Below are 68145 nucleotides of genomic sequence, written 5' to 3'. Positions count from 1 at the left end.
GAGAATACTACCTGGGCTACGGCCAGTAGTGGATGGGACTTACCAAGTCTCAGCACCCCACTCCTAGCATCCTTAGGGCAGCTTCCCCCATGGGCTTCCTGACAAGAATTCAATTTACCGCACTCTGGCCTTTCAACACCTGGCTCCAGGGACCGGCCGAGGTAGTCTTATCAGAGTTACTAAATGTCCTGTGCCCACGTGCAGTAAGCTAGGCAAGCAAGGTTACTTTCCTCTCTGTCCCAGCTGTCCACCCTGCTTGGTATGAGGTTGGGTCCTCATTTGCAGTCTCTACCCCTCCCAAAAATGAGGAACAGATTCTCAACTGAGAAAGATACTTCTCTCTGTAGAAAGCCAGAGGCTTGGGGAGTAAGTTCTAGAAGCTGAGATACTCCCCGCTCCAAGCTGAGTGACTCTGAGCAGAAAGCTTAACTTTCTTCAGCTTCACACCCCTTAACTATCAAATGGACAGTAGCTTCTTCAAATGGTCCTATGGCTCCGTGTTTAAGAATTTAGGATTCACAAGGTCAGGTACAAAGGTAGTGATGACACATGCCTTTGATCCCGGCACTCGGGAGGCAGAGCAAGGCAGATCTCTGAAATTGAGACCAGCCTGGTCTCCAGAGCAAGAAGACAGCCAAGGCTATACAGAGAAACCCTGTTCTGAAAGAAAGAAAGAAAGAAAGAAAGAAAGAAAGAAACCAGAACATAGTGAAACCCATTATTTTGTGCAAGTAATATATGCAAACAAACAAGAAGTCGAAACTAGGCTTGGACAAGGGTCCCTGTGCCAGACAGCCTCTGGGGCTTCTGCAATCTTTCCAGGAGGTCTTCAAAGGAATGCTCTGTTGTCCTGAGAAGAGCAAGGGGGAAGAAAAGGGTAGTGTCCCCTTCCTCACTCTGAGGTCTCAAGCCCCACGATCCTCTAGGCCTTCCCACTTGGCTTCTGTATATTCAGGGTCTCTGTGTCTTCATATACTGTCCCTTCCTTGTCCCCAGTTATGAAGAGGCCTATGTAGATGGAGAACACCCCTCTGCGGACACAACCAGAAGGTAGGGGCACCAAAACAAGGCTCTACCCCAACCTCTCCAAGTCTGTTGGTGAAGAAGAACCAACCCTTCAAGGGTACATCAGGGGGCAAGACACTCAAACTGCCATTGCTATCACACACACATTCCATAGCTCTGCAACAGTTTCTGAGTGGAAAGCTGACACTGCACTCAGTCCCAAGGCCGACTCATGAGTCTCAACACAAGACCCAACACAAGACCTGCTGTGTTGCCCTGACTACCATGGTGAACCAGGAGCGTCCTCCATAATATCGACCATTGAATAGCATTGCCAGGTGGTGGTGGCACACATCTTTAATCCCAGCACTGGGAGGCAGAGGCAGTTGGATCTCTATGAGTTCGAGGCCAGCCTGGTCTGCATAGCGAGTTCCAGGACAGGCTCTATAGCTGCTGAGAAACCCTGTCTGGAAAAACCAAAGCGGAGAACAAAAGAGCAGGGACTAAGGAGTCTGCAGAGCCTGGGTTCAGAAGACACCGCCTTCCACCCAATCCTTGGTGCCTGCAGAGCTGGGGGCCTGACTCAGATGACCTGGGCTGACACAGGACAGTTTGTATAACAGGTCTGTTTTCAATCTGCCCCCTAGCAAGTCGCGTGGCTCTAAGAGACCCTACAGGGAGGACAAACAATCTGAAGGCAGATAACAGGGTTGGGCCTTTCTCTCTGCTGGAACCTGGGGGTGACGCCAGGCTCCCACATCCACCAGGGAGGGGGTCCAGAATTCAAAGCAAATGGGGAGGAAATGGCAATAGATTTTCTGAAAAGAAAATTTCTGCCCTTTGATCTTTAATTCCAGCAAGGGAGGAGCAAGAAAAATGGGGATGACGCTAAGACACATTGCGGCTAGCTGACACAAAGAGCTGACTAACAGTAAGGAAAGACGAGAACTGAGGCCCTGCTGCCCTCCCCTCGCGACATTCCTTTGAGCCCCAGACTTGCTCTTGTACAGTCCCTAGCTCTTCAAAGGGTACCCCCCCCCCTTGCTTCCCAGCCCAACCGGGGTTCCTCTCCAGTCAGTCCAGAAATGGAAGGCTCTGGAGCTGTTTCCACTCCCTGGGGTGGCTAACTCCATCTCCCCTCAGAAGTCTCTCCTTTCCTTCACCTTCCAGGCCAGTCCTGGAAGGGCAGCAGAAGTGGGCAGGTTAGGTCCGAAGGGCCCATCTAGTGGAGTCTGTGTTCCCACCCTTGGCTAACAGCCCAGCTGCTCGGGGTGCAGCTGGTCCCTGACTAAGGAACTTTCGGAAATGGGGATTGGTGTTTCACACGATAACATTTGTTGAAATCTAAGAAAGTGGTAATTGTCCAGAGCGATTTTAGGGCTTTGGAGCCGTTTGCTGTAGGAAAATATTTGTCTCACAGGTGGGGGTGGGGTCGGGAAAACAGAGTGGAAAGTGCAAGCAAGTGGGGGAGGGTCAGGGAGCTAGAGCGGTGGACCACCTGGTGGGCGGGGCCAAGTGTTGGGAGTCAGGGACCTGTCGCGGGGATTGGGTACGTGGAAAGAGCTTGGAATGTCTCCTAGGGCTCCCTGCCTGTATACCGGATTCTCAGAGCTGGGCCAGGTGCCCTCCCTGGTCAGCAGGTCAAGGCGGCGAGGCTAGCCAACGCCCCTCCCCAACCCCTACACAGACTAATCTCGTGCTTCTGGTTTCTACTTGATTCACAGCCTCTGAGTCACTGTTGAAGCTGGCACTGGTGGGCGCCCAGCCTCAGAAAATAGGATTTCAGAGTCCCGGGCCTGATGCCCCAGACCCTGGGTATCCGACACGCCCCTTTTCTGGGACGCAGACTCCCAGGCACCCACCCCTGATTAGTCCTCCTTTTCTTTGAGGCCTTCACTTCCTCAGCTTCAAGGACTCCAACGCCCTTCTTGCCCCCTTCCCAACGCTCGAAAACCTCCTTACCCAGAGCTTTGAGTAATTCCTCAAAGTTTTCCGATCGGATGATCTTCCAGTTGCCAGAAAAGTTAGGCATAGTGGCAGCAAGGTGGCTTTCTCTTTAGATCCTCAGCTGGGGCACTGGACGCTGCGTTCTTTAGCCCAAAACTACTTCTCTGTCCCCTTTACAAAATTAATCCTTCCACCCGGGGTCCGAGCCGCGCGGAAGACAATCGCACAGCCGCTGGGCGCGGGCGCTCTAGCCTTTTATACCCAGCTGGTGCATAAGGCGGCCCCGCCCCCGCCCCGCCCCCACCCCACCTGGGGGCCCTGCTTTGTGGCCACCTCATCCCCATCCATTCCCGAATCCGCCTGTTTCTAGAACTGTGGGTGGGTCTGTGGTTCTCTAAGGGCCAAGATACCCTTCTCCCACATCGGTAGGCGGACAGGGAAGCGTCAGAAGACAAGCACAGGGTTTATGCTATGGCAAGAACAGGGCACGCCTCGCCTAGTCATGGATGCTCCGCTCTCACGGCCTGAAGGACAAACACAGGTCCCGTTTCGCCAGTTCCTATGAGCCCTCTACAAACTCGGTGCTCTGGACAGCTCGGCGCCAGACATCTGGAGACCCCACTTGAGCAGGAACTGGGGCCCGGCAACTGGCAGTCGAACTCGGACCCCATTGGAGCCTGAACTGGATCAGGCTTAGAATTCAGGCGTTCCTTTGGGTGACTGGGAGTTGCCGCTCTCTCCTCCACCCCGACTTAGCTCTGGGTTCGAGTAGTACCTGGTAACGCCTGAAGTGAGCACAAGGCAACTCATTCATTCCTCCTCAAGCACTGGACGGACAACGAAGGGTTAAACTGGAGCCCCCGGGCGCGAGGCTAGGAGGGCAGAGGTCACAGCCAATCACTTGACACGACTTTTTATTAAGGAGCTTTCTCAACGGCTCTGCTCCCCCGGCCCCCTGGGCCACAAGGAGGCGGAGGAGGACGCGGAGGCTCCTGTGCGCGGAGATGCCACTGGGGTTGGGGGAAGGCTGGCTGCGCAGGGAAGGGGGTGGGTCTCGGTGTGCGACGTCCCCACACTGAACAGAAAGCCAGGCGGGCCTGGCCCCTCTGCGGGTGGTTATTAAGTGGGTGAAGCTCCAGTGGAAAGGCCTAGAAATCAGGAAGCAGAGACGACAGGCAGGGCCTGGAGGCACGCGGGAAGCTCTCGCCCTTGCTTCAGATCCACCACTAGCCTCCCGGGATCCTTCCTACATGCCCCCCCTCCCCGCCCCCAGGATCTTAAACAAGGTCCCTGCCTGGCCCCTCCTCGTCAGCGTGGCCAAGGTTGGACCCAGTGAACCGGAGACTAGCAGGCTTTCGAGGGAATCAAATTGAGCTGTGGACTGGGCCTGGAGGATTAACCTCAAAGCCAGGCCAGACGGTGTCCAGCCACTCAGGCCCACGTCGAGGCAATCCCCAAATAATGGTGTGTTGAAAACTTGGGAGGATGAAGAAGAGAGGTTGCCTATCAGAAGGGCTTCTAGACCGCCCCCGCCCCCGAATTCTCCACCACCCAGAAGGGAGTGGGACACTTTGGCCTGAGTCTCAGGCTACAGATTTTAAAAGGGAGAGCTCATTGGGGACGGAGGGGACAACATAGGGGGCATAGGCTTCTGGAAGAAAGAGGACTCCAGGTCGAGCAGTTTCACCGCAGACAGCTGCAGAGCTGGAGAGAAAAGGGGACGTTCTGAGTGCAGGCTGGATAACAACCTCCCCCCCTCCCCCCCCCCCCCCGCCCGTGCCCTGCCCCCAGTGTCGCCTTGCTGTAGGTACAATGAAGGAATTTTAAGTTCTGACAGTGAAATATGGCTTCTAACCCAAGAAATGAGGAGAGAACAAGGCAGAAAACAGGAGCCTGTTGCCCTCCCCTCCAGTGTCCCTACCTCTTCAACTGGTCATTGTGTTCATCTCCAGACTCCTGGAGCCCATAGGCAGGAGAGCCCATTCTCTTACTTGGGTGGCATTCTCCCTCATGCAAAAGAAAAGGGCAGGACAAGCCCTCGCTCTTTCCAGGAGCCTTGAGAACCTTACTGCTGGCCACCAGGGTCAAGACACTTAGGTAGCCTAGAAAGGAGGCCTGGGATAGTTCTGAGGATCACAGGCCAGATGAAGAGCCACAGAAGCTGGAGCTTGGGAGTGGGAGCCCTGGGCCCACTCCCTATACTTCTTCCCCACCACCGCCTCCTCTAGCAACTGGCTAGGATTTCCAGAGACAGAAGTAAGACAAAGGGAAGTGGGACTGGGCAGGGAATTCTTTCCAGATGTGTTTGTGGTTTGGCAGTTTAGGGCCAGAGCTCCAAGCACCCCAACTTTGCTGAAGGAGAGTGAGGGTGGGGACATATGTCGAGTAACTAGGGCTGGGGGTTTCAGTCTCCAACAGCCCTTTATTCCAGGGGAATAGCTGGGGTGCTCAAGCGAGCAGCTGGGGAATGAGGGGGTCTGGAAGGCACTAGGAGGGCTGGCAGAGATGGATGGGGGATGCAACCGACAAGGGGCAGGGGCTAGGGCTCCAGAGCGGTTGGATGGGAGGAGCTGCAGCCAATAAGAGTTCTATGCCCCACTACTGGCTTTAATTTCCCACTGGGATCAATAAGGAAAGGAATTTACCAGTGCCTCTGGCTTTTCAATTATAGCCAAATCTGCTGCAGCTCTGCCCCCAGGTGACCCCATTCTCATGATTACACCCGTCTTGGGGCTCCCTCTCCCTCCAGGAGTTTGGAGATATACTAGGAAAGCAGGAGCAAGCTGAGGGTGAAGTGGGGGAAGAAACAGGCAAGCTCAGAAGAGTGAAGGAACATTCTGGTGCTTTGTTCCATTGTGCGGCTAGGAGGAAGGAGCAGAGATGGGCTGAATGGCAGCAGGGAACAAGTATAGGTCGTGTAGAGTGTGCTGGAGGACTGCAGTGCAGGGGTGGGGGGCTTGGAACAGGAGACACCTCTGTCTGCTACATGTCTTCTCATGAGGCTGTGTGGAAGAAAGGAACCACCCAGGCCATCATGGATGGGGCCATGGCTGACTGGGGGGTGGAATAGGAAAGTCACAAAGTCCCTACACTCACCCCCAACCAGGACTACAGAGATTCTCTGCCAAGGTTAGTACTGGCGCATGACTTCACTCAGAGCCGCTATTAGGTCAGTGTTTGTCCACTTGGACATCCAAAACGAAAGTCAGCCGGGCTGGGCTGGGCACTTGTACAGCGGTGGTGGTGAGGTTCTGTGCCAGAAGAGAGGCTGTGTCTCCTGAGTCCTCGCACCCTCAGGACTCCACTGCACAGAGAGCTTAGATCCAGCATTCTCTGTTCCATTAGAGTCCTCCATGCAAAAGGGACTCTTGTGCCTTCTGTCTCCTGGCTTAGAGACCAAGCCTTTGTCATTGAGGCAGAATGGAGGGCAATACAGCCCCAAAGCTGAAAGACAGGGTCAGGAACCTAGGAAGGAAGCAGTTCACCTCCCAGAAACATTTGGGTTCAGGAGGGAACTCCCTGAGAGCTAGGAACGGAGGACAGAGGACCCTGAGGAAACTGAGGTTAAGGGAAGGTCCTGCCCAAAGGCAGAGGATGCAATGACTTGCGGGGCTAGCCTGGGGTCTGGCAAAGGGAGGAAAGTAGGGTCTGAGAGGAAACAATAGGAAGGGCTCGGGCAGAAGGAGGGGCTACCCTGAGCCAGAAGAGGGTCTGTGCTGCACCCAGGCGGGGCCTCTATTGTTCTTGGCTCTGCCGTGCTTTTCCCAGCTCCAGCTGCCAACGCTCTCCTCAGGGCTGGGCTGGGTTGGGCTGGCTGAGCCAGGAAGACAAGAGGGTGGGGTAGGGATGCACTGGCTGAGGACATGTCCAGACTGAGTCTCGGTCCCCTGCATGGAGACTGACCTGCAGTTACACTTGGGTTGGCCCTGAGGGCTGGTTCCTAGTACTATATCCATCTGCACTAACATTGTCCTACACCCAGTCCTAGCAGCCAGGGTAGGGGGATGGGTTATAGCCATGGGCAAGTCCAACAGGTAGGGTGGGTGGGTTTTATGGCATTTGGGGAAGTGGCCTGTTCTGAAAAGGACACACAACTCTGCCACTTTGCCCAAGAGAACCCCAATCCTGTCACCTCCCTGGTGCTGCTTTCCTGCCCTCTGAAAGTAGGAAACAGAAAAAGAGCTGGGACCCGGGACCCTCCTCTGATTTCCTGTACTCTGAAATTATCTGGTTCCTGGAGGCTCCTCCTTCCACCCTGTAATCTTGGACAAGCAGAGATTAGCAGGGTTACCCGACTTTAGTCTGGGCATGGAGATGGCTAAGAGCACCCACATGGTGGCTCACAAACTGTTCTAACTCTAGGTCTAGTGGATCTGATATCCTCTTCTGACCTTCCTGGGCACCAGGCATGCACAGTATACATGCAGCCAAGCACAGACACAACAAATAAGTAATAATAAAGGTTCAGATTAAAAAAAAATAGAATTCAGAGTCTGGTTCCTTAGCCAGGCCAGGGCCTTGTTCTTCACCTGCACTCCTATCCCTTCTGAGAGCAAAGTCAGAGAACTGGTAAGTAGGCAGGGGTGGGCGAGGAGGCTCCATACTGACCTACATCTAATAGTTTGTTCTGGGCAGCATGAACAAGATGGGGGAAAGATGTTTGAAGTGGCAAGTTCTGATTTTCCTCTCTGTGGGTACCAGTTTTGGAAATGCCAGCTGTCAAAGAAAAACTAAACTGTGCCAGAACCAGCCGTACCTCCTCTGGTCCCTCACTCCCAGAGGGCATGGGCCTGAGGCCTGTGAACTTGTTAGCCTAGCAGAGCAGTATGCTGTCCAAATGATGTTCCCAACTTTCTCCTGCCTGCCACTCCCCTACTGACCTGGGCCAAGCCATAGCGGGAGCTCTGGAGCTTGGGGATTGGCAAGAACATGTCCCTGGGGAATCAGAGAGGCCAGTATTTTCTGGATTTCATAGTTGCTAGCAGTTATGGGTTAAGTAAAATGCTGCAGGTACCCGAAGGGGCGGCAGGCTGCGGGTCCCGAGAGCTGCCAGTCCCAGACAGGGATAGCGCAGTTCCCCAAATGGCTGCAGTGGTCCACGAGAGGCAGGGAGTCCCAAGCAGGGAGCTGCACGGTGGGTGAGAGACCTCGATGGGGCAGCCAGTCCCACGAGGAGAGACTGATGGGCCACGCAACGAGACCGTGCCGCAGGTCTCCGAAGGGGAGAAGAGCAGAGAGAGAGAGGCAGAGAGACAGAAGGGGGTGTAATGATCTGTCCTCTCGCCTGCCTGCTGCTTGCCCTTGCTCGGGGACCTGCACCAGTCTCTGCTCTCAGGACCCGCTGCCCACTGCCGCTTTACAGGCAGCGTTTCTGCTGCTGCAGCAGGGGATCCACGGCATTTTTAATCAGTCCATTACAAAGCCTGTAAAGCATTTTCTTAACTAATGGTTGACAGTGGAAGGCCCAGCCCATTGTTAGTGGGGCCAGGCCTGGTTGCCCTGGGTTCTACAAAAAAGCAGACTGTGGTCAGGCAGTGGTAGGACATGCACTTGATCTAAGCAATTGGGAGGCAGAGGCGGGAGGATTTCCAAGTTCTAGGCCAGATTAGTTTACAGAGTGAGTTCAGGACAGCCAGGGCTACACAGAGAAATCCTGTCTCAAAAAACAACAAAGCAAGCAGGCTGAGCAAGTCACGAAGAGGAAGTCAGGAAGCAGCACCCCTTCATGGCTTCTGCATCAGCTCTTCCAGGTTCCGGTCCTAACTTCCTTCAGTGGTGAACTATGGATATAGAAATATAATGCAAATAAGCTGGGCGGTGGCGGCGCTGCCTTTAAGCCTGGCACTCAGGAGGCAGAGGCGGGCAAATCTCTGTGAGTTCAAGGCCAGCCTGGTCTACAGAATGAGTTCTTGGACGGGCTCCTTGTGGAGGCACGGAAATGTGAGCCTGTTTCCACGCTGACCAAAGGTCAGAGTTTGGAACTTTCTAGTTCCTTTAAGGTTAGTGTGCTTTTACCTCTAAAAGGTCCCACCTAGTGTTGGCCAGAGTTCAGTTCTCTCAAGGTTATTGTCAACAAGTGTGGCTAATTGCCAGATCTTATGCTCCAGGAATAGAGTAGATCTGTTCCTACCTTGTAGTAATAGGAGTGGCGGGGCTGTGTCCCCAGCACCCCGGCTGCCTGGCTAGCTTATGCCCGAAATAACAACACACAAACTGTATTCATTTAATCACTGCTTGGCCCATTTCTATCTAGCCTCTTCTAGGCTAATTCTCACATATTAATTTAGCCCATTTCTAATCATCTGTGTAGCGCCCCTAGGTGTGCTTACCGGGAAGATTCTAGCCTATGTCCATCCTGGGTCGGAGCTTCTTTGCGTGCGTCTGCCTGGGAGCTGGGAGCATGGCGTCTCTCTGAGGGTCTGCTCCCGAGAGGAGAGCTGTGAAATCTGAGCTCACTTCCTCTTCCTCCCAGTGTTCTGTTCTGTTTACTCCTCCCACTTATCTTCTAACCAATGAGGGCCAAGCAGTTTCTTTTTATTTAACCAATGACCTTCCTCCATCACTACCTCAAACAAAAGTCTAAGGATCCAACAAAGTTCCAGTTCCTTTACTTCCACTCAGGGAGTGGTTTGCCTATAGAATGTTTTGGTCTAGGGTGTGAGTGTGACTTGTTTTGTTCTAGAAAACAGAATGTTTAATTGTGAATGTAGCCCGTGACCTTAAATTGGTATGTTTATTTCCTTTTGTCGTGTTAAAGCAGTTTTTTGCCTTACTCCTATCCTACCTTTTGGGGTCAGGGGTATTTTATGCGGTGGGAAATTAAACACAGGCAAATTTTCAGTACTCACTGGAACTCCGTCCCGATACTACCCTATGTGTTTCTCTGTTTTATCTTCATTCATGTCTTCATATCCTTTACTATATTTCTAAATCCTTATGCCCTTATCCTGGGGAAATGTATTTTTGTCATGGCTGGTCCCCAACAGCTCCAAAGCTACAGAGAAACCCTGCAGGGAGGGGGGGGAGTGAAAGTCAAACCCTTTCCTCCCCAATTTGCTTTTGGCCGTGGTGTTTTATCTTAGCAGTAATAACTCAAACTGAGACAGCAACGAGCAGGATTCTGTCGTGGAATATTTACCTAGGCAAAGATGTGTTACGTTTGAGCTAGTAAAATTAAACTGAGCTCAGAGATGCGGGTCAGTAAATAGCAGGGAGGAGCTTAGGTTTTTTAGTTGGGGCAGTGTGGAAGGAGAGAGGCTTTTTTTTTTTTTCGAGACAGGGTTTCTTTGTAGACCAGGCTGGCCTCGAACTCACTGAGATCCACCTGTCTCTGCCTCCTGAGTGCTGGTATTAAAGGCATGCACCACTGCCCGGCTACTTTAACTCTTTGAGCTAGCAAATTTTCACCCTAGCCTTTGAGTCTTGTTAGAATAGAGATTTTGTTAAAGCTACAGAGTCACTGTCTGGGGAACAGAAAACCCCAGGCTATAATGGCCTTAGAGCCAGTCCACTAGCAGTTTAAAGCGCAGCCACTGAGACAAAGGTAAAACAGCACAGCCACACAAACTGTTGCAGCATCCACAGAGGGTGGATGCCACTTGCCAGGACTCCTGGAGAAGTCAGCAGATTTGGTGAGATACCTGGGAAATCCTTTAGGAGATCCTTCCCACATATTCTTAATGTGACGACCATCACAATGCAAGGTGACAGTACCCTGAAAAGAGAGGATAAGTGACCTGGCTTAGGTTCACCTAATATTGACTGGAATTACTATCAGTTTGGTCATTAATATTTTCTCCTTAAAAAAGTGGTTTGAAGCCGGGCGGTGGTGGCGCACGCCTTTAATCCCAGCACTCGGGAGGCAGAGGCAGGCGGATCTCTGTGAGTTCGAGACCAGCCTGGTCTACAGAGCTAGTTCCAGGACAGGCTCCGAAACCACAGAGAAACCCTGTCTCGAAAAACCAAAAAAAAAAAAAAAAAAAAGTGGTTTGATGACTGTCAAATATAATTTGATTGATAAGATACAAGCCTTAGAAAGACCTACTAATGAAAAAAAAATAAAAATATTCACAGACAGGAATTTAGAGTAGAACATACCACAATATTACATTATGAAATTGAAGAGGAGTGGCCTAAGGGTATTAGAATACCAACCTGAATATAACTGGATATATTGTACAAGAACCACCACCAGATGATAGGAACCCTCAAGGCTATGTAGAAGTTAATTGGAATCCTGTAGAAATGCTAGATTTGAAAAGATTTAAGGAAGCAGTCATTTCATAATATGCAAAATGGAATTCAGAAAATGTATTGCATTGGGGGAGAGGTGGTTTTTGTTTGCACAGGAAATGAAAGGCCGTGGAGTCCTTCAAGATTAACAGAGATCAGTTTGATCGGAGAGACCTCCTAAGTCTTGGCTGCAGACATAAGAAATAAAGCAAGAACTACAAGACAGGTGACATATACACTGTTCCCTCTGCATGGGAACGATTCTGAGACTGACAATGTTACAACTAGTTTTCCCAGGACTTCACCATTGTCTCAATTTTCTCAGGGTCTCCTGGAGATGGTACAGCCCTCAGAAAACAAAAAGCAGTCTAGAGAACACAAGGCCCACATTCCCAAGACATGGGGTGGGTGGTTTTTTATCATTTAATGGGTTATATATATTTATCATTATTTAGGGGGATATAGGAATACAAGATAAAAAGACAACTATTAACCTCAAATATTTATATTGGTATGGATTTTGATATATTGATATTTATTTAAAGTTCTTTTTGTTATACTGTATGTTTCTTTTGTTTATGGTATTGTGCTTTTGAAGCTCACTTAAAAATGGAATGTACAATTGAATGTAGGTTAGTAGCCATCTATAATAATCAAGCTTGTAGTCATGTTAGGCATGTTTTCAAGGTTAAACAGATATATTTTAGATCGATCTTTAAACACTTCAGAGACCTATAGAATATGGCCTTTTAGATGTTTGATAATCTAAGGCTTTTCATAACAGTGAGACATGTCTGTTCCTGGCACCAACTTATTTCATATAAGAATGATGGATAGAGATCAAAGAACCTCCATAGGGAGCTTGCTTGCATTGTGGCAAAGCTAGCCATCTGAGCAAGAAGCTGCTTGTCTTTTTTTTATTTTTTTATGGTTTATTTAATGTGCATTGGTGTGAAGGTGTCGGATCCCCTGCAACTGCATTTTCAGACAGTTGTGAGCTGCCATGTGGGTGCTGGGAATTGAACCCAGATCCTTTGGAAGAGCAGTCAGTGCTCTTAACCACTGAGCCATCTCTCCAGCCCAAGCTGCTCGTCTTAACTACTGACAATATGCTGTACAAACTGGACATGTAGGACACAGAGGAAAAAGACCACTGAATTTTGCCAAGACAAGATGGGATAGTCCTTCAAAATTCCTGCTTCATAAAGTCTGACAGATATTCTTAGCCTGTAGGCCAAAGATGGATGCCCCAATGTTGCAGAGGAATCTTGGGTAACTATCCAGGCAGCTAGATGTCTTTGTCATTTCTACAGTTTTGGAAGTTGCTTGCTCTGCACTTCCTGTTTACTCAGGTAATATATCTGACTCAGGTCTCTGATGGAGTTGAAGACTAGAGACTATATAGTTAATAGTTTTCTTTAGTTAATATAGAAGGTAAAGGCCTACCTTTAGTAGCAGCAACTGAACCACTGTGCGGGAACAGTACTCCTCAGGCTATGGCCTGAGCAGCCTTGCTGCTGGTAGTTTAAAGCACATTCACTCTGAGGTCAGACAGCAGGGTTCCACATGGTGCAGAGTAAAGCATGCCTTTGGGGAACTAGACACTCTGGCCCAGGTGCACTGTGCTGCTTGCTACTCAGAAGGGTTGGGTCCTATTCTGAGAGCTCTTACTCTAGGGTAGACAGTGCACACAAGTCTTCCAGAAAATGTCATGGATCTGTCTACCCTAAAGTATAGTCGGACTTTATTTGTTGGCTCCCCAATAATGACAGAGACTTTTACTAATTATGAAAGCTTAACTGATAGCTTACACTTGTTTCTGACAAGTTTTTTTTGTTGTTGTTGTTTTGTTTTGTTTCCTGGGACAGGGTTTCTCTGTGTAGCTTTGGTGCCTGTCCTGGAACTAGCTCTTGCAGGCCAGGCTGACCTCGAACTCACAGAGATCCACCTGCCTCTGCCTCCCAAATAGTAGGATTCCTCATCCCAACATTGCCTATGCTTCTTTCTCTGTGTCCTCAGTGTCTCCCTTTCTTCTCAGCATCCTCCATGCCCAGGAATCCTGCCTAGCTTTTTATTAAACCAGAGTGATTTATCTTCACAACAGCATCATTCTGGTGTGCTGAAGGGTATGTGGGGCCTCGACACTGAACTTCTATGCACTTGTGTGTGTGCATGTACATGTTCATGGTGTATATGCCTGTCCATGTTTGGGAGCCACAGGTCAATCGTGGGTATTTCTGTTTTTGAGACAAGGGTCTGTCTCTACATAGCCCTGTCCTGAACTGTGTAGATCAGACTGGCCTCAAACTCAGAGATCTGCCTGCTCTGCTTCCTGAGCATGTGCTACCACACCCAGCTTTACCTTATTTTTGAGACAGGATCTCACACTGAAACTGACTCTCACTGATTCAGCGAGGCAGACTGACTGTACTGTCTCTGTCAACACTGACTACAGGCATATGCTGCCACAGCTATCTTTTCATTGGTGCCAGAGATCCAAGCTCAGGTCCCAATGCTTGTACGGCATGTGTCTCACCAATGTGCTTATGGAACCTCTCTGGAAGTCCTTGGAATCTGTGCACCTAAAAAGGGCATGGGATGACAATGTCTCTAATAAGCCCAATGGCCTGGCCCTGTTGTCACTTATTGTAGTACTCACAGGCTCCTCCCTCTTCAGATACTCACCTCTTGGCCTTTCCACAATCCAGCTTCCACACAGCAGCCAGCATAGTCTTCCAGAAACCCAGATCTGTTCACATTACTAACCAGCATGGTACACTGAGGATTCCTGGCTCTTCTTAGCCAAAGACAAAACCATTTCCAGTGTCTAACACACTGCCTGGTACAGAACAGACCCCAGCCAAGGATGTCCTGTCAGATACCACTCAGATGCTACCACAAGGGCAGGGCCTTCAGGCATACTCAGCAAATCTGGAGCCAAGGCTACCATCCTCTAACATTTGGCCTAGGGAAATTTCTTACCTTCTTGGTTAACCTCAGTCTCAACCGTTGAGACTGTTGTGATGGCGGAGCAGTTAACCCTGGCTGCTCTTGCAGAGAACCAGGGTTTGAGTCCCAGCACCCACATGACAACTCTCAACTATCTGTAAACCTGGTTCCAGGGGAGCTGACACACTCTAATGGCCTCCTGCACCTGTCAGCCACCCCATATTTTCTTTTATAGTTTATGAGCTCACCAGGCACATAAGCAGTGCACAAACATACATGTAGGCAAACACCTAGCTTCCAGTGACACGGTGTACCTCAAGGGCTCAGTATAGTGCATATTGCGGTGCGGTTGTACTGTAACTACAAATACCACCCCTTAAAAGTCAAGAGTAGAACTCAGGATGTGGGACAAAAACCATTAAAACGCCAAGAATCAAAGTAACTTCATTGCCACAAATAAATGGCAAAATGAAACCATAAAGATATGGAGAGATGCCGGGCAGTTGTGGTGCACACCTTTAATTCCAACACCCAGAAGGCAGAGGCAGGCGGATCTCTGAGTTTGAGGTCAGCCTGGTCTACAAGAGCTAGTTCCAGGGCAGGCTCCAAAGCTACAGAGAAACCCTGTCTCGAAGAACCAAAAGATATGGAGAGATGGCTCTGAAGATTAGGGACAGTAAGGCTGGACAGACACATGACTCACCCTTTAGAGATGAGGGTGTGCACCACTAAGGAAGAGCTGGTAGCAGCTGCCTGGCTGGCATCACCAAGCACCCTTCCTCCCCCACTGTCCTCCTTTATGCCCCCAGATTCATTCTACCTCACTCTGGTCACACACCCTCTCCATGAGGGTGCCTGCCTGGCTTAGGCTGTCACTTCAGGTGTGACTGCTGGATTGATAGCAAACACAAGGCACTGTCTGTGTTAAAAAGGCTTACTAGAGCTTCAGACAACCCAACAAACAAGGTCTCCAGTGACCCTAGAAATCCTCTTATACAACTATATAACCCTCTACACCTTGTGAAGTTATTAATGTGAAGACAAAAAGAGCTGGAGAAATGGCTCTTTTCAGAGGATTCCAGCTTGATTTCCAGTACCCATTTTCCAGAAACTCACAATATCTAGAACTTCAGTTCCAGAGGCTCTGACACCCTCTCCTGAACCTTTAAAGGCCACACATGTGTTGTGGAATAGAATTTTTTAAAAACAAAACAAAACAATGGGAGGTGACTTATGTCACAAACTGAGAAAAAAAGAAGAGTAAAGATGTGTTAAAATTATTTATCATTGGTTAATGTTGCAGAATAATTGTTTAACTATGAAAGATGTGTTGCTGTTTTACCTTTCCTGTCCAAGGCACCTGACTGATCTAAAAAAAAGCTGAATGGCCAATAGCTAGGCAGAGCAGGGATAGGCGGCAGGCTGGTGGGCAGAGAGAAAAAGAGAGAAGGAGGGAGAAAGAGAAGGTGACGCCTGGGGCCAGCCAAGCAGACAGACATGAAGGAAGCAGGAAAGTAGGGCATATAGAATGAAAGAAAGGTAAAAAGTTCCAAGGCAAAATAGACGAACAGGTTAAATTAAGTTGTAAGAGCTCTACTGAGACAAGCAAAATCTAAGACCAACCATTCATAACTTAGTAAGTCTCTGTATTGATTTTTGGAGCTGGTTGGTGGTCCAAGAAAGTCTGCTACACATAAACATGAATAAAATAAAAATTATCTTTATGAAAAAAAAAACCACTATTATAAAAATTCATAAAAAGAATCATTTGAATTTTTAAAAGGTTACATTTGCAAGGTGAAAGACTGAAAGACTATTAAAACAATGTAAATTCTGTCAGCTAAACAGAACCTAAATCAAGTAAACGTGGCTATACAATTTAGCATCCAGCCACACAATCCATTTCTTCTCTACTTCTATGAGCCAGAGCTTTTCTATGTATTCAGACTGAACTCTTGATCTTTCTGCCTTGGCTTCCAGAGTCCTGGGATTACAGCCCACCATGCCTACCTCCATAGGACACTTCTGAAGTGAAAGGATACTATTAATTACTTTACAACAAAAAACATAAAATTCAAAGACCCAGGCACAGAGGTGAACAGACACTCATGTCCCAGTTACTCAGGGGCTGAGGAAGAAGTCCTTTGAGCACACTGAGGCCAACCTTGGCAATACAAGAACCCCTTTAGTCTGCTCCCCACCAAAGAGAGACACATCTATGTTATGTGTCCCATGGATAAAATAATGTGAGAATCTGTACTCCATGGTGTGCCTTGCTTCCTCAAAGTCAAGAAAGCTGATGGGCACAAGCACTCTGGGACATGCGGTTAGCACTATTAAAAAAGTAAGCCATCGGTAACACATCACGTCGCAGTCCATCCTTCCCACCTTCTCCTACTCCCCTGTGGATACTGAACCTAGGGGCTTGTGTATGCTAGGTACACGCTCTAGCACCAAGCTTTACTCCTGACCCTCTTTTTTATGTCAGGACATCTTGAACTAATTCTGTAACCCAGGCTGACCTTAAATTTAAAACCTGTCTCAACCTCCCAGTATCTGAGATGACAGGCCTGTGCCACCCGACTGGCCTAGAGGTGGGTTTCCCCTTCCATCAGGCACTTAACCAAACAGTGACCACAGCAGCGGAGATGAAATTTCAATGGGTATTAAGTCTCTGGTGAAGTCCCTCTCTTCAACAATTCTAACTTCTGCAGATGTGCAGCTGGCAGAACTGTGGTTTGAGCTACTGCGTGTGTCTCCCCGGGATTGCTAATTTTCTGGAGGATTCTGGGCCAGGTGCTGTTCCCATTCAACTTCAACCAACTTGTACAGCTCCATGGTGGCCTGGGCATCTTCCACTGAGGAATGTCCACTTTTTCCAGCCTAAAAGGGAAAAGAATATGAAGAAAATAAGAACTACTTTTTCTTTTCCCAGTCAACTCTCTCTCCTCCCCCGCCCCCTCAAGACAAGAAACTTGCTCTGTAGACCAGGATGGCCTCAAACTCACAGAGATCAGTCTGCCTCTGCCTCCCAAGTGCTGGGATTAAAGGTGTGCCACCACTGCCTAGCTAATCCACTCATTCCTGTAGCAATGTATATGTATCATATTCTGCAGAGGCAAGACATTTCAGGTCACAGATAGGCCTTCTGAGTCTTGTTTCTTAGATACTCTCCATGTGACATGTACCCACAACTCTGTATTCTGTGGCCACTATCCTTGACTGCCAAGCATGTAGCTTGAGCAGTCTTCTGTTCTCACTGTACCATCTGGTAGTCTATGAGGTACACAGAAATTATTATTTCTCCTCATTGACAGAGACTACTGGGACCTGAACTGTGTGTGCTGTGCGCACTTGGAGAGAAGTTACCTGGATGTCCCGATGCAGCAGTTTCTTGGTGAGATGCTTCAATGACAAAGTGACATTCTCTGGGCAGTCAGCCTTCCGGTTGAGGAGTGGTATTTGGGAAGTGTCTCGGGTGAGGGACTTGGGATGAAAGTACTGTAGGGCTTTGTAGTCATTGTGGATGGCATGTCCGATCACTATCTTCCCCTTGAGTATCTTCAAGATCTGGAATGAGCACGCAGAAGGTAATGAGAGGGATGCTCAAGGTGGAGCTCCTTACACACGGCAAGCCCAATACGGCCATCATCAGCATCCCACCCCACCCTTTTGAAATGCCCTCTTCTACAAGTGTTCCTCTTTCAGAAACCTTCCTCCTTTCCCTACAGAACTGTTATGTGGAATCCCATTTGGAAATACATCACCATAGCCTCCTCATGTTTATTAATTTCTACCCCAACCGTGGTCTTCAGTATTCTCCCCCGCCTCCAAAATCTGAGGCCTTGTATATGCCAGGCAAATGCTCTAACACTGGCCTCTACCCCAGTTGCTTCCTTCAGTCTTGGATAGCACAAGATGCTGCTCATGGGGCTGAAGAGATGACTCAGCAGTTAAGAGTGTACTGGTCCAAAGAACCAGTGTTTGGCTCCTGGTACCCTTCCTTGTAGGGTGACTCACCAATGCCTAAGTTCCCAGTTTCAGAGGATTTGACACCCTCTTCTGGTCTCTGCAGGCACTGTACTCACATATAAAAATGCATATACACATAATTAAAAATAAATATTTACCAAAAAATTAGTTACTAGGCAAGGTTGTATAAACCTACAATCCCAACACACAGAAAGCTGAGGCAGGTGAACTGTAAGGCACAGCAGAGACTGAGCCACACGAGACCCTGTCTTAACGAACAGTGCTGGAGCTAGGGGCTTGGCTCACAGTGCTTGCCCAGCATGTACAAAACCTGGGTTGGAACCCAGCACTACAATAATTGGGCATGTTGGCAAAGGCCTGTAATCCCCATACTTGGAAGGTGAAGGTAGGAAGAACCAAAGTTAAAGGTCGTCCTTGGCTCCATAGCAATTCTGAGGTTAGACTGGGATGACACCCTGCCTCATGTGTGGACGATGATGACAGTGAGACGACTCAGAGGTAAAGGGTCTTGTCATCAAGCTTGATGATCTGAGTTTGATCCCTGAGACCCACATGGGAGGTAAGAACCAACTCCTCCTCACACACGCCATGACACACCACTATCTTCACAGAATAAATGAGAAAAAAAAAACCATTTAAAAGTAAAGTTGAAGATGGGGTTTTCTGCATACTCGTCTTGAAACCAACTAATGTCTCAGCATTTAAAACCTTCAAGACCGCCAGGTGGTGGTGGCAGTGTATGCCTTTAATCCCAGCACTTGGGAGGCAGACAGACCTCAAATTGCAAAGCAGATCAAGGGTGCCCTCTGGTGGCCTCCCAACACCAGCGGGCTCTTCAATTTCCTCCCTTCATTTCTCTCACCCTGCCCTCTACTCCAGTTTATTATTAGTTGTGCTCTCTAGCTTGGGCCTAGAACGAGTAGGTTTGCTAAGGGAGGGATGAGAACCCCTTACAATCATGTATCTTTTATGCCTTTTACTACAGGCTACCTGGATACCCCCCAACCAATACAGCTTTAAAACAAATTGTTTTTATTTTATATGTATGTATACCACATGTATGCTTGATGCCCAAAGAGACCAGAAGAACATCCCTGGAACTGGAGTTACAGTTGAAGAATCGTCACATAGGTACTTGGAATGGAACCCACCAGGTCCTCTTTAAGAACAGCAAGGGTTCTTTACTGCTGAGCCATCTCTTCACACCATTTTTATTTTGTTTTTGTAAAAGTTCTGTCTCCTGCTCCAACACTCAGCACTTGCCCTAAGCGACTTTCACACCTGCTGTTCAGCCCACTTCTATCCCAGGCTGGCTGTTAATTCTTGAGGGCAACTCCACCACACACTAAGTGGATCTCAACTAGTAAAATTATCTTCGCCACCTAGTTGTGGCTACCTGTCTTTAGCATTCCTACGGGGTTAATCTTGTCAATCTGACAAGATCTAGAATCACAGAGACAAACTTCTGGCCATAACTGTGAGGGAGGGAGGTTCTAGACTAGTTAACTGAGGTAGAAGATCCACCCTAAATGGTAGTAACCAGCTACCTCACACTCCATGCCATGATGTAGTAAGCCTTCACACTTACCCCAAATAAACCCTTTCTTCCTCAAACTGTTTTGTCACAGCGATAAGTACCTAAGACAGAAGAACGGTAACGAGGTGGTGGCTTTGCTGTGATAAACCTGACTGTGGTGGCCACCATTTGCCCATAGGTTTAAGTGCTTAGTCCCTAGTTAGTGGGCTATATAGAAAGGATTAGGAGGTGTGGGCTATATAGAAAAGATTAGGGTGGGTGGGCTCTGAGGTTTCAAAAGCCCCATGCCAAACCCAGTGTCTGTCTGTCTCTGCCTGCTGTCTGTGGATCGAGATGTAAAGCTCTCAGCTACTGCTCCAGTCCCATGCCTGTCTGCTTCCGGCCATGATGGTCATAGACGCACCCTCTAAAACTGTAAGCAAGTTCCCAGTTAAAGGCTTTCTTTTATGAGCTGCCTTGGTCACAGTCTCTTCAAAGCAACAGAACAGTAACTAATCACTCACCATGTGATTCTCAGGCCTTTGAGCTGGTTTTAGAGGAGGAAAGTGGGAGTACAGAACTGAGGGTTACAGAGCCCTAGATGCTACACAGAGCTCAATGGACTGTTCTGGTGGGCTCCTAGAAGAGAATGCAAAAGAAATGCCAGCTATGGAAGCCTGGATAAAAAGAATCCAGAGAACTTAAGTGAGGCTGAATTAAAAGGTAATGGTCTAATTTGTATGGCAGAGGATTTTCCTACAAAGGTTGTGTGAAGGCGACTGCTCACTGTTCTTATCCAGGTCTACCATGAAAGACAGCAAATAAGACATTAAAATATGAAAAAAAAATACAGTTTAGTGGGGGAAAGGACCATACATTTAAAGTTACAGGCTACAAAATATGATACTTGCATCGGGATAAGGGGAAAGTTAAGAGCAAGGCCCCATTCACAGAAAGCTCCAAACTGTGAAAACACACATTCATTTGAATGGAAAAAGCTGCTAGAAAACAGCACTTAGGAAAGAGTTCTGTGATGTGGAATGTCCTTCTGTATATGTGTTGTTTTTATTGGCCGATGAATAAAAGCTCTTTCGGCCAGTGGCTTACCAGAGTAAAGCCAAGCAGGGTATCTGAACAGAGATGTAGAGAAAGAGTAGGCGGAGTCAGGGAGAGGCCATGCAGCTGATGAAGGAGAAAGACACTGCTGGAACCTTACTGGTAGGCCACAGTCTCACAGTGATACACATATTAATAGAAACAGGTTAATTTAAGATATAAGAGCTAAGCCGGGCGGTGGTGGCGCACGCCTTTAATCCCAGCACTCGGGAGGCAGAGGCAGGCGGATCTCTGTGAGTTCGAGACCAGCCTGGTCTACAAGAGCTAGTTCCAGGACAGGCTCCAAAACCACAGAGAAACCCTGTCTCGAAAAACCAAAAAAAAAAAAAAGATATAAGAGCTAGCTAGAAATACGCCTCAACTATTGGCTAAACAGTGTTGTAATTAGCAGTTTCTGTGTGATTACTCAAGTCTGGGTGGCAGGAAACAAACAAGTAATCCACTTAGTTTTCAACTAAGCTCTCATCAAAGCATACAGCTTTAAGGGAACTAGACTACATTTTGAGCTGGAAGCAGAAACTTTGCAATATGTACTGAAAACAGCCTGGTATTGGCATAAGAACAGAAAGGAAGACCAATGGAACTGAATAGAAGACCCGGATATTAATCCACACATCTTCAAATACCCGATGTTTGACAAGGAAGCAAAAAATATCAAATGGAAAAAAGAAAGCATATTTAACAAGTGGTGCTGGCATAACTGAATATCAGTATGTAAAAAATGAAAATAGACCCATATCTATCACCATGCACAAAACTCAAGTCCAAATGGATCAAAGACCTCAACATAAAGCCAGCCACACTGAACCTTATAAAAGAGAAAGTGGAAAGTACACTTGAATTCATTGGCACAGGGAACCACTTCCTAAATAGAACCCCAGCAGCACAGACACTGAGAGAAACAATTAATAAATGGGACCTCCTGAAACTGAAAAGCTTCTGTAAAGTAAAGGACACGGTAAACAAGACAAAACGACAGCCTACAGAATGGGAAAAGATCTTCACTAACCCCACATCAGACAGAGGTCTGATCTCCAAAATATACAAAGAACTCAAGAAATTGGACACCAAAACATCACATAATCCAATAAAAAAAATGGAGTACAGACCTAAACAGAGAACTCTCAACAGAGGAATCTAAAATGGCTGAAATTAAGGAAATGTTCACCATCCTTAGTCATCAGAGAAATACAAATCAAAACAACTCTGAGATTCCATCTTACACCTGTAATGGCCAAAATCAAAAACACTGATGACAGCTTATGTCATTTTATGTGGAGAAAAGCTGGTACAACACCTTTGGATGTCAGCGTGGTGATTTCTCAGAAAATTAGGAAACAACCTTCCTCAAGACCCAGTCATACCACTTTTGGGTATATATCCAAAGGATGCTCAGTAGTGCCACAAGGACATGTGCTCAACTATGTTCATAGCAGCTTTGTTTGTCATAGCCAGAACCTGGAAACAACCTAAATGCCCCTCAATTGAAGAATGAATTAGAAAAATGTGACACATTTACACAATGGAGTTCTACACAGCAGAAAAAAATAACGGCAGCTTGAATTTTGCAGGAAAGTGGATAGAGCTAGAAAACATTATTTTGAGTGAGGTAACCCAGACACAGAAAGACAATTATCACATGTACTCACTCATAGGTGGTTTTTAAACATAAAGAAAGCCAGCCTGCAAACCACAATCCCAGAGAACTTAGACAACAATGCGGACACTAAGAGAGACTTACACAGATCTAATCTACATGGGAAGTAGAAAGTAGAAAAAGACAAGATCTCCTGAGTAAATTGGGAGTATGGGGACCTTGGGGGAGGGTTGAAGGGAGGGGACAGGCAGGGAGGGGAGCAGAGAAAAATGTAGAGTTCAATAAATATCAATAAAAAATTAAATAATAATAAAAAATTCCTGAAGGCCATTTAGGGGCCAGGTTATATGTGTTAGGATTGGTGTTCCTTCAAGGAGGCCCCTACACAAAGCTGTGAAGGTGAAACCTAAGTTATAATGGACGATCTGGGATTTTGGAAATGCCAAAACCATGTTATAGTCAAGCAAAGCTACCCCAACAAAGAAGGGCTCTGTGTGCTACAGGCAGCAGCCCTGTAAGGGCTGGGCTACCTATGGCCCTGGTGTCTGCCCTGCTGTGTTTCCCTCTCCCTCTGGTTTAGTCTTTCCTTGCAATGCCCTGAGCAGCTGGTTCCAGGGGCTTTATATAAGCAAGCCAGGAGGGAGCAAGGCAGTAAGCAATTCCAAGGTCTCTTCTTCACTTCTTGTCTTGAATTCCTGCTCTGACTTCCCTTCTCGCATTATAACTGTAAGCTTAAATAAACCCTTTGCTCTCCAAGTTTCAGTCAAGCTTCCCCCATGACCTTGGTTTTTCGAGACAGTGTTTCTCTGTGTAGTCCTGGAACTCACTTTGCAGACCAGGCTGCCTCTGCTTCCCAAGTGCTGGGATTAAAGGTATGCACCACCACTGACCAGTTAGTCAAGGTGTTTTATCACAGCAATAGAAACTTTAAGACAGAAATTGATACCAGGTTGTTGGATATTGGCGGCATGTGCCTTTACTCTCAGCACTCAGGAGGAAGAGGCAGGAGGCAGGAGGATCTCTGAGTTCATGCTCAGCCTGATCTACATAGTGATTTCCAGGACAGCCAGAGCTATATAGTGAGATAGTGAGATCCTACCTTGTGATGGGGGGGAAGGCGGGGGGGGGGGGGGGGGGGAGAAGCACCACTCGGATAAATTCTTCTTGCTTCCCCAGGGTCAGCACACAGAAGATGTGCTCCAGAGTGGGCCAAGGCTGCATCTCATATTGGCAGCCAAACTTGCTACCATGTAAGAGTAATCCACCCATGTGGTACTGCTGTTGAAGTCATGATGGGACCATGGAGAGGCATTGGTGAAGGTGCCCAGTTGAAGTGGAGCCCCCAGCATTTTGGAGATGCCAGTACCATGGGATGGCCATGGAGAGTGGCAATCGTGGGATGGAGAAAGCCCGAGCCTAGGAGAAAAGCTGTGTGTGCTGTGACAAGCCTTCTGGAGCCTGGAAGATCCTGAGTCTCAGAATGTTGACACTTCAGCTTCATACCATTGGATTTCAGCTCTGTTTTCCTTTGGTTGTAACTGTGTCATGTCTCTTTCCTCTTGAAATAATAAAGTATTTAAACTTGGTTTTGATTTTTACAGGAATCCATAGTTATGAGACCTCAAAGAAACTTTGGAATTCTAAAGAGACTTTAGGTATTTTAAAGAGATTAAACTTTTAAAGTTGGAATTTTTAAAGACTACGGGGCTTCTAAAGTTTAGAATATGTTTTATATTGTGATGTTGCTATTAATATGACATCTTGGGGACAACAATAAAGAAAAAGTTATGATTTAACAATGATATGTTTTTATGTCAAAGTTGACAAGGGGTCAGTTGTGCTAACCAGTTTTATGTCATCTTGAGACATATATCCAGGAAGAGGGACTCTTATTTGAGAAAATGTCTCCACTGGATTGGTCTGTGGTGCATTTTCTTTACGTTGACTGATGTGGTGGTGCCACCCCCCAGGCAGGTGCCTGGATGTTGTAAGAAAGCAGGCTAGCAGGCCAGGGGGAGTAAGCAGTGTTCCTCCACAGACTCTGCTTCAGTTTCTGCCTTGACTTCCAGCTCTGAAGTCCCTCATGTTAGATTATAACTTTAAGATGAAGTAAACAGTTTCCTCTTCGAGCTGCTTTTGTTTTATCTCAAAGAAACCCTCAGACAGGTAGGTTCTGGAAAATCAGAATCCAGTCCTTGTGCAGCAAGCACTTTACACAATAAGCCCCCTCTCCAGCTCTAAACTCTAGCTGGCCTGGAACACACAGAGACTACCTATCTCTGCCTCCTGAGTACTGGGAATAAAGTGTGCTCTGCCACACTCAGCCTTTGCTTTTGATGTGGCAGGGCTCACAGTTAAGAGTCTGCCTATGTTTCAGAGACGCTCTGGCCTTATATTTTTGGACAGTGTTTGGACTGTAACAGACTATGGAGACTTTTGAAGTTGAACTAAATCCATTTTGTATTATGAGACAGCTATGAGCTTATGAGGACCACAGATAGAAGGTTATGGCTAAAAAGCGTTATGTTTGGGCATCAAATTGACAAGAGGTGGACTCATGATAGAACTGTCTATTTGAAAGGACCTAGAATTATCGAGAAGACAAATTTATGAGTGTGTCTGTGAGCTTTTATGTTGGGTGAACTGAGGTGGGAAGACCCATAGTAAAGCAAAACAAAGCAAAAATAACCTATTCATTCCATTAGCCAGAGTCCTGGACTGAAAAAGGAAATCAGAGAACCAGCATTCATTTCTCTCTGCTCCCTGATTCCTCAGCAGCCATATCCTGCTCTTGCTGCCACGGTTTCTGCACCATGATGGAAGTATCCTCAAACTGGCAAACCAATCTGTTAAATTCCCTTGGTCAGGCATTTTGTCGCAGCAAACAGAAAAACAATTACTTACTGCATAGACAGCCTTCTCATGTGACATCATTCTCCCTCCCTTCACAGCCCTTTGAGACCTCCCCAGAACAGCACATACTCAAAAGTCCTCTCCTGACCCTCTCTGCCCCATGCTCCTCACCTGACTCCGAGCAATCTTAAAGGGTGTAGCTTTAGCCATGTGGCACTTTCGGATGCCGCTCCATCTGGTCCGGTAGTCCACGATGTGGCAGGGGGGGAGGACGTAGTCATCATAAAGCACATCCCCATTGTAGTTCACAATGCTGCACCGGGCCAAGGAACTAACACGCCCCTTGGGTCCTGTGCCCACCATTTCACAGTCGACTGCCACCATCTTCCCTGGCAAGTTTTGGGAGACTTTAAGGCACTTATCCTCTGAACGCGCGTCGGTGGATCTTTGCACAGCATTTTTCTTTGAGGACGACTTCTTCTTCTTGGAGCCTTTATTCTCCAGAGGAGCTTGGGTGGAGTTCTGTGCAGCACTCTTCTGTGCAGGCTTCTTGGAGCCCTTACTCTCTGAAGGAGTTTGGGTGGAATTCTCTGTGGCACCTTTCTTCAAGTGCTTCTTCTTGGAGCCCTTCTTCTGAGCATGAGCTGGACGGCTCTTAATCTTTGGAAGGGCACTCTGAAACTCCCCTAGCAAATCGATTTTAGCCACAACAGAATCAGTGTTCTTTGAAGGAGCAGGGGTCAGCCAAGACAACGATGCTTTCTTGTCTGTGGACTGCTCTGATTCCCTTTTGGAGGCAGCTTCCTCCTTCTTTTTTGGGCATGGAAGGATCTTCAAAATGCCATCTACTTTTGAAGACACTTCCCTTTTCTTTAGAGGTTCTGAGTGCAATTTAGACACCTTGCTAGGAAGTTGGTTATTTCTCTTCAGTAATCCTCTCTGTTCCAAGAACCGTCGCTTCTTAACAAAACGTTGGTGCTTGGCATTTCCTCCAAACGCCTTTTTTGGAGGTTCCCCAAAGTCCAAATTCAGGAGTATGGTAGACATGAGGGCAGCGGATGGTAGGAGAGCAGTTGGGAAGAACGGCTTACTGATGAAAGAAGATTGGGAGGCTCATTCTCTGTGGAATGCCATGGTCCAACAAGTGGAGGTCTGCAATTAGCCCTGGGGACAAAAGTAATCCTGATATCTGCATCATCAGCCTGGGGGCGGGGTAAAGTAAGACCAATTCTAGAAGGCTACAAGCCCAAAGCCTGGGTACTAAGTCTTAGAATTCACCTTTGGGTGGATCTTAAAAAGGATGTTTCCACTCTCCAGATTCAGTGTCTTTTTAAAAAAATGATACAGAGGCTGGAGAGATGTCTTAATTAAGAGCACTTGTTGCTCTTGCAGAGGCCCAGGGTTCAGTTCCCAGCACGCATGTGGCAGCTCACATGTGTAACTCGTTTCAGGGGGATCGGACGCCTTCTGATCTCTGCAGGCCTCCGGCACTTACATTGTGCACACATATATACATGCAGGCAAAGTACTCGCACAAATACGTGAAAAGGCTGAAGCTGGGGTAAAAAGGAGTTGTGGAGACCACGGAGTTCTAACTCTGCCAAGTCTATTAAGTCAAAACAAAAGTGTTGTGAGAACAGCAGAGAAGTAGCACTCCTAAGTACTAAACGTTTGCTAGCGGTGGGAGGACACAGCACAGAAGTCCGTAGGATTACCCAGGCATCCTCAGCGTGGCGCCAGAAATGAAGAGCAAATCCAGGCACCGCTCTCCCTCCGCTCCACGTGGGGGGGGGGGGGGAAGGGCAGTCTTCTCAAACACCTCACCTGTGGCGTCGTTGTCCCCCTCCCCGCCTAGCAAGGACCTGGGACTCCAGACAGCACCAGAGGATCTGAGTGGAGGAAACTCAACAAGTCCGGCACACTCTGACGGTCCACGAGGCGCAGGGCATACCCCGAACACCCCATCCACCTACCTCCAGGTTGGGTCGCACTAAGATCGCAAGCGTCCGGAGCCGGATGCGGACGCAGGTGCGCGCCGACGTACACCGGGACGGCAGGAGCGAGGGTGGCAGCGCGAAGGCGGCCGGCGCACACGCGCCCGCAGCGCCCCCGCCTCAGGCAGCGAGGCCAGAGACTCGGAGTGCGTGAGTAGCGGCAGCGGCGGCGGCGGCGGCGGTGGCGTGGGTGGGGGCGGGGGCGGGATGCGCTCCCCGGCCCCTCGGGCGCCGTGGAGGTACAACTCGAAGGTGGTGGGCCGCCGGAAGCGGAGCAGCGCGCGCCGGAACCGTGGCCCCACTTCCGGGAGGGAAGGCGGGACCTGCAGCTGGCCGCCCGGCGTTGAGCGATTACTGGGCGCGCATCTGTGACGTCACCAAGACCCCTTGCGTCTTCGACGGTCACGGTTTACTCGGCGGAAGCTGTGACATTTGACAAGTGCGCCCGGTCATTTCATCCTGGACGGGACTGTCGGGCGAGCTCGGAGAGCTTGCTTCGCGTTGGGCCAACAGAGTTGAGCCCAGCTCGGGTCTCACACCCTCGTGGTAGCGACCTTGGATCGCTGCACCTCCTCCCCCCCGCTTGCACCGCCAGTCTGGCCGCAAGATGCCGGGCGTCTCAGTCCGTGGTCTCTCGCAGGAGAAGAGAAGGCAACTAGCTGTGAACCTCACCCGCGTCCTAGCGCTCTACCGTTCCATCCTGGACGCCTACATCATCGTGAGGCCACTGGGCTGAGGGCGGGGTGCTTCTGGGGATGGGATGATTAGAGGCTACTGTAGAGGAATTCTGGAGACAGCTTTTATCTCTCCACTAAAAGGCAGTAATAAGGAGCATATTGGTAAGGAGGAAGTGCTTGGCCAGCTGTGGTGCAGACCTGTAATCCCAGCACCTCAGACTAGCCTGGACTGGACTATATTACTTTAAAAAATGAAAAAGCAGGCCAGGCATGGGTAATGGTGCCTGCCTGTAAGCGGTGGTGGCGCACGCCTTTAATCCCAGCACTCGGGAGGCAGAGGCAGGCGGATCTCTGTGAGTTCGAGACCAGCCTGGTCTACAAGAGCTAGTTCCAGGACAGGCTCCAAAAAACCACAGAGAAACCCTGTCTCGAAAAACCAAAAAAAAAAAAAAAAAAAAAAAATCCTACCTCAGAAGACAGGCAGATGAATTGCCCTGATTTGCAGCCAGCTCAGACTAGTGCTGAGATTCCTCTCATTTCATCCCCCACCCCACACACAGAGAAAATCACCTACTTGGTGGTGGGGAGCTGTAACTTTAGAGCAGTGGTTCTCAACTGTGGTGATACTTTGTGCTCTAACAAAACTTGCCTGAAGATCAGAGGGTGGAGGCCAGGTAGTGGTGACACACACCTTTGAACCCAACACCTTGGCTCTCATGCTTTTGATACCTCCTAGTACTTGGGAGGTACAGGCCTTTAATCCCAGAGCTAGGGAGGTGGAGACAGGATCTCAGCTACCTTCAGTTGGCCTTTGATCTGAGAATTGGATAGAAGTAAAAGGTCTCTCTAGTCGCTGGCTCCTTTACTTCTCTGGCCTTTCAGCATTTACCCTGATATCTGACTCTGGGTTTTTATTATTCAGAACAATTAAAATTTGTGCTGCGTTCACCCTTTAATGCTGTGACTCATCAGTACAGTTCCTCATGCTGTGGTCCCAGCCATAAAATTATTTCCTTATTACTTCATAACAAATTTTGCTCTTGTTCGGAATGGTAATGTGAATATATGATATGCAGGACATCTGATACGTGACCCCAAGGGGGTCGCAACCCACAGGTTCAGTACTGCTGCTCTGTGGTAAATGCTTGTCTAAAGACATGGCACTTTGGTTAAAAGCACATACTGTATTGGGCGGTGGTGGCGCACGCCTTTAATCCCAGCACTCAAGAGGCAGAGGCAGGTGGATCTCTGTGAGTTCGAGACCAGCCTGGTGTACACAATGAGTTCCAGGACTACCAGGACTACACAGAGAAACCCTGTCTTGAAAAACCAAAGGGAAAAAAAATAAGTCATGTAGTGCTTTTTCCAAGCCAGTTCTGCAGCCAGCACTCACATAACGGTGGTCACAGCCATCTTTAATTTCATGTGCAGGAATTGATGTGCTGCTGGCAGCAGCATTCACATGCACAGACCCGTCCACAGAGGACACACATACAAGTTAATAGTGAAAGTACTTTGTAAAAATTTTGTCTAGCTTGTATGAAACCCTGGGTTAAATCCCTAAGTACTGCCAACATTTTTTTTTTAACTGGAGGGTGTTGTGGTTGCACCACTGTAATTGCAGCGCTTGGATTGCAGAGATGGGCAGTCTCTTAAGTCCCAAGCTAGTGAAAGCTACATAGTGAGACATGTCTCAAAAACAACAGCAAAAAAGATCCTCCAAACTAAAAAAGTAAATAAATGCTTGTTTAAGTGTTTTCAGAATAGTGCAAATATGAGTGTTTACTTTTGCTTGTGTTTTCTCTATATGACAACTCTGGAGTGTCCCTCACACATTTTTTTTCTCTGTGGAGTTTAAAGTAGTTGTCCTTTAAGCTCTCTGTTAAATGGTTTTTTTTTTTTTTTATCAAATGTAGTGTTTATGTTAGCTGATCATTATTTGCAGTGCTGGGGATGGAACCCAAGATCTCCTGCGTGCTCATCAAGTTTTTTGTTGTTTGTTTACTGTAGCCCAGGCTGTCCTGGAACTTGCTCTGTAGACCAGGCTGGCCTTGAACTCATAGAGACACACCTGCCTCTGCCTCCTGAGTGCTGGGATTAAAGGCATGTGCCACCACGGCCTGGCTCATCAAGCATTCTTAACATTGAGTTAAACCTCTGTTACTGAATTTTATTTTGCAAAGTAAACTCTACATGTACAAGACTCTTGTCTCTCTGAGTTTAGAATAGATTTTGGTGAATAAATAAAACCTCCAAATTTATTTTTCTAGATGAACTTTGGCTATCCTAGAACACTATATAGACCAGGCTAACCTTGAAAAAGAAATTGGAGAAGGGGGACATTAATAAAATGAAGTGTGTTCACAAAGCATGTCTGTGCCACCTTGGCACTGGTGGAGGCTGGGAGCAGACTTGAGCTGATACACATGAATAGGAGAGACCTGCTGGTGGCATTTGGTGGCCTTGGGCACTAGTGCCAGAAGAAAGCAGGAGATGAGGTAGAAAGTTAAGATGGGGCTGAGAAAATGACTGTTTGGCTCCTTCTGCAGGAATTTTTCACTGACAGCCTGTGGGGCACACTCCCCAGCTCATGGCAAGAAGCACTGGATGGACTAAAGCCACCACAGCTGGCCACCCTGCTGCTGGGGATGCCCAGGGAAGGGGAGGAGATTAGGTATGTACAAACAGAGGAGCCCTTTGCTGGGGAATGAGCCCAAAGCCATGTACTGAACCTTATGTAGACAGTCTTGTTGCATCTTTCTGGGCTTATACACTCAGCATGTGATTGTGGGCTATTCACTGGCAGCCTGGGCTGGACTGTCTCAGGTACAGGTCCGTGTGGCCACTGACCCTGCTGGCCCTGAAGTCCACAGCCTGTGCCCTCGCCTTTACCCGGACACCTGGCTTTCAGACCCCCTCAGAGTTCCTGGAGAACCCCAGCCAAAGCTCCCGACTAGCAGCGCCTTTTCGGAAACATGTCAAGCCCAAAAAGCAGCATGAGATCCGGAGGCTGGGAGAGGTGAGGAGACTGGGAGAGGTGAGACAGTCTGAGAGCCGTGTGTAGCCCATACTGTAGGAACCAGCAAGTGCAGAAGCCCCTTCCTTAGCAGACATACTAGCATCCTGTCTTGGTGCTGGGATACTTTCCCGCGTGTTTCTGGAGTTGACCGGCAGCTGTGTGGGGTGACTACTTCTATTCACTGTGGTCAGTTTTCAGTTTCACAGCCTACAGGGTTCTTGCTCCTGCATCACTGACTTAAGGGGCAAACGGACTAGGCTAGACACCATCACCTCAGCTCTGGTTTGACATCTGATATCTCTGTGGCAACCTCAGTGCTTCTCTGTCACCTTGGCTTCTCTACCATCCTTATGACTTCAGGAATCAGGAGCCAATGCCAAGAAGAGACTTTTGTCTCCTTTCAGTTGGTGAAGAAGCTGAGTGATCTCACTGGCTGCACCCAGGTTGTGGATGTGGGCTCAGGCCAGGTAAGCCAGACTCTCAACATATTGTCTATTTGAGTTATGAGAATAGGCCACTGGGGAAGGCAGATTAGCAGGCCAAATGCCCACGGAAGCAGGTGCTGAGAAGTGGGGGTGGGAGAGTGAGACTTTAGTGGAGCCCAGGACCCAGTTGTCTACACCACTGGTAGGGTGACAGTCTTGAGGGCACTGAACAGCTGTCTTCCCTCATGACTCCAGGGCCATCTCTCCCGTTTCATGTCTCTTGGGCTGGGGCTGATGGTGAAGAGCCTTGAAGGAAATCAGAGGCTGGTAGAGAGAGCCCAGCGCCTTGACCAGGAGCTCCTGCAGGCTCTAGACAAAATGGAGAAGAGGCACCCAAATGTAAGCTGCCCTTCTTGCAGCCTGCACTACAGGAGCAGTGTGCTTGGCTGGAACTGCATATTAAAATTCATTTTCTACTTCCAAGTTTCTCGGTTAGAAATGGTTCCTATTTATTTCTGCTACGTTTTGCCCCTTCCCCAAAGCATCCCCACATCTCAAAGGCATTTTTAGTTTGTATAAGTGATTTCCACACCAGTATGTTCTCACAATAAACTATGATGTGGCCGGATGGGTACTATTATTTGCTGTACTAGGGATGGAGCCCATAGCCACTGAGCTATATCCCTAACCCACACCCAGGTATTAGACTCATTATCAACAAGAAATGAAAGGGCTTGGGCTGGAGAGATGGCTCAGTGGTTAAGAGCACTGCCTGCTCTTCTTAAAGGTCCTGAGTTCAACCACATGTTGACTCACAACCATCTGTAATGAAATCTGGTGCCCTCTTCTGGCCTACAGGCATACATTCATGCAGAACACTGTATATACAATAAATAAATAAATAAATCTTTTTAAAAAAGAAATGAAATGATAGAGCTAGGATACAGCTCAGTGGTAGGACAGTTGCCTAAGCATTCATTAGGCCCTGGGTTCCATCCTCAGGTACATGCCTGTAATCCCAGCACTAGGGAAACATGGACAGGATCCATGCAGATTTGCTGGCTTGTTCAGCATACTGAGCTTTAGGTCAGAAAAGGCTGCAAAGACCTTGTGTCTCCCCCCTGCCCCACCTGAAAGAAAAATGATAGAAATGAAAAGGTGAACCAGGCACACACCTGTAATCCCAGCACTCAGGGGCAGAGGCAGGCAGATCTCGAGGCCAGCCTGGTCCACAAGAGCTAGTTCCACGACAGGCTCCAAAAGCTTCAGAGAAACCCTGTCTCGAAAAACAAACAAACAAAAGAAACAAAAAGGTGTACTGTCCGAAATGATGGTCTCATCTCCTGGTTCAGAGTCGGGTTCTCTAATGCCTAGCTTCTGACTCATAACTCCGAGGATGCCACCCAGCTTTGCATCTGCCTTTGTTTTTGCTCTCCCCGCAGGTGGTACAAAGAGGCTCCCGCCACTCCCCCCACCACGTGGTTCAGTGGGTCAGCCCCACAGCCCTGTGTGACGAGCTTCTGCTGCCTTTGGAGACACCATGCCAGGATAGTACCCGCCTACTACTCACGGGCCTCCATGCTTGTGGGGATCTGAGTGTTTCCTTGCTGAGACACTTCTGCTGCTGTTCTGAAGTGGTAGCCTTGGCCTCAGTGGGCTGCTGCTACATGAAACTCAGTGAGCCTGGCAGCTACCCACTGAGTCAGTGGGTGGCTGGGCTGCCCGGCCATGAACTACCTTACAGGCTCCGGGAGGGGGCCTGCCACGCTCTTGAGGACTATGCAAAGAGGCTACAGAAAGCAGGCCCTGGCCTGCAAACACACTGCTTCCGTGCAGCGCTGGAGACAGTCATCCGACGTGCCTGCCCTGAACTTCGGAGGCCTGGCGTGCAAGGAATCCCCAGGGTCCACGAACTCAAGATTGAAGAGTGAGGTCTGGGGAGGCTCCCCACATATTCCCACCTTTAACACAGCCAGAGAAAATGTGTGAGCCCAAAGAAATGGCATAAACTTCGCTAACCAGGGACAACTGCTCCAAATTTCTCTGAAAGAATTTGTCCTCCTAGGACTAGGAATGTAACTCAGTTGGTAGAATACTTTATTCTCTATGTCCATGAGCCTAGGTTCAGTTTCCAGCACCGTATAAATTGAAGGTGATGAACACACATCTGAAACCTTAGCTTGGGGAGATGGCAGATCGGGAGTTCAAGATTATCCCAAGTTCTTTTGTTTGTTTTTTGAGCCAGGGTTTCACTGTGTAACTAACTGGCTTGTAGACAACCCCCCCTCCCCCCATTAACTCAGAGATCCACCTGCCTCTACCTCTGGAGTGCTGGAATTAAAGGTGGGCACCACCACTGCCCATTGCCCAAGTTCCTTTTTTTTTTTTTTTTTAACTCTGGAAATCATCAAATCTAGGGCTTTGTATATGCTAGATTAGCAAGTACGTCTACCACTAAGATAACTATCAGTCCAATAGTCTCTAATTACTAAAAGTACGGCTAAGTTGTATAAAACTAAATGAAGATAAATTTTGAGACTGTTTGCTATTGAACAGATAGCTCACAGCCTAGGAACATTAGAATGGGTAGTGGCACTGTGTGACAGCTTTCTGGCTCTGGTGCCAAGGAGGACTGCTTCCATGTAGTCTAGGTTACTTTGTCTCAAAAACACAGGCATAGTGGCTCATACCTTTAATTCAAGCACTTGGGAAGCAGAGGCAGGCGGACCTCTTAAATTCAAGGCCAGCCTGGTCTTCAGAGTGAGTTCCCAGACAGTCAAGACTATAGAATAACCATGTCTGGAAAAAACAAAAATAAAAACAAAATGTCTAAGCAAATTAAAGGAGGAATCAGCTTCTAGACAAAACGGTTAAGTGGCAGGTGGAAGTTTCTAGAACTAACTTGTCTTATGGCTGGTCTCACAGATACGTGCAACAAGGGTTACAACGAGTAGGTCTGGACCCCCAGCTGCCACTGGATCTGGCTGCCCTTTGGGCCCAGCAGGCCCAAGAGAATCGTGTGGTGGCCTTCTTCAGCTTGGCCCTCCTGCTGGCCCCACTAGTGGAGACGCTGATTCTGCTAGACCGGCTGCTCTATCTCCAGGAGCAAGGTGAGTTCTTGTCCAATTTGTTGGGCCTGGACACCACCTGATGTGGGGGGCGTTTGTTAGCAATTGTGGGTTCCTAGCAGCGCCTCCCACTAGACTGGTTTGGGTTTTAAGATTTGGGTGTTTATACATGTTTTTTTGGGTGTTTAATTCCCTGGTACTGGAGTTGCAAGCAGTTGTGAGCCACCCAATGTGGGTATTAGGAACCAAACTTGAGTATACTGGAAGAGCAGCAAGTTCTTAACCCTGAGCCCTCTCCAGCACCAGGGAGGTAGACTATAAGTCCATGGACTGTTCTCAGGCTAGTGTCTCCCCCTTTGGAATGAGATGCTGTGCTATTGGACAGGCAGAAAGGGTCTGGGGTGAACTTCTGTTTCCCTTCTAACCAAAACTTTCTTCTAGGCTTCTATGCTGAGCTGTTACCCATCTTCAGCCCTGAACTCTCTCCCAGAAATCTGGTTCTGGTGGCCACCAAGACACCCCTGGGTCAGGCCTTCTCTGTTCTTGAGACTGAAGACAACTGACAGACCAAAACCACAAAATGACAGTATGGCCAGTGCATCTTCCCATTTAGAGTGCCTGCATCCTGCCGGAATTCTGGCCCTCTGAAACTTCAGATTTATACCCTTTCTCTCCTTTCATATGTAATGTTCTGTGTCATTTTTATTTATTAAAACTTTTCAGATTTAACTCCTGCTGTGCAGTAGTGGCCACACCTTTAACCCCAGCACCTGGGAGGCAGAGGCAGGCAGACCTCTGAGTTCGAGGCCAGCCTGAATTATAGAGTGAGTTCCAGGACAGGCCCAAAAGCTACAGAGAAACCCTATCTCAAACAAACAAAAAAACTCCTGTTTCTATAAATAGGGAAAAGGACAGGGGCCTCTTCCTACAAACCTGCCCCTGGAAAGGCTGCCATCTACCTGGTCTGTCCTGACAAGAGGAAAAGCTGCACTATGTGTGGCCTCCACAAAATGCAAACACTTGAGGAAGGAAGAGAGGCGGGGCAGCAGCTACTCTCATGGCTCTTTATTAGTGCTGGAGAAGAGGGGCCTCCACTCTCAAGGTGAAGACAGAGCAGGCAGCAGCTCAGTCTCAGTACCAATAAACCTTCTTGTGTCTTCGAGTCTCCTGGATCCCCATAGCCTCCATCACATCTTCTTCTAATGTCTTTAGCCGGGGCACATACGTTCTTTCTAGAGCATCTTCCACTGATGTGTCCTTGGGGCCATCTGTTGAGTCAGAAGAAAGGATAATTTGCCGACTGTTTATTTCTTGCAGTGTGGGGATGGAAGCCATGACCTTGCAGACAGCTAGGCGAGCGCTCCACCACGCTACATCCCTAGCCCTACCAACTTTGCTTTTCCTCTCACACCTCACATCCCTGCCTTCTTCCTGCCCACCCCAGCTTACCAGTCCATGTTTCAGGGACAATGCCGTCTGCTCGAGGAAATTCAGGCTTGGGGATAATTCGCCCAGATCTTGTAGAGACTCGAACCCGCTCTCCTGCCTCAGTAAATCTCCACTGGATCTCAGTGGGTTTCCTGGTAAAGAGAAAAAAAATGAGTCTAGAGCCAGATCCTTGTGCCACCCTCCAACCCAAAATTGAAGGCAATGGTAACTTGGGTTACCACTTTTGTTTCTGTCATGGTTACTGACAATTGTATGCAAGAAACAGACCCACTGGGCAGTGGTGGTGCACTTTCGATCCCAGCACTCAGGAGGCAGAGGCAGGCAGATCTCTGAGTTCCAGGCCAGCATTGTAGCCAGGACAGCCAGGACTACACAGAGAAACCCTGTCTCGAACCCCTCCCCTCACCCAAAAAAAGAAATGGATTCCCCTGAGTTCTAGCATATCCAACAAACCATTCCCATGTGATAAATAACTCGAGTTAGAACCCCTTGACCAGAGGCCTGTGTGCTTGCCTGTCCACAGGGTCCACTAGCTTGACCTGGTGGTGAAGCAAGGGGGCTTCACTGGGGATCATGGTCCCTCGGTGATCCGTGGTTCTGCCAACATAACGGTAATGCTGTCCGGGAGAAGGCATTATCAGAAAGCAAAGTGTGTGAAGGGATTTCCCTACTACTACTTAGCATATTCAGCCCAAGCCCGCTTGTATAGCCTGCCCCTCAGCCAGTTTCCTGTCTCCCCATGCTGCTCTTAAGAAAAGAGAGACAGATGGGGAAGACTTCCCAGCTTTCATCATCCTTTCACTCACCGTGTTCAACCCCTCCAGGACAACCCAGTTCCGCTGTCGAATGACTTGGACCACTTTGCCCTGCTTCCCAGCATCTTTGCCTTCTAAGATTTCCACCTGTAAGATGATGAGAGGACAGAGGCAGGAGATTGTTGCCCACAAGCCTTCCCGTCACTCTGTCTTGATGTTCTCACCATGTCTCCACAGAATAGGTGCCAGTCTTCATCAGAGATGGGCTCTACCACCACTGGGCGCCGTCTGCTCCATGGAGGATTCTTCCTCTTGTCTGAGAGGGAGCCTGGACGGCTCATCCCATAGCGGTAGTGGGGAGGGAGGGTGGCTTTGGATGCCAAGGCCAGCAGGGCCGAAAGTCGCATAGTCAGATGTAAGAAATCTCACCAGTGAAAGACTCAAAAAGTTTCTTCATCAACTATGAGTCAAGAGAAACAATAAAAAGTTGAACTAAGGAAGGAACTTTTGTTTGTTTTTAATCTATTTCTGTTTTATGAGCATTGGTGTTTTGCATGCATGTATAGCTAGGTGATGATGTTGGGTCCCATGGAACTGGAGTTACAAACAGTTGTGAGACACCATATGTGTGCCGGGAAATAAACCCAGGTCCTCTGGAAGAGCAGTCAATGTTCTTAACCACTGGGCCATCTCTCCAGCCCCTTGTTTGTTTTTTGAGGCAGGGTCTCACTATGTAGCTCTGGCTGACCTAGAATCCACTATGTAGACCAAGCTGGCCTTGAACTCTCAAATTCATCTGCTTCCCTAGTACTACCATTCACAACACAGGAATGTTATTAAAGCATACATAGACTCTCTTGCGCAGTGGACTTCATCTCTTCTCACAAGTTGTCTTTACAAATGAGAAAACAATAGGGTTATGTATTATCTGCAGTGATAAAGCTACTATGGGGGCGGTATCAGCATTCAACCCCACCAACTGACTTTGAAGTAAAAAATTCACTTGAGGCCGCCAGACAATAGTGGCACATGTCTTTAAATCTCAGCATTTGGAAGGCAGAGGCAGGCGGATCTCTGAGTTCGAGACCAGCCTGGTCTACAGAGCAACTTCCAGGACAGCCAGGCAGGGCAACAGAAAAACTATGTTTCAAAAAAAAAAAAAAAATTCCCTGAGTCCAGGAGCCACACTATCTAGCTCCTTGCACTGCTGTCTCACGAGAACTCGGCACTTGAGATACTTAAGACAGTTATTTAGTGAATGCATGAATAGCAGGACGGGAGAAGCAGGTAATGAAAGAAAAGGACTGAGCAGTCACAAGGCAGTAAAGAGCGTAGCAAGGATAAAAACAGCTTACAGTGTGCCCATGTAACAGGCCCCAGACCTTCACACAACTGACTCCATTCAGGCCATAAAACTCACCACATAGACAGCACCTCCAATGAAAACAAAAACCCAATCTATCAAAGTCTGCGGTTCTGGGAAAGTCTCTACATGTATTATAATCTTGCTTTTTGGTTTTATAGTTCTGCTTTTGGCTGTGTGTCAACCCAGGGTGTGTTTTTTGTGCCTAAAACCTCCACTTGAGAAATGCTTGCAGATACACTGGGATCCCCAATACCCAATGCAGTCGCCAGCCAGCTAATAAGGCCATTTTATTGGCTTGAACCCATGTTCTGTCTTCTAACCTCACACAGGAAAGACTCGCTGCTGTGGGACAATGGTCCTGTGCCCTATAAAGACATGTCACTGTACTGCCAGTAGCCAGGCAGGAAGTATAGGCAGGGCAACCAGAACAGGAGAATTCTGGGAAGAAGAAAGGCTGAGTCTGCAGTCATCACCCAGATGCAGAGGAAGCAAGATGAGAATGCCTTTCTGGTAAAAGGTACCAAGCCATGTGGCTAACACAGACAAGAATTATGGGTTAATTTACGATGTAAGAGTAAGTTAATAAGCCTGAGCTAATAAGGCAACCAGTTTATAATTAATGTAGGCCTCTGTGTGTTTTTTTGGGACTGAATGGCTGTGGGACCGAGTGGAACAGAAACCTCTGTCAACAGACTGTCAACAACCCACTCCTCCCTAAGAATGGCTTTTCCTCTAAGACTTAAGGACCCCAAGACTCCTAGACTCACAACTTGGGCAGTAGACTAAATTAACAGATTACCGAATTAACTGATAAAAAGTAAGTGCTTTAAGCCAGGCATTCCAGCTCCTTGGGAGACTGTGGTAGAAGTGGGGGCGGGGCTAAAGAGAAGGCTCAGCACTTAAGAGCACTTGCTCCTTTTCAGGAGAACCTGCATTTGATTCCCAGCACCTTCATGGTGTTTCACACCACCCAGAATGCCAGTTGCAGGGGATCCAATGCCCTCATCTGGCTTCTCTAGGAATCAGGCATGCAAGGAAATGCATATACATACATGTAGGCAAAACACACATTTAAAAAAATTAATAAATCGGGCTGCAGCAATGGCTCAGAGGTTAGGAGCACTGCCTGTTCTTCTGAAGGTCCTGAGTTCAATTCCCAGCAACCACATGGTGGCTCACAACCTTCTGTAATGAGATCTGGTGCCCTCTTCTGGCCTGCAGGCATACATGAAGCAGAATACAGCATATATAATAAATAAATCTTAAAAAAAAGAAAAAAATTAATAAATCCAATTTGGAAAAAATGGTAAAAGGAGCCAGATGTGACTGTGCACATCTGTAATGCTAACACTTGGCAAGTAAGAACAAAAAGACTAAGTGAGACTTGGGGCTGGGCTACATAGAAAAACCCTGACTTTTAATTGTTTTTTAAAAGATTTATTTTATATATATGAGTGCTCTGTCTGCACTTTGTGTCTGAAAGGTGCCACTTTAGATGGTCATAAGCCAGTGCTCTTAACTGCTGAGCCATCTCTCCAGCTCTCAACTTTTAAATATTTTTAATGGTAGAGGGAGGGACAAGGCTCTGCAGTTAAGAGCATGTGTTGTTCTTACAGAGGACCATCCATAACTCCAATTCCATACCCTATTTTGACCTTAGTGGGTACCAAGAACATACATGGTGTACATACATACATGCCCACAAACACTTCTACATATTAAAAAAAAATCTAAAAAACTAAAAATAAAGGATCAATGATGAGTGCAATAGGACAAACCCTTTATCCCAGCACTTGGGTGGCAGATCTCAGCGAGTTCAAGGCGAGCCTAGTCTACACAGCAGTTCTGGGCCAGTCAAGACTACACAGAGAGACCGTCTCAACAATAACAAACAAAACCAAACTGCTAAGTGAAGCTGACTCGCGCCTTGAAGTCAGAAGCATCATAATTACTGTGAGTTCAAGGTCAGCCTGTCCCACACAGCAGCTACAGAACAGTCTGAGCTACAAGGTGGGACCTGCTCGAATCAAAACAACCAAGTCAAAAGGCCCAATGCAGAAGGCTAGCTTAGCCTGCAGTGAGCTTTCTAAATAGCAGCTGCTAGCCTGGTACCATATTAAGTAGCATCTCACAGAAGCCTAAGGGCAGCGATGAAATTGCTCCTAATCTCGTTTTTTTGTTTGTTTTTGTGGTGGGGGAGGGGAGTGAGTACTGGTGATCAAACTCGGGGATTCATATGTAATGGGCAAGTAATTCTGTATAAGTGGGGTACTCTTCCCTTTTTTATACACCTCAGGATAGGAGACGCGGGGGTTGAGGAGCCCAGTGTTATCCATGATGCTAGATGAATACAAGGGCTTAAATATTTCTATTCAGATCCAACATACTGATTCTAAGCACCTGGCCAAGTCGAAAACTGAGGATTTCAACGTATTTGGTCTTCTCGGTATCCAGGATGTGCTGCAATTCTCATTAAGATCCTGTTCACTAGTACGAAAAACGGGCCTGAGGCAGAGAGGAGCGGAGAGAGAGAAGGGGGGCGAGAGGGGGGGGGAGGGAGGGGAGGGAAGAGAGGAGAGGACGGGGGGGGGGGAGAGGAGAGGGGGGGGGAGAGGACGAGAGAAAAAGAGAGGGAGGGGGGAGGGAGAGGGAGTGAGGAGAGAGAGAGAGAGAGAGAGAGAGAGAGAGAGAGAGAGAGGGAGAGAGAGAGAGGTTTCGAGGCTCTGGGATGAGAAAGGAGAACCGGGCACGCCCCACTCCATTTTTCCCTTCGGTTCCCTACACAATAGGATACTGGTGCCACTTCCGCCGTAGGCTTTCTTCTCAATGCAAGCCCTCAGGTCAAGCCCTTCAAGCACTTCCCCTGTCAGACTCACCCAGATCCGACGACAACTCCAACCTCCTAGTAAAGAGAAACCCAAGGAGGGGACTGCCCCTCAGTTTAAGACTAGGAAAAGGAAGTCCCTTCCTTCGCGACGACCACCGGTGACCAGCAGCCTCACTTTTCCCAACCTTTCTTCGCACGTGGGTACTATACACGGGCAGTCTGGGAGGTGTAGTCTAATTGCAGAGAGGACGCTTAAAAACGAAGCGAGCCTCTCAGCTTGCTGGGATCTGTAGTCCGTCGCTACAAAATGACCTGAAACAGAAAATCTGGACAAAAGTAGGAAATCCCGGGTGTGAAAGGCATGTCGGGAATTGAAGGCGAAAGATGGGCGGATTCGCTGGGTACTTTCCTGTAAGTGCTTTGCGTGGAGGCCACTGGGAGTTGTAGTTCACAGAGAACAAGGCTCCATTTTCTAGGTGGTTATGACTTCCTATTCAAAGCAAAGGGATCCATTTCTAGGTGAGATTACTGCCATTGTGTCCTGGCTCTTCTCTACTTGAAGAGCATATTATAAAACCGCCCCACCTTTGTAGAGGAATGGGTATTCTTGGGTCCTTTCAATATTAAGTGAGCTAAACAATCTATATAGAGATACTGGAAAGTATCCATCTGTCCACACCCTACCTGCCCTCTCTTCCACCATCAGTGGACTAGCAGGCTTCTCTAGCAAAACCTAGCAGTGAGACCTTGAGCAACTCGCTCTTTGGCCACTCACCTGCCTGTCCTGATCACAGCAAGTCTAGTGACCAAGAGAGCTTTGGGTCGGCTATCCCCTGTAACCAGTCTGGTTTGTAACACCAGGAACTTGAATTAGTCAGTGTTTAGGAGAGCCTGAAGAAATGTCCTTTGTTCTTAGGATGTGTATAACTAGAAAGGATGTGTATAACTGAGGCCATCAGCACCAGATTTGTCATTGACCTCAAACTCCACCTCTGAGAAAGCAGTTTGGTCATTTTAGGCCTGAGATGAAGGTAGGCCTGCCTAGCCCAACCAATAAACCAGCCTCTCAGCAAGTTGGACTTGGCGTCCATCCTCTCAACTGTTTTCTGAGTCTCATGTAGCCCAGGCTCACCTCAAACTTGCTAGTTTCTGCCCTCACTTCCTAGGTGCTGGGGTTCATAATCAAGCCTGGTTTATGTGATGCTCCAGACTGACCCGACCCGTAGTGTTCACTGCACCTTTCTTCTCAACATTTTATTTATGTTTATGTACCTTCCTAATTTTTTCCTGAGACAGGATTTCTCTGTATAGCCCCTTCCCCTTCGTTTTTTTTTTTTCACATGCTTTGGTTCTTTGTCTGTGTGAGGGTGTCGGGTCCCCCCGGAACTGGAGTTGCGAGCTGCCACGTGGGTGCTGGGAATCAAACCTGCATCCTTTGAAGAAGCAGTCAGTGCTGAACCATCTCTTCAACTGCCCTAGCCCTGGATATTTTGGAACTCATTCTGTAGACCAGGCTGGCCTCGAACTCTGAAAGACCCGGCACTCCCCACCACGGCTTAAGTGTAGGAAATGTGCGCTGGTGCCTGTGGCAGCCAGAAGGTGAAGGTATTGGGTGTCCTTAAACTGGAGTTACAAGGTAGTTGTGAGCTGCCTGATGTGAGTGCTGGGAGCCCAACCAGCTTCCTTTGCAACTGCCAAGCCATCTGCAGACCTTCAAGTGAACGCTGAAATTAAAAGTCATGAATTCAGTCTGGCAGTGGTGGCACACACCTTTACCAGGAAGGCTCCAAAGCTACACAGAGAAACCCTGTCTCAAATATCCAAGGGAAAAATAAGTCATTAATTCCTGAGTTTGGAGCCAGCTAGCTGGTCAAGTGAGTTCCAGGGCAGGCAGGGCTGTTACACAGAGAAACTATCAACCTTTTTTGGGAAAAAAGAAAGTGGTAACTCTTGCCTAGAAGCCTTGTTTTATTATTGAGACAGGGTCTCATGATGTAGCCCTGGCTGTTCCAGAACTCACTATGTAGACCAGGCTGGCCTTGTGCTGAGATCCCAGGTGTACACCACCACACCTAGCTAATCCAAGCTGACGCATGGTTAGCAACCTAACTAGCGTCAAATGGTTAACTTATCCTCCCTAAACTGTGGTCCAAGACTTTTCTAGAACCAAACCACTCACTTTTTCCCAAACTTTAGAGACTAAGACAAGAGGATCATGAGTTTGAGACCAACAGGGAGACCCTCTTTCAAAAACAAAAACCAGAGATGGCTAAGCAGACCTGAAATCTCAGCACTTAGAGATCACTTTAAGGTCATCCTCATCCATAGTTAAAATGTATCCTGGGTTACATGAGACCCTGACTCAGACAAGTCACACACTTTCCATAACCATTTGTTGATCCTCTTCACTCTTTCTCTTTTTTGAGTCCCCAAGCGTCTCTATATAACCAACATCATGAATACCCGCACAAAAGCTTGCTGCACACCTGCAGATGATCTTGCTTTTTGAGACAGGGTTTCTCTGTGTGGCTTTGGAGCCTGTCCTGGTACTCAGTTCTGTAGACCAGGCTGGCCTTGAACTGGGAGATCCACCTGTCTCTGCCTCCCAAATGCTGGGATTAAAGGCGTGCACCACCACCGCCTGGCTTGACTTTAAAATAATTTTTAAATTTATTGGGCTGGTCAGATAGCTCAGTGGGTAAAGGCACCTACCTGCACGATGACCTGGGTCTCACATGGTAGAGACTGATTCCTGGAAATTGTCCTTAACCTTCACAAAGGCACACAAAGTAAAATGTAATAAAAATTTAGATTTATGTGTATGAATATTTTGCCTCCATGTATTGTATGTGCCACATGTGTGCCTGGTACAGGGGAAGTCAGAAAAGGGTACTGGATCCCTTGGAGCTGAAGTTATGGATGGTTCTGGGTCAGTACAGGTGCTGGTAACTGAACCTAGGTCCTCTGGAAGAACAACTACTCTTCAACTGTTAAACCAACTCTACAATTACCATATAGTATGGGTGCTTTGTTACTTTTTCTACTTTCTTACAAATTGTCTTTTAAAGTTTTACTTAGTGAGATTAGAGATTTAACTTAGCAAGGCCCTGGTTGCATTAGTGCAGGCAGGCGCCTGTGCCACCACACCCCTGTGGAGGTTAGAGGACATCTTCCAGATTGTTGAGGCAGGTGACAGATGACCAGATGAGTCTCTTTTCTGTGCCTAAGAGCACACCCAGCTTTTCTGGTCTCTGGAAGAAAAGTCAGGTCATCTGGCTTGTGTAGAAAGCATAAACTTCTGACCCCCTCCTCCATCTTCAGTGTGCTGGGGATTATAGCCATGTATCCATCACACCTGCTTTTTGCTGTGGCTGGGGGCCAAATCCAGGGCTTCTGATTTGTGAATACTAGGCAATTTACCAACTGAGGTATGTGTGTCTTTATGTATATATCCTTAGCCCCTTAAAACCTATTTCTTATGCCATTTTTTTAATGTGTACATGGGGGGGGGGGCGTTTTGAACATGGGCTTTTTGTACAGACCAGGCTGGCACTGAACTCATGATCCTCCTGCTTTCCCACTGGTGAGAATACAGATTTGTGCTATCACACCTGGCTCAAAAATGTTAGGCTAGTTGCTGAAGAAAAGGCTCAACAAGCAGTTGCTGTTCTTGCAGAGGACTTGGGTTTGGTTGCCACAACTCCAGTACCAGAGGACTCAATGGCTTCTTCTGACCTCCTCGGGTACCAGGCTTCCATGTGATGCACATACATAAATGTGGGCAAAACACCCATAAAATATACCTAAAAAAATTATATAGATGTTTTTGACCCTCCCAGACACTTGCAAGGGTAGAACGGATGGTGTCGGTTTGTGTAGTCTCGTGTGGGAATGGACAGCAAGGAAGAGGTCGACTTGTCTCCCTTCCCCTCTCCATTTAACTCAGACACTCAAAAACAATTAGTCAGGATCCAGGATAGTAATCAACGGCTTTATTTTCCTAGAATTCAAATTGTCTATGGTTTTCAGAGCTACACTTCCAAAGCTACAGTCAGCAATTTTTCTTCAGAGCCCAAGGGAGGGACAGGAACAAAAGAAGGAAGGGGGTGTAAGAACCCCATAAGAGGCTGGGAGAGAGCACTTTCCCCGGTATTCAGTGGGCTACAAGCTGGATGTGTGCCAACACCAGAGGACCAGCTCCAAGGAGTTATCAACTCGAACAGAAAGGGAGCCTCCCAGTGCACCCCAGAAACGGGTCAGTAGTGGGGGGCACACAAAGGGTTGGGATTAACAGGTTGGTTTTTTTTTTTCCTTTTTGTAATTTTCTTTTATTAAAAACATTTCCTAAAAAATGTATCTTTTCCTTTCTGTCTGGGTGATGTATCTGACTAGAGGTTGGCCTGGAGCTCAGGGGGGGAAGAAGGCAGCAGGGTCGTCCCCCCCCCCCCGTTACCCATCTCTGACCTGAGATCTAGAGAGACACTACAAATGATGAGTCAATCTTTCAGATTATCAGCTCTCCAGGTCCTGGACCCTAACCATGTGGAAACCCCAAAGTCTCGATGTTAAACTATAATTCCTTGAACCCTAGGGTTCAGGGGGAAAAAAAAAGTTCTCAAAATCATCAAAGGATGTATGGATGGGAGCCTCTTTCCCAGTGTCCCCTTTTCTTGAATTTGGGCAGATGGGAAAATAGGTGTAAGAGCACGAGCTCAGGAGATGCCACCCAAGAACCCATACTCAAGTTAATATTCCATTACCCCTCTCCTGCCCCGCCCAGCCCAAAGGTCTAGAGTACCTGCAAGGAGGGCAAAGGTGTCAAGAGGGGAAACAGCGGCCCAGACCCCAACGCAAGTCCTAGGAAACAAATCTAAGGAGATAACGGCCTCATCTCATTCCAGAGCACATGGCCCTGACTCAGGTCACAGGGTACAGGGAACTGGAGGTGAAGATCAAGCCAGTCTCCAGGAGATGGGCTTAAAAAAGGAGAAACTGAGTGAAGGAGGAGAGTGGGTTGGGTGGGAAAAGGGTTCCCAGTTTGTAGGCCATGGCCAGTTTCCCCAGTAGCACCCAGACAGCAGCAGGAACGGGGCAGGGGCTCCTCTTGAAACATTGGTGGCTACAGGCTGCAGGGGAGGGTTGGAGGGAGAAGGGTTAATGGTATGGCCTTGGCCTAGCCTTGCCCCAGCCAGTGCAGGTCTTCTGGAAGAGCCCCCCCCCAGCCTCCAGACAGCCTGACTACTGCACACCCTCTTCTATGTCCTCCTCTCCTGGTGTGGCTGCACCCTCCCAGCCCACCGCCAAGCTAGCTCACCCACCTCTCATGGTCTCTGGCACCCTGGGCTTCAGCCTCTTCCTTGGTAGCCTCCTCCTCGTCTTCATCTTCCTCTTCCTCTGGAGGAGGTCCCCGGCCAGAGTCTGGCTCAGAGGGGGTGCTGTTCTTCTCCATCTCTACCGGTAGGGGCCTCTCACCCTCCAAGGTAGCCACCTCCTTTTCTTCCTCTTCATGGTCTCCTGACTCCTTGGGACGTTTAGGGGAGTCCTAGGACAGATTGTCAGAGGACATCAACTGAGACTAGAGACAGTTAATCTCCCTGTGCCTACAGTCCTCCTCAGGGCCTCTTTCCAGAGTGCTACCCACTGTCCAGCTACCCTCTGCTACCCAGAAAACCTGTGCCCCACTCTTCAGTTGGATACCCAGAAAATGCTGCAGGCACATCCTGACAGTCACCTCTAGCATGTCCCCTGCTCTCCTCTTCAGCACACCCTTCTCATTCTTCTCCTTGGCCGGCTCATCGATGACCAGTTTCCCTTCCTCATCGCTGCTGCCCTCTGCGCCACCTTTCTTGTCACCGTCGCCCTCGGGGCCTCCAGGCTCCAGCTCAGCCTCTTCCACACAGCTCTTTTTCTGGGAGGACTGTGAAGACATCAGAGGCGGAGTGGCACCAGAGACTAGTCCCTCCCCAACCACCCCCTAGACACTCACTCCTTCTTCTGCCCACCTCTCCCCCACCCCCACCCAGGTGCCCAGTCTCACAAGTGATTTGAGACCCACCTCTGTTGGTTAGCCCTGGGGTTAACCCACAGGCCGGGCAGGCAGGGCTCTGTGCAGGAGGGGGGAGGGCTGGAGCAGGAGGCAAAACCTCGGGTCAACTTCTCCCAAAGGGATCTGGGACCCGTTCCCCACGACCCCGCTCCCCCTGCCCTCCCGCCTTGTCCTGCCCGGCTCACAAGAACCTCCTCTTGGAAGGTTGTGTCCTCTTACTAACGATGGGCCCAACAAAGGCTTACCCCACTTACCGTGTCCATCCTATTCTTGTCCTCAATGCCATCAGCAGTGGCCTCTAACTACAAGTAACCCCACACCCTCCAGGTCCCTCTCTTGAGAAGTCCTATCACGACCACCCCAAAGGCCTTGAGATTCTAGGCAAGGCTCCTGGACCCACATACACCTGCCTTCCAGGGCTCTGCTCACCTGGTAGCCAGAGGCCTTGACTGTAGGGTTGTTCTCGATCTCCCACAGCCCCTCGCTGAACCCTTTCCTCTTGTTGGGCTTGCCAAACTTCTCCTTGGATTCCTCATAAGGGAAGAGGTCTTTGGGGCCCAGGAATGCCCTGGGGAGAGACGGGAGACTGTGCTCTCAAGCCCCAAGCTGCCACCAAGCTAAATGCCAGACACGGACAGATATCATCACCCCCCCCTCCCCACAATGGTATTCCCACAGTGTCCCACCTGCACCCCACTGTCCCCTCACTCACGTCTCGTGGGTTCCAAAAAAAAAGACTTGGTATTTGTTGGCTGTTGATTTCACAGCAGCCTCAGGCATCTCATCAATCTAGGGCAAGAAAGGAAGAGAAGATGTGAGTTTGAGTCCCAAGGCCTCATTCTGGGCAACGTGACGTTTGTATAAAGCCAGACAGAACAGGACTCCGGAGAATACCCAATCTGCAAAACATGGCTAGTAGTCCAACTTGTCCAAATTAAACTAACAGGAAAGTCTAACAAATCCAGGGCGACTCCACTCTCCTTCAGAGAACATCTCCAGTGTCCAATCCTGGCCAAAGTGCCATTCTCTCTGCCACTCCTAAGACCAATACTGTTACTTCTTTGTATTTTGAGACAGTGTCTTTCTTGCTATGCAGCCCAGCCTGATCCTCCTGCCTCAGTCACATACCCATCTCCAATTATAAAATGTCAAAGAATCTCAACTCTCTCATGATCACTGCCCACTCCTTCTCAATGCAAAGTCGGAACTCCCCACCATCAGGGTTTCCTCTGTGTAGCCCAGGCTGGCCTCAAATTCACAGAGATCCACCTGCCTGTCTCCCGAGTGTTGGGATTAAAGGTGTGCGCCACCATATCCAGGTAAATCTGAATGTCTGCTCCGCTACATTTAGAGATTGGCCTTAGATAGGTTGGTGAGCCTCTGCCTGTTTCCCATCTGTAAAATATTGAGTCACAGCTCTTAAGTCACAGGATTGGGGGTGTTTAATGAGAAGTTAATACTGCCCTTCCTGTCAGCCTGTCAGGTTTACAAAATTCTTTCTGAGCAACTTCAACCCCACCATCATGCCCCCCAGAAAGCTTCATCTCTGACCAGTTCCAATTTTACAAACACACTCATTACTTGGTGGATATTTTTGTGAGCTATCTGTTCTTTTTTTTTTTTCTGGTGACAAGATCTCACCATATATAGCTCAGGCTGGAACTCATGATTCTGCTGTCCAAAGTAGTACCCACCACACCCAGATCAGGTCGGCTTGCATCTCCAGCACACATGAGTCAGGCCTGGTGATACAGTTCTGAAATCCTGATGGGCATTGTGGTGCCTACCTTTAAACACAGTACCCTGGGAGGCAGTGGAAGGCAGATCTCTGAGTTCAAAGCCAGTCTTGTATATATATTGAGTTCCAGGACAGTCAAAGCTACATAGTGAGACTCTGCACCAAACATAAACAAACCACCAAAACAAATAAATATAAAAGTTTTATTTTATTTTTATTTACATTTATTTATCTATTTATTTATTACATCTATCTATCTATCTATCTATCTACCTATCATCTATCTTTCTATCGGGTTATTTTCCAGGCAGGGTTTCTCTGTGTAGTCCTAGTTGTCCTGGAACTCACTCTACACACTAGGTTGGCCTTGAAAGCCAGCTAAAATAATTCTGAAAACTTTGAAAGTCACTAAAATAAGTAAAATCTTTTTTACAGATAGGGATGCTGAGTCAAGAAAGACACGCCCTTCCCAAGGAAAAAAAACGACACATTATAATAAGGACCAGACTTCAAGCCTACCCCCCCTTTTTTTGAGAGAGTATTTCTTTGTATAGTTTTGGCTATCCTGGAACTAATTAGATCACGCTAGCCTTGAACTCAGAGATCTGCCTGTCTCTGCCTCCAGAGTGTTGGAATTAAATGTCTGCACCACCACCAGGCTCTAATTTTCTTTAAAAACACACACACACACACGTTTTCCACAGTGTTATTCCTGTATACCTCACGAATGCCTGAGGAAGCCAGAAGAGGGTGTCAGATCCCCTGGGACAGGTTTTTTTGTGAGCTGCCACATAGACGCTGAGAATAGAATCCCAGGTCCTATGGAAGAGCAGCCAGTGCTCTTAACCACCAAGGCATCTTTTCAATCTAGACCTAATTTCTTGAGATTGCTTGCCCGATGACCCAGAAGGAATTCTGCAGTAAAGGTAGTAAGTGCTGAGGTTAAAGTTTGAAATCAAGAGAGAACAGTTGGCCAGCTTAGCCTCGGATTGTCCTGAAGTTCAGGCCAAGCCAAGCTGTTGGGGCAGGGACTACAACTCCCAGCAATCCTTGCAACACTCCCAAATGCCCGCCCTCCTCCAGAGGCCAGGTGGCCATGTTGGCTGAGGCTGCAGACACAAACCTAAAAGGCAGGCCAAGGCAGTGGTTAGAGAAAGAGGGCCCACTGGGAACACTGAGGAGACAGGGAGGCTGTGACTAGAATGAGCTGAGTGGGTACGACACGGAAGGTCATCTTGCCCCAGACTTGGAAGTCTTTAGGCTTCTGGGCCCCTCCCCCTTGCCCCGTGGCCTCTGGGGACTTCGGCCAGCCCCTCCCCCTAGGAAAGCACAAGTCAAACTAGGCCCAGCCCAAGAATCAGGAGATGCTGGGGTGTGGGAACCTGGTGAAAAGGCACGCAGTTCCCCCACAACCGTGATCCCCATCACTATGACAACTCAACTCCGCCCCTCCGGGGCCACTCAGCCACCAGGAATGTGACCACCCCTCCCCCCAGGCCTGCCATCCCGGATTGGGGAGGAGGGGACACTAAAGCCCGTAATCTGGCACGCAAATCTTGGGCTGTACGTGAAACTAAGCTAGGACTGGAAAGCAAGGGGGGAGGGGGACATGCTCTAAGGGGTGGGGACGGGGAGGAGCTGGACAGGACACCTGACTCAAGTTATCAGCTATCCCCCCTCTCTTCTCAGAGAAGGTTTGCGGGCGCGCGCGCGGGCGCACACACGCACACACACACACACACACACACACACACGGGGCGGGGGAGAAGCCTCCAGGGCTTAAGAAATCCCAGGAGACAAGTAAAGGACAACGGTAGCAAGGCTCTCTCACACACCTATGCGGGAGTGGGGATCCAGGCTGAAGTGCTGGAGAGCCCACACCCACGTCAGGGCATCACTGTGCTTTCAGCCTGGTAATCCAGTGTAATGAAAGGGAAGAGAGGAGACTCTAAAAGAAAGAGGGTGGAGGAAGGGTTAGGAGACTCCAAGAACACCGACTGAAACGCCTCATCTTTCCATGGAGAGCAAACAACAGGCAGAATCTAATCGTGTGGCAGGGGACCCAGGAGGCCTCTAGCCGCCCAGTCCTAGACACAAGGCTGGATGGAATTGGACACACCAACTCCACCAGTCCTGCCAGCTTCCAGCTACATAAAGGTTGGGTGTGGAGGAATGAGAGCAGATAGGCCTCTTCCTTAAGAGGCTCATTTCCCAACAACCCTAACTATTATACATAGGTGTAGCAGGTAGGATTGGGGGATGGGAATGCTTTCCGCTCAAAAGCTTTTCCAATCCCCCCCCCCCCCAAAAGAGGAGAAATCACTTCTGTGGCAGCACCCCCACCCTCCAGCTACAAAGAAGCAACTGTCTTTCCTGGGGCTTAGATGTGCATGGCAGCTCTCCCATGTCAGTCTCAAAGAAGTCTGTCCTGAATCTGCCTCCCAGGTGGTGACTAAACTCCGTGAGTCAAAGGAGAGTAAACCAGGGTGGGGCCAGATGTGCTGGGGAGCCTACCACACTTCCTCCTCTAGCCACCTGGAAGGAGATTCTGAAACTCCTCTGCATTTCCATCAGACAGGCCCCAAACACTAGAAACCCTACCCTGTCCAGGCCAGAGGCCTTTGAAGCCATTTGCAGAGTTCACAGGAGCAGGGAGAACTGAACACCATGCCCACAGCACTCAGGGCTGGTCCAAGATCACCGGGCATTTAGGAAGGCTGAGGAAAGCTAGGAACACACTAGCTCATCTGGCTGACTTGACCTAGGGAACCAGAATGTCCAGGACAGGAGGCACCTCAGTGTGGCAAGGCCAAGGGCAGAAAAGAGAAAAGAGTCAGGAGGGAGGCTCTAGACTGCTCGGGAGCGTGTGTCTCCAGGATTGGGAGAGGAGAAAGGCACCCAGGGTAGACTGGACGAGAGGGAAACTCGTTTGTTAAGTGCCTGGAGATCCTCCAGGAAGTCGGGCAGGAAGAAGAGGGAAGAGGGTAAGATGGAGTCATCAGGCATTCTTCCAGTCAGGCCTGCTACCATGTGGCCCCTATGACTTCAATCTCAAGCCGTTTTAGTCTTTTCCCAGAAGCAGAAATGAGGGAAGCAAGGTGCAAGAAGGGACCTGCATCAGGGCTGAAGATTCTGGCTACACCTCAGGAAGAGCTAAGACAGGTTCTAAGGAACTGGGATTTGGGAGACAGACTGTTTTCTCCTTTTGGGAACCCCTGAAGTGTCACAACCAAGCCAGCAAAGTGTTAGTGTGCCTAACTCTGAGATCCACTCACAACTCTTATCTCTATTGAGGTTGAGGCCTCAATAGAGAAAGAAATTGCCTCTCTGTCCTACCCTTCTGTCCTGGAGCTCATACTGAAAAGAAACGGATGGTACGGATGGTATCCCTGCTCCATGGTGTCTTCTAGCCAAAGGTCACCAGAAATCAGAGGGGCTTTCTCATAGGGCAATAGGTCTCAAGGAATAAGACATACCACAAGATTCCTACCTCTACACTTCATAAGTATTTCTCCTTTCTCAGGCATAGCTTACCACTGAACCGCCAGCAAGAAGGGGAAGCAGTAGTAGAGACCTGTGTTCAATTCTTGCCCTGCCCAAGAAGCCAGTGCAGGGTAAAGTACATGACTGTTCACATCTCTCTCTCTCTTTCACACACACACACACACACACACAGAGAGAGAGAGAGAGAGAGAGAGAGAGAGAGAGAGAGAGAGAGCGCCTAGCTTCAGTCAAGCCCTTCTAAGGCTCTGGAACCGAGTCTGGTTTCTCTCTGCACTTCACTCCCAAGCCAGAGGCCAGGCCTTATTTGACCCACTTGAAAGTTTCAGAGAGCAAGGAGCTCAGGCAAATGGGATTGGACACACACACACTCTTTGCGAGGGGGAAAGAGTATGGAGGAGCACTTGGGTTTTCTCAATCATCAAGCTGGCTCAACACCCTGAATAGTAACCAAGAGAGCATGGAGGAACTTCCTGAGCCAGATGAACAGTCAGCCATGCTGGAAAAGCAAAAGCCTCAAAGCAATCCTGCTTCAGGACCCCTCCTTCAGGCCTTTCTGCCCTAGGATTTCGCTTTACACAAACCCCACACCCTAGGGGCTGAGTCATGCCTTCAGCCAGTACCAAGGGCCCCTCCACATTCACTTTGAAGTTGCCAGAAGCACCCACACACTCACTTAACCTTTCCCTTGGAGGAAAGGTGATCAACACAGCAGGCTTTCGGCCCCACCCTCCCACCTGGCCAGGTGCTGGAATGGGGAAGGCCCTTCTGCTGGCGGGTTGAAACAACCACGTGGCCGACACGGGCCTCTGGGAAAGGCTCGCTGGTGTGCTGCGGAGGCAATCCCCCGCCTCACCAAGGTGATCTGTACAGGTCTTCCCAAGCACACGAGGCCCTGCTGCCTACAGTTCCAAATCGGAGCTGGCGGCATATGGAGGGATGTTCTCGTAAAGCTGAAGGCTAACGGGTTGTAGCAGAGTGACACATAGGCAGACCATTTCTTAAGTCCCCTCAATCACTCCACGACCTCCCAACTTCAGATTTCCTACAAAATACTCGAAGAAAGTTTGCTAGACTACAGCTCTACCTCCACTTAACCCTCTGTGGACTGGGACCCTTCGCAACCGTTTGCCCAGGAAGAGAAATCCGAACTGAAGGCAACTATCAATAGAGACTCGGGGATCCCCGAAGGGGTTAGGAATCGCGCTAGAAGAAGCGACTCACCACCGGGCCACTCCCCGACCGTGCGCCCAAAGCCTCGGCCGGTAGCAGAGTTGCGGGCGGACTGAGCACGCGGCGCCGCCGGCCAGGTGCTGGCCCCCGCCATCTCCGTTATGTAAGCGGTGAAGGACTCCCACCAGGGCGAGCAGGCCCGGGGCCCCCTCCGCCCGCTCTGCGCTTGGCGACAGAGCCCTCCCGATCGTTATGCAACCGCATCAGGGCCCGCGATGGCCCCACTGCTCACCCGGGCCGGCCAGTGTGGGTAACCCTTCATCTTCGCGAACACCAGGTCCCCGCATTTGTACTCCTTCTGCCGGTTGGATCGCGACATGGCGGGGCCGCGGGCGCCCCGGGCTCCGCGCCGAGCCGGGAAGCGCGAGCCCAAGTTTGCGCGTGCGGCGGTTGTGGCGCCGCTGCGCTCCGGCCCTCGCGCGGCCCCCGCCTCGATGGTGGCCCCTGGCGCGAGCTCCGGAGCAGCCACGGCGTCTGCGCCCGCGCGCCGCTCGGACGGGGCGGGCGCGGTGGGCAACGCTCGGCTCGGGGCGCGCTCGTGCGCTTGTTTGTGTTTGAAATTCAATTGCTCCCTCCTCAGTGCGAGCCGCTTCCTCCACCCCACCCCCCGCGGCCCACTCCTCCCCTTGCACTCCCGCCCGCGGCGGTTCGATGAGCGCCGAGGCTCGACGCCTGATGCCTGCCCGGGCCCGGCGCCCAACCTGGAGGCCTCAGGTTGAGAGCGGCGGCACAGGCCCGAGGAGCCGAGCGCCGAGCTCGCCGAGCGGGCTTTGTGTGCGGGAGGGTGGTGAGTGCCAGCTCCCGAGGTGCGGGCGCCTGCTGGACAAGCTGCACGTGCCCCTCCCTCCTGCTCCACGGGGCGCTGCCAGCCAGCCACGCGGGGCCTACTGTTGCACAGTGTCCCCCTACCCACGTATCTGGTTCGCCGCTGGCTTCTAGTAAGACGGCCAAGGCGAGAGCCGTGGGTAACGCAGAACGGTGTACGGGCCATCCTGGGCTTCCACGTACTTCTTCTGGGGATGGAGTCGGGGTGATAAGAGTTCGAATCTTAGTAGGGCAGCCTAAACAGCGGAGGAAAGGCTTGAAACTGGTAGTCCCATGGTGCCCAAGAGATTGCGGGCATTTTCGGGGTACAGTAGATGCTCATAATCTATGCTGCTGCTTAGTAAATTAATCTGGACTTCCACCAGCTTGTTGGTTCTTTTTTATTCTTTGGACTCTTTGGGGGCCTGCCACCGGGCTGCCAAATAAACAATATGGATTAATTCTTATTAATGAATGCCTGGCCTTAGCTTGGTTTATTTCTAGCCAGCTTTCCTTTTTAAATTATCCTGACTACATTTTGTCTCTGAGATTTTCCTCTTTCTTAATCTTACTTCCACGCTTACCCTTTGACTGGCTGAGGTAGTAGAACCCTAACATTTTCCTCTCCATGCTCCTGCCCCTCCCTCTTTCTCCTTTTATTTATTCTCTGTGCCTTCCTGTCCCGCCTATCGCCTATCGTTTCTCCTGCCTTGCTATTGGCGGTTCAGCTCTATAGTAGTCCAGTCAGGTGTTTTAGACAAAGTAACACAGCTTTAACACAGAGTTAAACAAATGCAACATAAAAGAATGCGACACATCTTTGCATCAGTAAACAAATGTAACACATCTTAAAATAATATTCCCTAACACCAGCTAACCTCACAAAATGAGAAGGTCCTAAAGGGTGAAGGAAGACTGGACTATCACTAAATCCGGTGTGGAGATTTATAATCCTGGTAATCTGAGAGGACTTTGCCAAAGCCATGTCTTTGAGAATGAATATGACTTTATCAAATTCTGGAATACTGTCCTGAGATATATATAGATATAGATATTGGTGGTGGGGAGTCCTTGAGTCAGGGCTTCTCCGTGTAGCCCTGGCTGTCCTGGAACTCATGCTGCAGACCAGGCTGGTCTTGAATTTAGACTGACTCCTGAGTGCTGAGGTTAAAGCTGAGCACCACCACTGCATGGCCTGGGTTATCTTCTTTTTTTTTTTTTTTTTAAAGATTTATTTATTATGTACACAGTGTTCAGCCTCCATGCCTGAAGGCCAGAAGAGGGCGCCAGATCTCGTTACAGATGGTTGAGAGCCACCATGTGGTTGCTGGGAATTGAACTCAGGACCTCCAGAAGAGCAGTCAGTGCTCTTAACCACTGAGCCATCTCTCCAGCCCCCCTGGGTTATCTTCTTAAATTATGATGGGAATGATGGACCCAAAACCTGCTCTCAGATCACAACCCAAACAAGAATTTTGTTGTACTTACATTTCTATTTGTTGGAATGGGTTCTTTGTTGTTATTTGGGTTCTTTTTTGTTTTGTTTTGAGACAGTCTTACTTATAGCCTTGGCCTCCCTGGAACTCACAGACCAGCTTGCCTCTTCTTCCTGAGTGCTGGAATTAAAGATATGCATCCCTATTGTCATATTGTTCGTTTCAAAGAGATTTGAAGTTGTTTTTTTTTTTTTTTTTAATTTGTGCTTCTAAGTGTGCAGAGGAGGGCTTCCAACCCCTGAAACTGGAGCTGCAGACTATTGTGAGCCCATTAACGCGGGGGCTGGGGGCTGAACTTGCATCTTCTAGAGGAGCAGCAAGTGTCCTTAACCACTGAGCCACCTCTCCAGCCCTTTTTTTGTTTGTTTGTTTGTTTGTTTGTTTTACGAGACAGGAGTTTCTTGAGTGAGTCCAGTGTAAACAGGTTTTTTTTGGGGGGGGGGGGGCACCAACCAGCTCCCAAATCATGACACAGAGACTTACTATTAGTTTTGAGTAACTGGCCTAGTTTAGGCATATTTCTGGCTAGCTCTTTTAACTTAAAATAGCCTGTTTCTTTTTCTTTTGTGTTTTGTTTTGTTTTTCCAGACAAGGTTTCTCTGTGTCACAGTCCTGGTTGTCCTGGAACTCGCTCTGTACATGGGTGTACAGAATGATCCGCCTGTCTCTGCCTCCCAAGTGCTAGAATTAAAGGCGTGTGCTGTTAGGAATATTTACTAACGCGAGCTCCCTGCCAAAGCAAAATTCCCAATCAAGGCAAATCAAAACAAGCCGAATCCAGGTTTAATGGTAGTTCTGCACTCTCGGGTTGCCCTGAGGGGGAACCAGGAAGACCTGGAACCCGGGAGGAAGAAAGGGAGACCACGTGTTCCTCTGGGGGGGGGGGGGGAGGGAGGATCACTTAAATACCCTGGGGAAAAAGTGGCCCTGTCCCCACCCCCAGGGAGGGATCAGGACCTGGCCTGCTGGGATTTGGAGTCCAGACCAGGCCAGTGGCTGGGATAGATGTGAGGGGTAGGGGCCTACGCTCCCAACTTGACACTAACATATTTCTCTTTATCTACCTTTTGCCTCGGGACTTTTTAGCTTTACTTACTTTCTTGTTGTCTCTATGTTTGGTTGGCTAGTAGCTGCCTGACTTCTTGCCCTGGGTATGTTCTACTTTCTCTTCTTTTTTAACCTAGATTTCTCCTCCTATTTATTCTCTCTACCTAGATATTGACCAGTCAGCTCTTTATTAGACCAATTAGGTGTGTTAGGCAGGCAACGTGAAACAAATGCAACAGGTCTTTTCTTTCTTTCCTTCTTTTTTGGTTTTTTTGAGACAGAGTTGGTTTTTTTTTGTTTGTTTGTTTGTTTGTTTTTTGTTTTTTTTCTGTCCTGGAACTCGCTCTGTAGACCAGACAGGCTTCAAACTCACAGAGATCCACCTGTCTTTGCCTCCCAAGTGCTGGAATTAAAGGCGTGCGCCACCACCGCCCAGTGGAAGCAACACATCTTTACACAACTAAAGTAATATTCCACAGCATTAGCAAAGGTAACACATCTTTGCCTAGTTAAAGTAATATTCCACAACAGTTTTGCTTCATGTCCTGCTAGTATGAAATTTTATTGTGTTTAAACTTTTCAGATCATGCACATTCCAATGTACTTAGAATTCAGGTCCTGCCCTTTTCTCCACTTTGTTAAAAGTCACTAAGATTTCTTTTTTTTCACTTTTTGGTTTTTTGAGACAGGGTTTCTCTTTGTAGCCCTGGCTGTCCTGGAACTCACTCTGTAGAACAGGCTGGCCTCGAACTCACAGAGATCCGCCTGCTCTGCCTCCCGAGTGCTGGGTTCTGAGTGCTGGGTTAAAGGCATGCGCCACCACCGCCCGGCCAAGATTTCTAAATTCTCCTTGGGGTTGAGAATAGAGCTCTGTGGTAGAACAGAAAAGATATCTGGGACTTGATCCCCAGCATCTCACATAAAAACAAAGAAAACGTTGTCATGGCAGCAGCCTCCTTGGCCTCTCCCTCACCCACCCATGCAGACAACATGCCAAGCAGTGCTCCTTTGTTGCAGTAACCTTCCCTGCTTTTGTTGCAATTTAATATCCAAGTTCTTAGATCAACTCCCTCAGCTGTCCTACCTCAAGCCATAAACCTTAGAGGCTCAGTTACAACACCAGCAGAAGCCTGGGCCTTTTGGGGTTCCGGCTTCCTGTTGTTCTTTAAGACTGGGAATTTTCTTCAAGAGCAAATTATTAATATCCGGGTCTTCTATTTGGTTCTATTGGTCCTCCCATCTGTTCTTATGCCAATACCAGGCTGTTTTCAGTACTGTAGCTCTGTAGTAGAGTTTGAAGTCAGGGATTGTAATGCCTCCAGAAGTTCTTTTATTGTACAGGATTGTTTTGGCTATCCTGGGTTTTTGCTTTTCCATATGAAGTTGAGTACTGTTCTTTCGAGATCTTTGAAGAATTTTGCTGGGATTTTGATGGACATTGCATTGAATCTGTGAGAAACCCTGTCTTGAAAAACAAAAAGACAAAACAAAAAACCAACCAGACAACAAGAAGAAACTTTAAAAGAATGTCTAGTAAAGAAATATGAAATGTTTAGGTTGAAGCCAGGCTACAGCTCATGAATAAGAAGTGTAAATATAGAAAATGTTGATTGTTGGGCTGGAGAGATGGCTCAGTGGTTAAGAGCATTGCCTGCTCTTCTAGAGGTCCTGAGTTCAATTTCCAGCAACCACATGGTGGCTCACAACCATCTGTAATGGGGTCTGGCGCCCTCTTCTGGCCTGCAGGCATAAATGGAGGCAGAATGTTGTATACATAAAAAATAAATAAATCTTAAAAAATGTTGATTATTTTCCCAGAAATCTTAAAGTATGCTTTTAAATGAATATGTCAAGTAAAAAAGCAAGGCTAGGGGCGGGAGAGATGCTCAGAGGTTAAGAGCACTGACTGTTCTTATAGAGGACTCAGGGTCAATTTGTAGCTCCCACATGGCAGATCACAACTGTCTGTTCCTGACCCTCTTTTTTCCTTTTCTTTCTTTCTTTCTTTCTTTCTTTCTTTTTTTTTTTTTTTTTTTTTTTTTTTTTTTTTTTTGGTTTTTCGAGACAGGGTTTCTCTGTGGTTTTAGAGCCTGTCCTGGAACTAGCTCTTGTAGACCAGGCTGGTCTCGAACTTACAGAGATCAGCCTGTCTCTGCCTCCCAAGTGCTGGGATTAAAGGCGTGTGCCACCACCGCCCGGCTCGCCTGACACTCTTACACAGGCATACACACACAAGCAAAACACCAATGCACATAAAAGAATAAATCAATATAGTAAGGCTAAATCTTTGCCATTCAAGGACTGTGCTTAGACATACCTCTAAGATCATTTTACCTAATATAAACTTGTCAGTTTCATTCGGAGAATGTTACGATTTGATGTATTATGTTGATAAACTGGCTTTTACTGTGGACATACATATTTAAGTTATTTAAATTAGCTTCTAGAGTCACTAAAAAAGCTAAATCTGGCCGGGTGGTGGTGCTCTTGTTTTTGAGACGAGGTTTCTCTGTGTAGCGCTGGCTGTCCTGGAGCTTGCTCTGTAGACCAGGCTGGGGTTGAACTCTTTTGCACAATTTTCACTACAACACATTCATTGCATTTCCTTTTTTCCTCTTAACAATGCATGTGAGACTCCTTCCTGTGATGTGAAGGGTGAGATTCCTTCCTGTGGTGTAAAGAGTGAGACTCCTTCCTGTGGTGATGTGAAGGCTGTTCTCACTTAGTAGCAGTGGTTCACACCATGTGTCTGGTGTAGGCTGTTTCCCAGCCCCAGTTGTTTAGGACTAAATGGTTTATTTTTTTTTACATAACAAATTCTGTGGATATCAATAATACCACACATCTCTCCCTCAGGAGTGAGATTTCCTGCCACTTTTCTTTCTGTTTTCAAGCTAGACAAGGTTTGAGATCATTCCCAGCAGCACTGTGTACAGGAGCTAGCCGACAAGGAGTGGCTGGAATACCACCACTCGGTCACAAGCCTCAAGTTCCTCTGCTTTCCGTGTGCTACTGGAGACTACAGCAGTGAGTCAGGAGGGCTTGTTTTGACATGTCTGGTTACACCTTACACTCTCCATCCGAGGGTGTTATGGGATATTATTTGTTTATGCTGTATTCATAAGTAATAAGTCTCCAGTTCATGACTTGGGAGCTGGTTGGTGGCTCAGAAGAAAGTCTGCTACAGGGTATTGCTGCAGAGATACTGGGGACAGGAAGTGAGAGGCACAGGGACTATCTCCTCTTCTGAACTGATAATACTGAGCCCTGGAGGGCAGGGCTCTGTCTCCTTCTCCGGGATGATAACCTCTCTAACATCAGGCCAATATTCTGGTGTTGCTGCAAGAGTCTGATTGTAGTTTTTGTTGAGGACAAGTGGCAGTGGTGGGGACTGAAAGGCCATTTCTGTTAGTATATCTTGCTGTGAGCTCAGGGCTTTGTTTATTCACTTGGTCAATCATTCATTCCTTTCACAACTATTCTTGGCCTGCTGGACGGCAGACCCTGGGTCAATGCTAGAGCATGCTGTCCCCATGGAAGGGGACGTCAGGGCATGGTAGCATGCACATTTATTACAATTAAGCACTTGGGAAGCAGAAGCAGGTAGATCTTTGTGAGTCCAGGCCAGCCTGGTGTACAATGTGAACTTCAGGCCAGCCAGGGCTTCACAGTGAGAACTTTCTCTGAAACAAACAAACATGGAAAGATTAAAGAGCTAGCAGACTGCTAGAACTATAAAGAGCAAGAATAGAAAGCTTTTCAGCCTCATTCTGCTAGTCACTTGGGCACACTCTGTTTTTACCCTGGCCTCAATGAGCCAATTCGGAAGCTTATGGTTCTCTCCAAATCTCATCTTCTACTTATGACATCTGTGTGTGTGTGTGTGTGTGTGTGTGTGTGTGTGTGTGTGTGTATATATATATATATTTATTTAACTTTTAAAAGTTTACATTATGGGGCTGGAGAGATGGCTCAGTGGTTAAGAGCATTTGCCTGCTCTTCCAAAGGTCCTGAGTTCAATTCCCAGCAACCACATGGTGGCTCACAACCATCTGTGAGGTCTGGCACCCTCTTCTGGCCTGCAGGCATACAAGCAGACAGAATACTGTATACTAAATAAATAAATAAATAAATATATTTAAAAAAAGTTTACATTATTTATTATTACATTTATTTATTTATGTCACTAGAGAACATTTAATTAAGAAAAAAAAAGAGCCAGGCAGTAGTGGTACATGCCTTTAATCTTGGGAGGCAGAGGCAGGCAGATCTCTCTGAGTTCAAGGCCAGCCTGGTCTACAGAGTGAGTTTCAGGACAGCCAGGGCTGTTACTCAGAGAAACCCTGTCTTGAAAAACCAAAATAAATAAATAAGAAATACGAAACTGGGGGCTGGAGAGATGGCTCAGTGTTTAAGAGCACTGGCTGTTTATCCAGAGGTACTGAGTTCAATTCCCAGCAACCACATGGTGGCTCACAACCTTTCATAATGAGATCTGGCGCCCTCTTCTGCCCTGCAAGTGCACATGCAGACAGAATACTGTATACATAATAATAAAAATAAATCTCAAAAAAAAAAAAAGAAAAGAAATATGAAACTAGCCGGGCGGTGGTGGCGGCACACGCCTTTAATCCCAGCACTCGGAGGCAGAGGCAGGTGGATCTCTTTGAGTTCAAGGCCAGCCTGGTCTACAAGAGCTAGTTCCAGAACAGGAACCAAAAGCTACAGAGAAACTCTGTCTTGAAAAATCAAAAAAAAAAAAAAAAATGAAACTGGCAGTATATAGGGATGGTGCAGGTAGTTACAGATATAAAGATACTATTTATTTTTTGTTTGTTTTTTGAGACAGGTTTTTCTGTGTAGCTAGTGTGGTCTTTTGTTCTTTCTTTTTTAAATCTTTTTTTGTACATTTTTAAATTGATATTTATTGAGCTCTACGTTTTTCTCTTGCTCCCCTCCCTGCCTCTCCCTTCCCCTCTTCAAACCTCCCCCAAAGTCCCCATGCTCCCAATTTATTCAGGAGATCTTGTATTTTTCTACTTTCTACTTCCCATGTAGATTAGATCTATGTAAGTCTCTCTTAGTGTCTACATTGTTATCTAAGTTCTCTGGGATTGTGGTTTGTAGGCTGGCTTTCTTTGCTTTATGTTTAAAAACCACCTATGAGTGAGTACATGTGATAATTGTCTTTCTATGTCTGGGTTACCTCACTCAAAATAATGTTTTCTAGCTCCATTCATTTTCCTGCAAAATTCAAGATGTCGTTTTTTTTTCTGCTGTGTAGTACTCCATTGTGTAAATGTACCACATTTTTCTAAATCATTCTTCGATTGAGGGGCATTTAGGTTGTTTACAGGTTCTGGATATGACCAACAAAGCTGCTATGAACATAGTTGAGCACATGTCCTTGTGGCATGATTGAGCATCCTTTGGATATATACCCAAAAGTGGTGTTACTGGGTCTTGAGGAAAGTTGTTTCCTAATTTTCTGAGAAATCGCCACACTAACATCCAAAGGGGTTGTACCAGCTTGCATTCCCACCTGCAGTGCAGAAGTGTTCCCTTTTCCCCACAACCTCTCCAGCATAAGTTGTCATCAGTGTTTTTGATCTTGGCCATTCTTATAGGTGTTAGATAAAATTTCAGAGTTGTTTTAATTTGCATTTCTCTGATGACTAAGAATGTTGAACATTTCCTTAAGTGTCTTTTAGCCATTTTAGATTCCTCTGTTGAGAGTTCTCTGTTTGGGTCTGTACTCCATTTTTTTTTTATTGAATTATGTGATCTTTTGGTGTCCAATTTCTTGAGTTCTTTGTATATTTTGGAGATCAGACTTCTGTCTGATATAAGGTTAGTAAAGATCTTTTCCCATTCTGTAGTCTGTCATTTTGTCTTGTTGATTGTGTCCTTTGCTATACAGAAGCTTTTCAGTTCCAGGAGGTCCCATTTATTAATTGTTTCTCTCAGTGTCTGTGCTGCTGGGGTTCTATTTAGGAAGTGGTTCCCTGTGCCAATGCGTTCAAGTGTACTTCCCATTTTCTCTTCTATAAGGTTCAATGTGACTGGCATTATGTTGAGGTCTTTGATCCATTTAGACTTGAGTTTTATGCATGGTGATAGATATGAGTCTATTTTCATTTTTCTGTATGTTGATATCCAGTTATGCTAGCACCACTTGTTAAATATGCTTTCTTTTTTCCATTGATATTTTTTTGCTTCTTTATCAAATATCAGGTGTTTGAAGATATGTGGGGTTAATATTTGGTTCCATTGGTCCTCCTGTCTGTTCTTTTTTTTAAATTTATTTATGTATTATGAATACAACATTCTGCCTCTATGTACGCCCGCACAGCAGAGGAGGGAACCAGATCTCATTACAGACAGTTGTGAGCCACCACGTGGTTGCTGAGAATTGAACTCAGGCAGGACTTCTGGAAGGGCAACCAGTGCTCTTAACCACTGAGCCAATATCTTCAGCCTTCCTGTCTGTTCTTATGCCAATACCAGGCTGTTTTCAGTACTGTAGCTCTGTAGTAGAGTTTGAAGTCAGGGATTGTGATTCCTCCAGAAGTTCTTATATTGCCCAGGATTGTCTTGGCTATCCTGGTTTTTTTGCTTTTTCAAATGATGTTGAGTACCGTTCTTTCGAGGTCTTTGAAGAATTTTGCTGGGATTTTGATGGGCAAGTTTTTTGTTTCTTGTTTTTTTTGGTTTTTTTTTTTTTTGTTGTTGTTGTTTTGGACAGGATTTCTCTGAAGCTTTGGAGCCTGTCCTGGAACTAGCTCTTGTAGACCAGACTGGCCTCGAACTCACAAAGATCTGCCTGCCTCTGCCTCCCGAGTGCTGGGATTAAAGGCATGCGCCACCACAGACAGCCCAGCCGGCTAGTGTGGTCTTGAACTCATGATTGTCCTTTCTCTGTCTCCTGAGTGCACAGCCATGTCTGGTTCTTTTATACACATTTTGTTTGACCAGAACCTTTTGTTTTCCTTTGCTCACTTTTCCAGGCTCTGATCTGGTGTGACCTCACCATTTCAATCAAAAAATGTTTAGACTAGAAACCCTGCCTACTTCAGTTTTTGCAGCTATCCTTCCCAAAGTCACTGACCTATTTTAATCTAGTTCAAACTGCATTTGAACTTTCTGTCTTCCAGTCTTTCCCCCATTGTCCTTGGGTTCACTTCGACTTCTTTATAGCTTGTTGTAGCAGACTTTCTTTGACTGCCAGCCCCCAAATCATAACATGGAGACTTTTAGTTAGGAATGCTCGGCCTTATCTTATGCTTGTCCTACTAGCTCCGATAGCTTAACCTGTTTCTCTTCATCTACGTTTTGTATCAGGGCCTTTTGCCTTTTTTCATTCTGTATGTCCTACTCCACATCTGTCTGACTGACCCTGACCCTGGGTGTCTTCGTCTTTCTTTCTCATCTCTTCTCTTTCTCTCTCTTCCTCATTCTCTCCTCCCCTCCTCTCGTTTTTATTGGTTTCTCTGTAGCTTTTGGAGTCTGTCCTGGAACTAGCTCTGTAGACCAGGCTGGACTCAAACTCACAGAGATCTGCCTGCCTCTGCCTCCTGAGTGCTGGGAATAAAAGCATGCACTACCACCGCCTGGCCTCATTCTCTCCTCTTGAACCTAGCTTCTTCCTCCTATTTATTCTCTCTGTCCTCCAGCCCCACCTATCCCTCTACTACTTAGCTATTGGATGCTCAGCTTTTTATTAGACCAGTCAAGTATCTTAGGCAGGCAAAGCAACACTTCTTTACATCATTAAACAAATGCAGCATAAACAAATTTAACACATTTTTGCCTAGTTAAAGTAATAGTCCTCACCAGCATGTGGACTGTATTTTCTAAATTCTAGGTCTTTCTCTTTCATGGTTCAGTCCTCTTTCTTTGTCATTACTGGGGCTGGAGCCCACGATTTCTCATAGAGTAGGCACTGTATCTTATGCTAAGCTCCATCCCAGCCTTAACCAGTTTCTAAGCACATCTGTTAGTTGCTTCTTTAAAAATGATACTTAGCTGCTGTGAGACAATCATTTTCTACACTATGAATATGTATTACTCTCATTGGTTAATAAAAACTGACAGGTTGGTAGCTGGGCAAGAAGTGGGAAGGAAGGAGGGCTGAGACAAGGGAGATGGCAGCCAGCCCCCAGAGAACAGGATGTGTGAGAGAACAAGTAAAGCCATGAACCACGTGGCAAAGCACAGATTAACAGAAATGGGTTAATTTAAATGTAAAAGCTAGTTAGTAATAGGCCTAAACTATTGGCCAAGCATTTACAATTAATATAAGTGTCTGTGTGATTATTTGGGATGGAAATATCTGTTTACACTTAGGGATGAGAATGGAAACACGCTTTTAATCCCAACACTTAGAAGGCAGAGGCAGGTGGATCTCTGTGAGTTCAAAGCCAGCCTGCTCTACATAGTATGTTCCAGGCCAGCCAGGACCATATAGTGAGAACTTCTCTCCAATTATCAAACAAACAACAATACTTAGAGGCTCTAGAATCAGCTCTGTAGGTAAGAGTATTGTTGTTCTTGAAGGAGGTGGAGATTTGTTTCTCAGAGTCCACCCTACATGGAACATGACTGCTTACAACTCCAGCTTCCGAGGATCTGATGCCTTCATCTGGTCTCCTTGAGCTCTGCATGAATGGTGGACACATAGATGAGCACACACATAGGTAGGCATACTCATAAATAAAAATAAATAAGTAAAAATCATTTGCTAAAAAACATTGCTTAGGACTGGAGATGTGTTATTATTTTCATTTTGTTTTGTTTATTTTTCAAGACAGGGTTTCTCTGTATAGCTTTGGAGCTTGACCTAGAACTCACTCTCTAGCTCAGGTTAGCCATGGACTCAGAGAGATCTGCCTGCCACTGCTGGGATTAAAAGTGTGAATCACCATTGCGCGTGGCTCAATGCATGCAGGCGGTCTTGAGCCCATGGTTCCAGCGCTACATAACTGAGTATTCTTTTGTCTGCCTGTCATTCTGCCCTTAGGAGGTGGAAGAGAGAGGAGCAGACATTCAAAGTTGATGCTGGAGAAATGGCTCAGTGCTAAAGAGCATTTGCTACTCTCGCAGAGGACCCAGACTTGGTTTCCAGCACCCACACTGCATCTTACAGCCAACTGTAACTCCAGTTCCAAGGGCTCTAATGCCTTCTTCTGCCTTTGCAAGCACCCAGAATTAACATGGTGCCATGGAGGCAAAAAACTCATATACAATAAGATAAATTTAAATTTAAAACAGTTGGATTGAGCCAGGCAGTGGTATCACACACCTTTAATCCCAGAACTTGAGAGGCAGAGGCAGGTAAATCTCTATGAGTTCGAGGCCAGCCTGGCCTACAATGTGAATTCCAGGACAGGCTCCAAAGCTACACAGAGAAATCCTGTCTTCAAAAATAAAACAAAACAAAAGCAACGAGAAATAAAGAAGCTAGACTGTGGTGACACACACCTTCAATCCCAGCACCTGCGAGGCAGAAGCAGATGAATCTCTGAGTTTGAGGCCAGCCTGGACTATGAGATAGTTCAGCACAGACATGGCTACACAAAGAAACCCTATCTTGAGAAACAAACAAACAAACAAACAAACCAATCCTCAATCAATAAACAAATAAATGTAATAGAAACTTCAAATTCATCTTCAACTTTGTAGAAAATTTGAGGCCAACCTGGGCTATGTGAGACAGCCTGAGGGGAAAAAAGATACATAATACCATGGGTGTTTGGAGGAACTCAGAAGCCTAGAAATGTCTGTGTTCCATCCTCTGGCCTCTGGCTCTCTTCATCTATTTTCTTTTGGTATAACTGAATATTTCGGACTGGGTAGTTTATAAAGAATTAAGGTATTTGTAGCTCATGGTCCTAACCCTTAAGTTCAAGGGGCTGGTGAAGGCCTTCCTGGTGATTCCAAAGAGTCTCAAGATAAGGCAGATCACCCTGCTTAAAAACAAGTATTCAAAGTCGGGTGATGGGGGAAACGCATGTCTTTAATCCCAGCACTCAGCAGGCAGAGGCAGGTGGATCTCTGTGAGTACAAATCTAGCCTTCTGGTCTACAGAGTGAGTTCCAGGAAAGCCAGGGCTGATTTTATACACACACACACACACACACACACACACGAGAAAGCTTGTCTCAAAAAAACAAAGCTAACAAACAAGAACAAAAACAAAGTTGAAACTGGAAATGGTGGCACACAACTTGAATCCCAGTGGTTGGGAGGGAAAGGCACGATGTCTGTGAGTTCAAGGCTAGCCTAGTCTACATAATGAGTTTTGGGACAGACAGGGCTACACAGAGAGACCCTGTCTCAAAATAAAAACACCCTAAAATAAACAAAAATGAAATAAAACACCCCAAAAAGTCGAACTGTCTCTTTTATAAAAAAGTATTTTTAATGAGGCTCGAGATGTAGCTCATTTGGTAGGGTTTTTCTCTAGCATTCACAAAACCCTGGGTTTGATCCCTGTTACATGGTGATAATCCCAGCACTTGGTAAGTGTGTGGGGAGGAATCATTCAAAGCTACTAAGCTAGCCTAGGCTACACAGTGAGACCCTATTTCTTTTCTTCTCTTTTCTTTTCTTTTCCTTTCTTTCTTTCTTTCTTTCTTTCTTTTCCTTTTTTCCTTCTTTCCTTTCTCCTTCCTTTTTTCCTTCCTTTTTTGGTTTTTAGAGACAGGGTTTCTCTGTGTAGCTTTAGAGTCTGTCCTGGAACTCACTGTGTAGACTCACCAAGATCCACCTGCCTCTGCCTCCCAAGTGCTGGGATTAAAGGTGTGTGTCACTACCGCCTGACCCCTCTTTCTTTCTTTCTTTCTTTCTTTCTTTCTTTCTTTCTTTCAAGACAGGGTCTCTCTGGGTAGCCCTGGCTGTCTTGGAACTTACTCTGTAGACCAGGATAGCCATGAACTCATGGAGATTCCCCTGCCTCTGCCTCCTGAGTTCTGGGATTAAAGGTTTGGGCCATCACTGTCCGATGAGACCCTATTTCAAATGAACAAACAAAACCATCACCACCAACAAAACAAAACCAGAGGAGAAAAATGAGAGAGACTGAGAGAAGACAAACATTGGCCCAGGTCACCAGAGAGCAGGCAGAGAACTGGCTGAGGAGCCTGGATCTCACAACAGGTCTTAGAAGTCAAGCTGAGAGGTAGGACTTGAAGGTCTTGTTTCTCAGTAGATTCTTCTGTATGCCTACTTTTCAATCAACTGAGAAATTTCTTAAGGAGCCAAACTTTTGGGCCCTACCCCACATCTACTCAGTAGGAAGTTCTTAGGCCAGAGTAGAGGTATTTGTTTTGAAAATATTTACTTAATGTCTCTGTATATGTGTTTGCCAGGGCACGGGTGTGAGAACAGGTCATAGACTTGTAGGAAGCAGACTTTCCCTCCGCCATGTGGGGCCCAGCTGTGGAACTTAAGTCAGAAGGCTCCAACAAGTGCCTTCATCTTGCCAGCTCCCC

General features: G+C 47.6%; 5 protein-coding genes across 9 annotated transcripts in view; 1 reads left to right on the top strand and 4 right to left on the bottom strand.

The window, feature by feature from the left end:
• The window catches only part of Crabp2 (cellular retinoic acid binding protein 2), a 4512-nt gene extending 1360 nt beyond the window's left edge, over nucleotides 1-3152 (bottom strand). The window contains exon 1 of the mRNA XM_041656412.1: nucleotides 2968-3152. Within this exon, the coding sequence (XP_041512346.1) occupies nucleotides 2968-3037 (70 nt within the window). The 5' untranslated portion in view covers nucleotides 3038-3152. The remainder of the gene's footprint in view (nucleotides 1-2967) is intronic.
• A 12681-nt stretch (nucleotides 3153-15833) lies between these two features.
• Isg20l2 (interferon stimulated exonuclease gene 20 like 2) lies at nucleotides 15834-27381 on the bottom strand. 2 transcript variants are annotated; one of them, XM_041655682.1, is made up of 4 exons: nucleotides 27182-27381; nucleotides 25380-26814; nucleotides 17503-17703; nucleotides 15834-17016 (listed from the first exon to the last, which is right to left on the bottom strand). In XM_041655682.1, the coding sequence occupies exons 2-4, from the start codon at nucleotides 26253-26255 to the stop codon at nucleotides 16903-16905; spliced, it is 1191 nt and encodes a 396-aa protein (XP_041511616.1). In that variant the 5' UTR covers nucleotides 26256-26814; nucleotides 27182-27381; the 3' UTR covers nucleotides 15834-16902. The 2 variants fall into 2 exon arrangements, with proteins under 2 accessions (XP_041511616.1, XP_041511615.1); XM_041655681.1 differs by having other exon boundaries at nucleotides 25380-26372.
• Nucleotides 27382-27543: 162 nt separating this feature from the next.
• Mettl25b (methyltransferase like 25B) lies at nucleotides 27544-35120 on the top strand. Of its 2 annotated transcripts, XM_041655679.1 has the most exons (8): nucleotides 27544-27920; nucleotides 30429-30553; nucleotides 30706-30898; nucleotides 31303-31365; nucleotides 31579-31722; nucleotides 32766-33250; nucleotides 34249-34433; nucleotides 34833-35120. In XM_041655679.1, exons 1-8 carry the CDS (start codon nucleotides 27810-27812, stop codon nucleotides 34952-34954), a joined length of 1428 nt encoding a protein of 475 aa, XP_041511613.1. In that variant the 5' UTR covers nucleotides 27544-27809; the 3' UTR covers nucleotides 34955-35120. The 2 variants fall into 2 exon arrangements, with proteins under 2 accessions (XP_041511613.1, XP_041511614.1); XM_041655680.1 differs by lacking the exon at nucleotides 32766-33250.
• Nucleotides 35121-35441: 321 nt separating this feature from the next.
• On the bottom strand, nucleotides 35442-41107 carry Mrpl24 (mitochondrial ribosomal protein L24). Of its 2 annotated transcripts, XM_041656176.1 has the most exons (7): nucleotides 40838-41107; nucleotides 40362-40466; nucleotides 36820-37055; nucleotides 36647-36742; nucleotides 36354-36457; nucleotides 35841-35971; nucleotides 35442-35659 (listed from the first exon to the last, which is right to left on the bottom strand). In XM_041656176.1, the coding sequence occupies exons 3-7, from the start codon at nucleotides 37000-37002 to the stop codon at nucleotides 35523-35525; spliced, it is 651 nt and encodes a 216-aa protein (XP_041512110.1). In that variant the 5' UTR covers nucleotides 37003-37055; nucleotides 40362-40466; nucleotides 40838-41107; the 3' UTR covers nucleotides 35442-35522. The 2 variants fall into 2 exon arrangements, with proteins under 2 accessions (XP_041512110.1, XP_041512109.1); XM_041656175.1 differs by lacking the exon at nucleotides 40362-40466 and having other exon boundaries at nucleotides 40838-41103.
• Nucleotides 41108-44760: 3653 nt separating this feature from the next.
• Hdgf (heparin binding growth factor) lies at nucleotides 44761-53919 on the bottom strand. Of its 2 annotated transcripts, none has more exons than XM_041656397.1 (6): nucleotides 53539-53919; nucleotides 47547-47623; nucleotides 47264-47402; nucleotides 46520-46705; nucleotides 46107-46330; nucleotides 44761-45914 (listed from the first exon to the last, which is right to left on the bottom strand). In XM_041656397.1, exons 1-6 carry the CDS (start codon nucleotides 53623-53625, stop codon nucleotides 45908-45910), a joined length of 720 nt encoding a protein of 239 aa, XP_041512331.1. In that variant the 5' UTR covers nucleotides 53626-53919; the 3' UTR covers nucleotides 44761-45907. The 2 variants fall into 2 exon arrangements, with proteins under 2 accessions (XP_041512331.1, XP_041512332.1); XM_041656398.1 differs by lacking the exon at nucleotides 53539-53919 and adding an exon at nucleotides 53298-53321.
• Nucleotides 53920-68145: the final 14226 nt, after the last annotated feature.

The sequence above is a fragment of the Microtus oregoni genome, unplaced genomic scaffold (assembly GCF_018167655.1).
Source record: "Microtus oregoni isolate MIOR12 unplaced genomic scaffold, Mior012 000007F_ref0000211, whole genome shotgun sequence".
Taxonomy (NCBI): domain Eukaryota; kingdom Metazoa; phylum Chordata; class Mammalia; order Rodentia; family Cricetidae; genus Microtus; species Microtus oregoni.
The sequence above is the reverse complement of the archived record's forward strand: the minus strand, read 5'-3'. Positions and strand labels throughout refer to the sequence as shown.

Coding starts and splice junctions, on each gene's coding strand:
- Isg20l2 (XM_041655682.1), bottom strand. CDS start 26,255: ATGTCTACCATACTCCTGAATTTGGACTTTGGGGAACCTCCAAAAAAG. Junction 17,704..25,379: donor TTAAGATTGCTCGGAGTCAG/GTGAGGAGCATG, acceptor TGCTCATTCCAG/ATCTTGAAGATACTCAAGGG. Junction 17,017..17,502: donor TGCTGCATCGGGACATCCAG/GTAACTTCTCTC, acceptor TTTCCCTTTTAG/GCTGGAAAAAGTGGACATTC.
- Mettl25b (XM_041655679.1), top strand. CDS start 27,810: ATGCCGGGCGTCTCAGTCCGTGGTCTCTCGCAGGAGAAGAGAAGGCAA. Junction 27,921..30,428: donor TCCTGGACGCCTACATCATC/GTGAGGCCACTG, acceptor CTCCTTCTGCAG/GAATTTTTCACTGACAGCCT. Junction 31,723..32,765: donor TGGAGAAGAGGCACCCAAAT/GTAAGCTGCCCT, acceptor CTCTCCCCGCAG/GTGGTACAAAGAGGCTCCCG.
- Mrpl24 (XM_041656176.1), bottom strand. CDS start 37,002: ATGCGACTTTCGGCCCTGCTGGCCTTGGCATCCAAAGCCACCCTCCCT. Junction 36,743..36,819: donor ACCTATTCTGTGGAGACATG/GTGAGAACATCA, acceptor ATCATCTTACAG/GTGGAAATCTTAGAAGGCAA. Junction 36,458..36,646: donor TCCTGGAGGGGTTGAACACG/GTGAGTGAAAGG, acceptor TCTCCCGGACAG/CATTACCGTTATGTTGGCAG.
- Hdgf (XM_041656397.1), bottom strand. CDS start 53,625: ATGTCGCGATCCAACCGGCAGAAGGAGTACAAATGCGGGGACCTGGTG. Junction 47,624..53,538: donor ACCCACACTGGCCGGCCCGG/GTGAGCAGTGGG, acceptor TTCTTGCCCTAG/ATTGATGAGATGCCTGAGGC. Junction 46,706..47,263: donor TCAAGGCCTCTGGCTACCAG/GTGAGCAGAGCC, acceptor ATGTCTTCACAG/TCCTCCCAGAAAAAGAGCTG.